The following is a 72,089-nucleotide window of genomic DNA, read 5'->3' as shown; positions in this document are numbered from 1 at the left end:
AGATGAGTTCAAGTTGCAGTATTATCCAATGCTAGAACAATGATGCCACAAGGAATGTTGCATGTGGCGGTATGTAAGTGGAAGATTACATGGAAATTGTATTAGCTTTTAGCTAAGTTATGTGATAACTTAATGATAATTTATTGTAATGATTTTATAACAATGGTTAAGGGATGGAATCCCTTATAAACCATTGAGTGAGGGGTGAAATCCCTCATGAGCGTTTAATAATAAGATTAAATGTTTGCTGGTTTTCACCCTACGGGGTTTCCAGGGTAGATTGGTGTTCAAATGGTGTGATTTCCTTTTGTGTCGGTTTGATAATGATGAGTCCTTGATGTTGATGGTTCTTTATTTGATGTGACAACCATAATGTCCTAGTACATGATTATTTAATATGGTTAAGGATATCAAGAAATAGATGCAAAGATTCATGAGACAGTTTATGGTATTACAGTGGTGGTTAAAGGTTATGCAATGGTTGATGTACTAATGAATATTATATCTAATGGTTAATGATGATTTGTGGAGTTGTGAATTGGTTAATTACTTGTGGTAATTGTATAAAAAATTCTAACTCCCTACTTTTACATGCGAGGTTACCGGGGTATGTGACACCTTGCTCATCATTTTTTAAGATAGTAATATTGATTTTAATGGAGCATTGTTATTTTTTAATATTATTTTAAATGAAATATTAAATCAAATAATAATACAGGGTTATTAGGTTGTAGAATAAGTCTTTCAAGTTAATTAAATATATATGAAAAATAATTTTAATATATGAATCTAGACCAACACTTATTGCTAAATAAAAATAATCTGGTTACACCTAAAAACGCAATCAATTAAAGGTATTGAACATGTCGCATATGTTGGGATGAGATGGATGTACTTGCATGCAGTTTTTTTTAAGGTAAGATGTTTATTTCAGAGATAGGGTGTAATAAACAAGAAAGCAGGAGGCTAATGGAGGCACCCTACAATATACAAGGCAAGTGGAGATCAGCCTCTCATTCCCAAAGTGGCTAGCTATGTTTAGGGTTAAGTTATTTTTTTTAAAATATAAACAATCGATGCCATTAATCTATATATTATTTAATTTATATATATATTATTTATTTTTGGTGTGAGTTGTTCAATAAGATTTCAACAAAAGTGAACAAAGCCATTCAATATTAGACTAATGACAAATCTAGTTAACATTGCTCATTGAAAATAAATATAGGTATCAAAACAAATTGTGCACCTTTCTTAGGAGATAGAAACCTACATAAGCCCTTTCAAATAGTTCCAGTAATCCTTGTACCAATCCTTCAACAATTCCAACAACTCAATCACTAAGAAAGGGTTCCTCCAATGCATTTTGAAGGAAACCTGAAAAAACACTAGGTAGAGAAAAGGAAGGCTATGAAATATTTTTCACCTTTTCTAGAAGATAGAAGCTGAGAGAAGCCCCTTCAAATCTTTAAATTAATCTTTCTAGCAATCGTTCCAGTAAACCTTTAACAATTTCAACAACTCAAGCGCTAAGAAAGAAATGCATACATCCACCTAGCCTTTGATTATAATAGATGGAATGGTAATGAATAATAAGCACAATAAATATTTAATGACAATTTGAAATGTTAAAGATGGAGTTGCGGTGTTATTCTATTATTGCTCAACGTTACAATCGGGCATGGAGTGGGAGAGTTATTCTATTATTCCTCCACGTTACAATCAGAGATGGAGTGGCGGGGTTATTATTAAGAGCATGAATGGTGAAATTGATGGACACCTATTTTTTGGAGTTATTATTTCCATTGCGCATTACTAGAACGATTGCTGGAATGGTGAAATTGATGGACACCTATTTTTTGGAGTTATAGAGACACCTGTTTTTTGGAGTTATTATTAATAGCACTAAAGGGTGAAATTGATGTACAATTTAATGAAACCACAAACAAGTGTTATTTTGAATTGGATAGGTCACCAATGGTTTGAAATGATCTTATTGCGATATAATTAAATAAATAAAAAACATATACTATACTTTCATATCTAAATTTTAAAATGGTAGAAAAATATTTATCACTATCACTATGACTATCATTATCACTATCCCTCTTATCACTCAAAAATTTTAAATAATTAATAATATACACACTATCCCTCTTATCCCTGAATTTTTTAAAATAATTAAAAACATACACACTATCAACTTTAACTTCTGTTTTCATTTTATCTTACCCTAAATTAAAAAAATAAAAGTGTTATCAATAGTGTGCAATTTGTTGGAAGAGGTGTTTATTCATGCAGCAGGCAACAACAAAAATATCATACCATTGGAAAAACAAAACTAAAATCACCAAATTTTTCATTTCTTGAAAATTAGTTAAGGTTGTAAAGCAAATCAACTCGAGTATAAAAACAATTTTCATACAAGTGAATAAAGTTTATTGAATTACATAGAGTGTTTAATATGCCAGCCACCAAATCAGTTTGTGTTTGGTAGAGTCATTTGATAAAAAACAATTTTTTGAAAATAAATATTAAAATTATTTTAATTAAAGTTTATTTAAACCTGATTTTAATAAAGCACAAAAATTTTATATATATATATATAGATAAAAGTAGGTATAATAAAATAAAATAAAGTGATATATATTAAGTGGAAGTAAAAGAAGTAAAGAAAAAAATGAATTACTTAATAAAAGAATATAAAATAATTTTGAAGCATAAAATGGAGAATTCAAAAATGACATAATAGAGAATCTTCTATGAGGCTTTTCCAGTTCCACATTGTAGACTAAGTACATTAAAGGGAAATATCTAAGGACAATCAATTAATTAGAAAACTAATTATTAATTCAAGAATCAAATAGAGAAGGAAAGGAATATATTTATCATTATTTATTAATATATTAGTTAATCCATAAACTAAAAAATTAATTTAAAAAAAATTAATTTGTCCTTCCTTTAAACTAATCTTTCTAACTCAAAAACTTCATAACCATTAAATTATTATATATTGACATCTCATTATATATGAATATCTACATATGCATATTCAACACATTTATTCATTATTTTATTCCAATATCTACATATTCACAATATTTTATCTCAGTATCTAATTATATTTTATATTACATTTGAAGTAATTTTATAATTACATAATTTATATGCTCCAAATCATTCTATTATAAAGTAAATTATGAGAAAATAGTGAGATTTACCTATGTGTGGATAAAGAAAGAATGCTTTCAAGATAGGTACAAAAATATACAATAAGATAGCTTATAATAGTTGGTACAATGAAAAATATAAGTCAAAAAAAATAAATTAGTAAATGTCAATTGAAATGAGGAGATTCATAAAATGAGTGAATGCCAAAAAACTTATGTGGAATAATCCTTCTTAAGAAAAATACAAATTAATTGGCATTGTAAATTTTCATTGTAAAAGAATGTGAATATAGTTACATTCACAAAGTTTATTGCCAAGGAAAAAAAATTAAAGATTAAATGATAACATGTTTTCTAGCTTAATAAGAAAGAGATTAAGACAAATTTCTCATTTCTAACTAAATGTATAATAGGTTATTTTACAAGGAAATTTTAAGAAGTGCTAAACATGTTGTCGAGAGAAAACACATTTTATCTTCCTATGTTAGTTTTTAATTTATTTAGAATTGGGCATGCGTTACCAATGATTTGAAATGTGGTTTGAAATGGATGATCATCTTATTCGGAAATACACATTTCCACTACTATGCAAAGTGTATGTGTAAGGTGTGTGTTACATTTTGCTGTCTTCCCATTATGGTTAATCGTGATAGGTGTCAATTAACAAATGGCATGGTCAATTTTTAATGGAGTTTTGTAAAAAATTAATTTAAAGAAGGTTTAATCATGCCATTTAGATATGCACAAAAGTTAGTGATTTGAATTCAATCCATTGATATTTTGGTAACTACAAGAATATACTCGTATCTTTAAATTCAAACCATCTCATCAATTTTTTTGATTAATAAAATCATTAAAGTGCCCAACTCCAATAAGAAAGAGACCTATCCGCGTAAATATATGATTTATATTTAAAAACAAATTACAGAAAATTTCAATGAAAATGAATGAGAATATGTGATGCCGAGGAATTACAGAAAATTTACATGAAAATGAATGAGAATATGTGATGCCGAGGAATTACAGAAAATTTACATGAAAATGAATGAGAATATGTGATGCCGAGGAATTACAGAAAATTTACATGAAAGTGAATGAGAATACGAGACGCATTTTTGAAATAGAATTACAGAAAAATTCAACGAAAGTGAAGGAGAATATGCAACGTCTATCTTATAAGGAATTAAAGGAAATTTCCGTGAAAGTGAATGAGAATATGTGACGTCCGTCTGATGAATTACAGAAACCAGACCGTTACGTTAGGTCTTTGATAAATAATCAGTTTTGTTACGCTATATGTGTGGTCTATATTGGATTTGAGTTTAAGGTGTCGTTTATATTGGATTTGAGTTTAAGATAAATAATCAGTTTTGTTACACTGTATGTGTGGTTTATATTGGATTTGAGTTTAAGGGATAGTTTATATTTGATTTGAGTTTAGGAATTTCAAATTTTTAAAATTCAATGAAGTTAGAGGAATTTCAAATCTTTAAAATTAAAAAATATTTGGATGGCCAGGATTTTATAACGTCGAATATTCTTGGTCTAAATTCACATAAGATGGCTTCAATTAATAATTTAGTTGATGAAAGGTCTCATTTTTAAGTTAAGGGAGTTTACATGCCACGTCCTTGGTCATTACTGAACACAGAGTGATATTTTTAAAAAATTAATTAATTCATCTATTGATCTTCTGTCCGCTCGCATGGCTATCACGTACCGTTTCAATTTCGGGTCCTCCATGCAGATAACCAGAAAGATAATGTGGGAAACATTTTTTCCATTCGATGTGTTCAATGTATTTAAGCATAGACAATGAGGGAACGCTAACGCTCTTGTTTGCCACTTGGACTGCTGCATATTGGTTTCATTTCATGTACCATGGAGTCATGGTCATTTCTCCCTTCCGCGGCAACAAACTAATCTGGTCTTTGCGGTTAGTGATTACATCAAGTATATTATTGAAAATTTGTAATATTGAATATAATCTCATCTGGTATAGGGTTTCGGCCCCATGGTTAATTTCCCATATAGTCTCCGCAAATTTTCTGTTTTAGAGAGATTGAGTCGAATCTTGTTCAAATGCCAATAAGCAAACTAGACACTGATAATGTCCGCTGAAGCAATCATTTAATTGGATTCTCGAGCGCTCTGTATTGGTTTGTCAGTCTTGGCTTGGCCCAACAGGCATTTCAAGTTCTCTGGCGAAGGTACATTTTCCCTTGAATATCGTGGATAGCGTAAGTGCATAGCGGTTTTCGCCATTTTCCCTTGAATATCGTGGATAGCGTAAGTGCATAGCGGTTTTCGAAGGCATGCAAGGGTTTCTATTTTTTTATGTTTTTGGGTGACAGATCTCTTTGTAGTCAGTTCAATAATATTGGTGATGTAATTTGGGCAAACCACGTCAAAGATACCTATGTTATTTAAATGACCTTGGTGAAATCCTCATTGTTTATAAAATTATTTGTTTCAATGCACAATAGTTCATTGATATTTTTTTTACAAAAGAAAGAGGGTTGGCTAAAGAGCTGATCAATGGATGCCCTAAATTGATAGCATTAGTTTGCAACTATAAACACAATGTTTAAATAAATTGATGGCATTAGTATGCAACTATAAAGTCAACGTTTAAATAATGGAAAGCCGTAAGGTACTTGCAAATGTTAAAACATTTAGATTTTGTTCACAGAGCTGCTTGTTCAGTGTAGATTTGTACTAATGAAAGTTTTGTTTACTTTCATCAGAATTTTTATATTCATTTTATTACTAAACAGATTGGGTGCTCAAAGAAGAGGGCTCATGCATTTTATTGATTGAATAATATCAAAGATGACGGCGTTCAGGATCAAGGTATCCTTCCAACTCAATATTTCAAAGAACTGGGTTCATGCATTTTATTGATTGAATAATATCAAAGATGAGCGCGTTCAAGATCAAGGTATCCTTGCAGCTCAATATTTCAGGTTTAGGTTTAAATGCTTAACTAATTATGTTCACTTTTTATGATTAAACAGTTTAGATGTCAGTTTAGATGTGTTAGGTAACCTTTACTTAGAGATAGAATCAGATTTTATTGATTGAATAATATCAAAGATGAGCGCGTTAAAGATCAAGGTATCCTTCCAGCTCAATATTTCAGGTTTAGGTTTAAATGCTTAACTAATTATGTTCACTTTTTATAATTAAACAGTTTAGATGTCAGTTTAGATGTGTTAGGTAACCTTTACTTAGAGATAGAATCAAAGTTGATCTTATGTCAGTTTAGATGTGTTAGGTAAACTTTACTTAGAGATAGAATCAACAGTGTGTTAGGTAAACTTTACTTAGAGATAGAATCAAAGTTGAAATAGAATCAAAATTGATCATGTTAAATAATTTTGGTTTTGGGCATGTGGGATAGGATACATATGGTTTTCTATTTATGATATTGCATGTAACAGAGCCTTTAAAAAGGCTACAAATAATTTCTATAATACATACCAAGGAGGTGAGTGGCTAAAACCAAGAAGACTAGGTTGCCAAGGTTTTTCCTTTAGGATTTTCTCCAGATAATATTGTTTTTACAACGTTTACATGTTTGTATATTGTTGTATATTGTTGCTAGTTTATGTCTCTCGGTAAGTTTTCTTCTCTGGTTAAGTTTATTCATTTGGTATCAAAGCCAAATGTTGGCCTTACTGTGACAGTTCTATTGCCTAGGATTTGTATTGCCCTTGTGGATGAGGAGATTTGACCACTGTAAAAATCCGGATTGTTGGATTGTAGATGCATGATGCTACTTGATGTTAGAACGGAGTGTGGAGGACTTTGGTGTAATTGAGGAAGATGTTGTTAGGTTAGAGCATTGGGAAGCCTGCAAAGCTTGGAAACCAAACATTGATTTGGACTGGTGTGGTGTGAGCCAATTGTTGTTTGAGTCCTCCCATAATCTTTTAGTCACTGGCCCCAGGTGCAATAGACAAACGATCAGGCACTGGCCCTAGGTGCATTAGACAAATGATCAAACGAAAGGTGAGGCGACTCCTATCTAGAAATGGAAATGCCATGCAGCCCTAGGTGCATTAGACAAATGATCAAACGAAAGGTGAGGCGACTCCTATCTAGAAATGGAAATGCCATGCAGGTCAGATCAGTGGTATCAAAGATTGAGCAAGATTAGGGTGGTTTTTGTTGAAATATTAATTTTACTATCTGTTAGGTGTCATCATATATAATTCCATCATTTACTAGGTGTTATAGTCTATTCATATTTAGTTCATTTTAGTTGAGTTTCATTCCAGTCATTTAGTGTTGACACTTCCTATGTAATCTATTTAACTGTATTGAATGATGAAAAGAGTAGTTGTTCTATTTTGAGTTTTCACTTCTTCAATTTTTGTCATTTAGTTCACTTTAGTTGAATTTCACTCCAGTCATTTAACACTTCTTATATAATCTATTTAATTATGTGGAAGGATGAGTAAAGTAGTTGTTCTATTTTGAGTTTTCTCTTTTTCACTCTTCTTATATAATCTATTTAATTATGTTGAAGGATGAGTAAAGTAGTTGTTCTATTTTGAGTTTTCTCTTTTTCACTTTTGTGATTGTATCAAAACCTCGTGTCACAAAAAAAACTCAAAAAAAAAAAAGAAAGAAAAGGAGAGGAGCGTTTAAATTTTTTCTGTGAACACAATGGAGAACGAAAGGAGCTAGAATTATGAAAATCCAAAACGTGGAAAGGCTGTTCCAAGCTAGACGGCTATTTTTTTTTAATTTAAGTGACCATCACACCTAGTCTCTGTGCTTAAGTGTGCTGATTAACGAAGATTTACCAAACTGAGAAATTTGGTGACACGTTTTCTATCGAGAAATGTGTTGACAACAGGTCTTCAAATCTTCGTTTCAACGTTAAATTTGCAGCCGAAATTTTTAAAAAGGGAACTGAATTTTAGCACGGTGACGATTTTAAAACGAGGTATGAAAAGTCAAGCTGCACTAAACGACAAACATCTTTTCTTTAAGCGTTAAGTTGTTTTCAAAGACTCCACGTTTTTTATTCGGATTCAAAGGATTAATCGAATTATGTTAAGGTTTGGTCATTTTTTTCCAAAGGCTTAAACGTATTACATGAAGGATTATTCGTGAAGGCTTGGTCATTTTTTTCGAAGGCATAAACGTATTATGTGAAGGATTAATCGAAGATTTAAAAAAAAATAGGAGTTTTTTGAAAGTTTATTTTTTTTCGAAATTGAAAGATCATTTTAACAATTTTAAAAAGGTCTCTTTTAACGGAGGAAGTTTTCTCCAAAAGGGGAATTTGGAAAAAAGTTGTTTTATGGAAAAAAAAAATTAGTAAAAAAAAAATAACGGATTTTAGATCAAATTTGTAAGGGTAATTAAAAAATGAGATTTTAAAAAAGAGAATGTTTATATTAAAAAAAATTGCTTTCTCGAGTTTTGTTACAAACTCCGATTTTGTTTGGAAAAAATTATGAGTTTTCGTCTTTAAGAATGAATACATTTTTGCAAGCCTGTGATTGTTGGGATACCTTATAGAGTGGTTATGTAGAGTCAAACCAAGAACAATTAGCAACTATGAGCAATAATCATAGGAATGTCATTGCAAAACTTAGAAATAAAGAGAATAGAGCCCAATGTTGGATATAGAACTTAGTTGATGACTCTATATTCAACAACATAACCCATGCATCGACAACAAAAGAAGATTGGGATATTTTGAAAGTTGCATATCAAGTTAAAGATACAATGAAACTATAAAACTCCATATATTGAGAGCTTAGTTCAAAACCCTGAAGATGGCTAACACAAAGAATGTGGACCAGTTCATGACTAGAGTTATGGGAATAGTCAATTAGATCATACTCATTGGTGAAACCATTACATATCAGAAGATTTTTGAAAAATTCTTTTGAAGCCTACCCAAGAAATATGACATGGTTGTAACAACCATTTTGGAATAAAAAGATCTTACAACTTTCTTAGTAAACTAGTTGAATGGATCACTTCTGGCACATGAAGCAAGACTTAACTTGGTAGAAGATTCCATGGAACAAGCTTTCAAAGCACAAATTTTTCTTGGTAGAGGCAGAGGATATATATGCAACAAAAAGTGAGGCAAAGGTCGAGGAAGAGGCAAAACAGGAACAACATCATGTAGCAGAGCACTTGAGACCTTCACAAAACTAAACATACTGAAGCATAACATGGATTAAATCGAATGACCAATGCTATTATTAAAAGAAATTTGGGCATTATGAACATGAATGTAGAAAGAAACAATCAGATGAACAAAGAAGTAGTGTCCATCTCCCCAACAATGAAGGAGAATCTTCTGAAACAATGTTTTTTTCGTGCCATCTTTATGAAGACAATCATAGTGAGTACATTTAGTTGTTGGACAATTGTTGCAACAATCATATGATAGGTAAAAAAAATCTGATTTATTACATTGATGCTTCCATAACATCCGAAATTACTCTTGGTGATCTAGGTGGCTCTAGAAATAGTTCAAATCAAAGAACTCATATCTCACCCAAACCAGAACAAGATCGTAGTTCTCATCGTCATGATTCCAACGTTGTGAATGGCACTCAAATCCGAGTTCGTATTCTCAAGAGATAGTCAGTTAAAGTTCTGGTCAAACTAGGCCAAGTGATAATCACTAATGAGGCAACAATTTGGCAAAGGGACAGCGCACGGAAAACAACAGTCAAAAAGGGAGAATTTTTTTCCTCTTTAATATTTCCAGTAAATTCTAAAAATCAGTCGAAAATTTTGCACTAATTTTTTATATTGAAAACAAAAAAAAAAACCCAACAAGCTACCACCTTGCCAATGGTATATATATATATATATATATATATATATATATATATATATATATATAGAGCGGTGAGTGGTCAAACCCCACCATTGCGTCACATACCATGGTCATTACCATATAAACTAGGTAGGAAAAATTTTAAGAATGAAAATTTATCTTCAGTTTAGAAATCTTGGCAAATATTATTAGTCATTAATACACAAAGTATAAAATGTTTAGTGATATCTTTGTGAAAATACTCAAATTCCTAATGATATATAGTCTTTACAAAATTTTGGCGATTTTTAGGCGAAGATAATTTTATACTAATTTGGATGAATTATTTTAGAAAAAAGATGGAAAATTAGCCCACTTGTGAATATTAGCCCCTAAAATTTTCCCTAAAACTAGGGCCGACGGGGGTTGATCATGCTCTATCAACTATGTGGCCCACCTCTAGGTGGCCCCATAACACAATTTATGCCATAAACTACACACCACTCCACCCAATCAGATATAACAAACTACCACAGTTACAAAACGAACCAAAAACATTAATACACCAAAATAAAAATTACTGGATAGTTAAATGGGGAGTCCCACGAGGGTTGGAACATGGGATTGCCCCTCCCAACTTAGTTGTGGCACCTATGTGCCAACAGGGTTTGACCTTAGAGAATCCTCCCTCATAAATTATATTAAACCAAAAAATTCATTTGTCGAAGGAAGTGAAGGAGAGGTCAAGCGGAAGAGCGAAAATGGATGCCGGAGGCAAAACCGCTCCCCAACTAGGCACATTTTTCGACGAGATAATGCTCTAGTGGAATATTCCTTGGAATATTCTACAAAATATTCTCATGCAAAATCTTGGAGGAATGAGAAAGATTCCCTAGAGGGTGATTTTTCACAGAGACAAAATCATGCCAATTTTATATTCAAATGAACCAGAATTTCACATGGAACGTGATAGCGTTGTCTATTTCCTCATATGAGCAGTAGAAATCCAAGCAACCAATGACAAGGAATATTTACAGAATCTATAAGATTCCCTTGGAGGATGATATTTTACAGAGGTAGAATGATGCCGACCTTTTAGTCATTTTTCACAGAATTTCACAAGGAGCGTAGTTGTGTGCTGAGAATTTTTATCTAAGCAGTGAATTTTTTGGCCATCTATAGGAAAGAATCTTTGGGGAATCTTCGAGATTCCCGAGAGTCTAGAATTTGACGGTGTCAAACAGGGGCCAAGGTTATAGTCGTTTGACACAATTTTGCCCCATGAATTCAACAGTGCAGTCTATTTCACCAATAGATCTTTGCATTTTCAGTCCATCCCTGAAAGTGGAGGTATATGATGTAGTTATGCCATGTCTTTCTTCTAATTTGGTGAGCGTAGGTTTTTTTTGTTGAGATCCTTGTTACCATTATGTTGAAAGATACTTGTAATCCATGTTATGTGAGAAGGGCCCATATGAGTGAGACTTTCTATAGGAGAAATTCTTGTGGAGAGACATGCCACTCAAGTTGAGGGAATTTATCCTTGTAATGACAACTAATATACCATGTACATCATCATCATTTTGCAGCATTTAATGAAGTGGCCTCCCCACTCTTGACACTGGGCTCAACAACGTAACACACACTAGGTGAACTCCATTATCAATGTGTGTGTGTGTCCTGTTAGGGTCCTATAATAATAGGATTCATAATTTTGAATTGGCTATGATTAGTCTTGTAATATTGTACATACTTTTTCTTTCTGCAAAATGTTCTCCCATATTAAAAATAAAAAATGTAAAAAGGGTAAGTTCTAAAAGAAAAATCAAAGGACTAAAAGAAAAACATAAATAAATAAATATTATATATATATATATATATATATATATATATATGAACCCCACCAAAAAGAGATAAAAAAATAGATTATTAAAGTGATACAAATTCAAATTCCACTACTTTTTACTTTACTAGGTGATGAGCCCCAGAAATGGGTAATTTTATGGGCTCATTTTACCTCTTAATTTGACTTAATCCACCATTATCATTAGTTTATTGCATTTTTTTTATCATATTTATGCTAATAGAGTGAATTGGGTTAGTCATTATGCCAAAAAGTCTAATGTGTGCTGTATGCAGATTGTTTGTCAATTTTGAGACAAAATAAAAGGTTTAATGAACACTTGGCAGCCAAATTCGTGGAAGAACAAGGGAGAGGATTTGTAGGAGGGTGTCCCCTTCATTTATGAGCCCTTACCTCGAATTATCCATTAAAAACTCAGAGCACAAAACCAAGGGGTACCCAAGCAAGTCAAGTAGGATTGTTGTTATCTCTAGTTCCAACAAGCCGGGTTCCTTGATTTTAGGAGGACTGTTGGATGTACCCATTTGTATAAATAAGAAGGCTTAGGGCCTCAGTTTTGTTAGTCAGATTGTAGTTAGATGTTAGCCATTTGATAGTCTATTTTTGCACTTTAGTGCAACCTTGTAATCAACTCATTTTCAAGCTTCTTTTGCAGACAACTTTGTGATGTAACTATTATATTTTGATCAATGAAGATGAATCCAGCTTTGAACCAACACTAATCTTACCTAGGGGACTGTAGCTCTTAGGGCTGGGCCCAACCCAAGTTCCCAATACCTCCTTTGTGTACTTCAATGTGTTTTTATTGCATTCATAGAATAATTTCTGTTATTTAGGTTAAATCTTGCTTTGTTACTTAGGTTGTTTTTTATGATTAAGATAGTTTTTCTTGCTTCAGGTTGATTTGATAGTTTGATAACAAAAAAGATCCACAAGAAGGCTACCAAGTAGTCCTTGATCTCCTTTCTCCCTCCTTGGGACCATGAATTGAGACCAAGGCACTCTTGCTGCCACAAAAACACTATTTTTTCCTTCCAATGCAATTGGTAGTGTTAGATTTTGAGTTGGAAAAGTTGATATCAGTTGCGTTTTCATGCTTAGATCTATTCTTGCTCAGTTTCCATAGTTTTCTTTCATAACTTCCTATCTACAAAGTTCTGTTCATCACTTTTCTGGTTTCTAGGTCAGAATTAGGTCAAAATATATAAAACTTTGTTTTCTTAGTCTTTCTTAGGTCAGTTTTTGAAAGAAGTGTGCAGAACACCTGTAAGACACTCCATTCTATCCTTCCTCTATCATACAACCTACTCTAGTCTCTCTCTCAAGATTTCCTATACTCATTCGCCATACTTTCCCAACTTTCCCTAATTTCTACATTTTTGCGCAACATTGCTTCCTTCACCTTTGAACAAATCCAACCATCTTCTTCACTCCTGAGCTTCACTTACCAGGTCCTAGACCCCCTAACATCCCTATCCATCCTTCATTTCCACTTTCCCACTGTTTTTCCACCTTCAACCCTCTAAAAACCACTTTCGGCCTGTTCCTGTAGAACTTCCTGTAGAATTTCCTATAGATCCCCTCCAACCTCCTATAGAAGTTCATGCGAGTGATTTTTCGAAGTCTGATCATGGTGGAAATCTCTAGAAGGGTGCTAGGGACTCCTTAGGTATTCTACACACCTTCCCAATCTCCTGCAAACGTCCACTCCATTTCCTTTTGCTAATAAAGCTCTACAGAGTCACAAATAGCTAAAACACACGCATAATAATTCTGCATAAAATTGTTCAAAAATACAAAAAGATGATTTTTCCATATTTTCCTTCAGAAATAGCTTTAAGACATGCATTTTTAAGTTTTCAAGAGTCAGTGACATTCATTTCAGTAGTTTACATCTCTTTTCTTGCACAAGTAGGATTAGTCGGTAAAACTAGGGTTTGCTAGGGTTTGCGTTTCCTTTCAGCTTTCATCTTCTTTCTGCAAGTAGACTAGCCTCTTTTGAGTTAGCTTCCTTCCATCACAGTTAAAGGCTTCTTCTGAGAACTCATAGAAGTTGGCTTGATTTCCTAGTGAACTTGTGCCAGCTGATCAAGTGACAGCCTGCAGTAAGAGCTAGTACTTGTATAGCACCATCACTTCCAAGTTTGTTACAAACTACCGAGTTGATAAAAGTAAAGTAGGGAGTCCTAGGAGTTGCAACATCATTGCTGTAATACTGGAGCTCACCATATTTTTGGCGCCGTTGCCAGAGATCGAACCCGGGTCACCCACATGACAGGCGAGAATCATTGGTGCAATACTGGAGCTCACCATCTTTCTAGTGCCATTGCTGGGGAAACGTCAGAGTATTTGTGATTACTGTTTTTCTTCTATTTTCTAGTACTACAACCTTCTGCGAATTAGTTTATTTCAGCAAGAGTAGAGTAGTTGTTTCATTTAAATTCCACAATTTTATTTCAGCAAGCGTAGATTAAACCTTTCCTGGTTTCATTTCAATTCCGCAATTTCATTTTAGCAAGCGTAGATTAGACATTTCCTTCTTTCATTTCAATTCCGTAAGTTCATTTCAACAAGTGTAGATTAGACATTTCCTGCTTTCATTTCAATTCCACAATTGCATTTCAGCAAGCATAGATTAGCTATTTCTTGCTTTCATTTCAATTCTGCAATTTCATTTCAACAAAATAGATTAGTCCTTTCCTGCTTTCAATTCAATTCTGCAATTTCATTTCAACAAAATAGATTAGTCCCTTCTTGCTTTCATTTCAATTATGAAATTTCATTTCAACAAGTTCATTTCAGTTAGTTGCAATTCGTTTGTTCAATCAATTTCAGTTTTGTAGGTACAAGCATAAAAGAAACAAAAATCAACCAAAAAGATTTCCTTTCATGCCTCGTAGGAGTAGAAATAATTCAGAAAAATTTTTGCACGACACCTCCACTGCTTCACACAGCCAACCTTCTCTCTTCTTCGATGGCTATGAATAAGAAGAACCCTTGGGTGGACAACAAGACATATTTGAAGAACCTATAGGGGAGAAGAAGAATAAAACATTCCTCTAGAGTAAATGGCTGAAAACATAAATGTTGGGAGCAGTACCTTTTCTTCCAACTCATCCATTGAAGGTGAAATTGGAAACATGTGGGAAGATTTCAAGAGCAAGATGAGGAAGATACTTGCCATGCATATCAAAAGATATCAAGAGGAAGTAGAGAGGGCTTTGGCCATCTTTTGTCCCAGGTGCACTAGAATGCATCCTAAGAATGAATGTCCATTGCACTCCATAGAAGTGTGTTTTGTCCATGAAGAAGACCATCTTACGAGTCAGTGCCCTTCCTTGCCCAGAATTAAATCTGCATATCAGAGGGCCAAAGGAGCCACTGAACCAATCTACTTCATGAACCGAAGGAGGCCACATGGACCCAGACCTTACCAGTAGTGAATGCAAGGGACATCCCAAACTTATTACAACCCCTATCAAGCCACTTCCATGCCTTCTTGGGGTCCCCCTGCTCATCCTTCCTGGTCCACACCTCCTCCTTGGTCCTTCACATCTCCATATTATGCCCAACCAACTGCTCATCCATTTCACCCCTACGCTCAGCCACAGCCTCATGGAATGCACCTCATCAGGGGTGGAGGCCTCAGTACAACACTCCTCCCGCTTCTTTTCCTCCACCACCTACTCAACCGCAACCAACGCCCTCTGCTCCACCAAGGCAACCCCAAATGCCTACTCAACCGAACCCGAACCTGAATAAAAGAAAGGTTCAACAAGTATATAGTGGGGAACCACCATTTCCAAACCCACACATTGGAGTAGCTCAACCCAATTACAATGTTGAGGCACAACATTTCCAAACAACTCCTCTTCAGCTCCATGATATTCACCATAGCTCAGGAAGAGTATTGCAAAATAGAGATTATATTGATATCATCAAAGGACCACATCCAACAGAAGAAGATGCAAAAGAGAAGATCAAATAACCATAGGCTACACTTAATAAAGAGAAGACAATAGAATTAGAGATCGAGAGAGCTCCCTCATGGTTACCATCAAATGCTCCACGTATTCAAGAGAAGAATCAACAAAAAAAGGAAGATATAAAGGTCATGGTAGAAGAAGACATGAAGAACGATCTAGATCAGCAAAAAGGCCAAGGACATCACAACTATATTGAGATATGGTTCCAGATGGTCACTAAGGTGTAGCATCCCTCTCTTCCTCAACTATGCTTGATCCCTTCAAAGTCAAATCATTTGGTCTCTGAAATCCGGATACCTGTCAAAGCATGCATTTCAAGCCTCCACATCATTTTGTCTATCATCTCGATGTGTACATGGCTCCATTGGAAGTATTCTTATACTTGAAAATGATTTTGTTTTTCAAGTAGGGTAGGGTAGAAAAAAGGGGAAAAAAGAGAAAAATGAAAAATAAGAGAAAAATAAAAATCTAAGGTGAAAACCTCCTCAGAGGTGCCTCAGATTGGCTCATTGATTGAAAACCTCCATGAGGTGGTCAATGGGTTAGAAAGAAGAGAAAATAAAAAGGGAATAATATCCCTAGAATAAAACTTCCCTTGAAGGCGCCCAGCGCAGGATATTAGGGTGAAAACATCCTTGAGACGCCCTAGTTGTTTTCAAAAACAAAAAGAAAAAAAGAATTTCCAGTTGCATTGCAGGTTTGCAGAACTTCAGAAAGCAGCAACAGGTGTCAAGAAAGCTCTGAAACCAATAACAACACCTATCCTACCTTCCTTCACCCTTCTCCATCATTCTTGACATCCTTTCCACCTCACTGTGCTTCTTTTCTGAAAACTGTGTTTTCTACAAGAGGATCCTGTAGAAATTACAAAGAGCTAGAAATGGATATCAAAAGTAGTTGAGGAATAGGGAAGCTTCATAAAGGGTTTATAAATCCCCCTGCAATCTTCAAACCTCTCTCCCATCAATTCCAAGTCTGCATTACAACCCAAGTTCATTTTTTCCTACTGTCCAAAAAACGCAGAATGATCTGATATAAAAATACATAGAGCAGAAACTTGTTTTTTCCCTAACTTGAAACCTGTGTATCCATTTAAAAAACTGTTTCATGGGGAGTTGTATAGGGATTATGGCAACATGCCCAAGAAATTTCAGCCAATTCCACTGCACGGTTTCCAAGAAATTGACCTCCATCACCTTCAGCCATTTTTAGTATTTTCTCGAAATTCGTGCATAAATTGACCACAATGTTTTTATGGGAGGTGCATAATGATGATAGAAACATGGTCAAAAATTTTTAGGTCATTTCAGTCTATCGTTTGGGAGCTATGGACAAAACAAGTCGTTGTCCTGTAAAAATCTAGCATCAGCAGCATGAGGGTGCAAATCTGAAGGTTGAAACAGACTCCTGCAGCTTAGATCTAGCTAGAGGATACCTGCACAAGAAAAATAGCAACACATGAGATAGAAAAAAGCATATAGCAGAAGGGATATAGGCATGCAGCAATTGAATATGAGCATGCAGCAACAAAAGAACCAAGCAGCACACACATTTCGACTTACAGGTAAGTGTCTAAACCAGTTCCTCTATTTGCATTTGTATGATTCAAAACTTCATAAATGAATGAAATGGTTGGATTAATCTAGAAATGTTTCCAGTTAACTGGAAACCCTTAGCTAGTTCGATTGCACTCATCCAGAGATCACATAACACACGTGTATAGTCAACTCACGGGAAATTGAAAAAACAGGTAGTGGCAGATGTTTTAAACTCCAGCGCAAATGATGTCAAGTTATTAACAGGAAGAAAACATAAAGTTTCATAATAGCACTGCAGCGGGGACCAATGATCTACATGGGGCCAACGTAAACTTGGCTAGCTCACCCTCCATCACCAAAAGTCTCCATAAACAGCCGTAAGAACTCATCTCTGAAATACTCTCACCACCTTTGTTTCCATTTTACCATCATCCCCATAGTTGCAGCAAGCTCTATACCACCTCCATAGCAATGAACTAGTCATTCTCTGCCATTTTTCAAAACCCTCCTGCTTCTCGGCATTCTACAGGAAGCTGTAATAGTTCTACAGGAGCAGGAACACCGTCTACAGGAAGATTTCTACAGGAAGGGCAGAGAGCAACTTTGCAGAAAAAAAAAAAAAAATCCCAGATTTTTGTCAAATTTCAAGCTTGAAACAAGGTAGGCTTGGGAAACCTCTCTACAGATGACTTATTTGAATAAGGTGGTGGACTAAAAACACAGCGGTGGATTGAAAGAAAGAGAGTGAAGCTTAAAAGTGTGCCTGCATATTTTCCCTGAGTACTACATAGTTCTCTGTTTTCTTCTCTGCAATTGAAGTTTGTCTCCTTCTTTCTCATATTCTACTATAAAGAAAATACATGCAACCATAGAAACCAGCCTGTGTGAAAAAAAAAAAAACGAATTTGCATATCTGCCTACTCTCTGAAAAGAACCTGTGTTATTTATCCTTTATTCTGTCAAAAAAAAAATCTTTTCAAAAGCAGAGAGTCAAATTCAGGATAAAAGCAGTTTAAAACGAAAGGAAATATTGCAACTTGATGTTGTAAGGAGAAGCACATGGGAAATTCCTTATTTGGTTTCAGAATAAAATGAAAATTCAGCTATCCCTCTGTTTTCAGTTCTGCCTGCTTTCTCACCTGAGCATTTTGTTTAAAAAAACACTCAACACCACATGGAGGACAAGCTACAGGAATTAAGAGGAGAGTTGACCATGGTAAGGCACGTAGAGAGCAGTAAAAGAACCCAGCTACAGGAAGAAAAGGAATTGCTGAAAAAGCAGTTATAGCAGCAAGAAATTCATAACAGAGATAGGTTGTCCATCTTGGGAGGGCAGCAACAGCAAGAAGGTCCCCTAATAGACAATGAAGTAACAGAGAAACAATAGCAAGAGGGAGAGCCACAAGCTGATGTTGAAATTCTAATGAAACTACTACAAGAAAAAGAGTCTCAGGTAGCAAATGAGTGTAGATTTTAAAACAGCAGTTACAGGAAAAAGAAGCCAAAATGGCCTACATGGCCAGCTGGGCAATAGAAGCCTTGCAATGTAGAAGCAAACCAGCGGTGAGGAGGAGGAGAAAACCGAATAACTTAAGAATAATAGTAATGAGGAAGCACCAGACAGTAAAACAGAAGGAAAAAAAGAGAAGAGAGAAAGGACAAAGGCTGAGAAAAACAAGGCCAAGAAAGCCCAAAAGAAGACTGCCACAGCCAAGGCAGGGACCCAGTAAGTAAAAGAAAAGACACCACCAAAGATAGCAGAGACAAGAAAAAAGAGTGGACATAGGAAAGGTTACAGGAAATGAAGAAAAAAACAACAGAATGAAACATCCCCTGAAACATTGGCAAGGGAAGCAGCAACAGTGCTTGTTGCATTAAGCACATCAGCAAAACAAAAAGAAAAGACAAAAAGGCAGACCTCGATGTATTTCAAGGCCAGGAAAAGCACAAGAATTCAAACAAGTAGAATAGGAGGAGCAGTGGAAGGACATGGACAAGAAGGCAGAATTTTATGGCGCACATGAGTATACCACATCAGAAGCTTGGGATGATAGGGAGGCCACAAAGGCCATCAAAGATGAAGAGATAGATTAGTTGCTCAGAGGATGAGCAACACCTTTAGTAGGGGGGTGATGATGAGCCCCAGCAATGGGTAATTATATGGGTTCATTTTACCTCTTAATTCAACTTAATCCACCATTCTCATTAGTTTATTACATGTTTTTTATCATATTTATGGTAATAGAGTGAATTGGGTTAGTCATTATGCCAAAAAGTCTAATGTGTGCTTTATGCAGATTTTTAGTCAGTTTCGAGACAAGATCAAAGGTTTAATGAAAACTTGGAAGCCAAATTCGTGGAAGAACAAGGGAGAGGATTTGTAGGAGGGTGTCCCCTTCATTTATGAGCCCTTACCTCAAGTTCTCCATCAAAATCTTGGAGCACAAAGACAAGGGGCAGCCAAGCAAGTCAAGTAGGACTGTTGTTATCTCCAGTTCCAGGAAGCCGAGTTCCTTAATTTTAGGAGGACTTTTGGAGGTCCCCATTTGTATAAATAAGAAGGCTTACGGCCTCAATTTTTTTAGTCAGATTTTAGTTAGATGCTAACGATTTGATAGTTTATTTCCGCACTTTAGTGTAGCCTTGTAATCAGCTCATTTTCGAGCTCCTTTTGCAGACAGTTTTGTGATATAACTATTATTTTCTGATCAATGAAGATGAATCCAGCTTTGAACCAACACTGATCTTTCCTAGGGGGTTGTAGCTCTTGGGGTTGGGCCCAACCCAAGTGCCCAATACCTCCTTTGTGTACTTCTATGTGTTTTTATTGCATTTATAGAATAATTTCTGTTATTTAGGTTAAATCTTGCTTTGTTACTTAGGTCGTTTTTGATGATTAAGATAGTTGTTCTTGCTTTAGGTTGATTTGATAGTTTGATAACAGAATATATCCAGAAAAAGGCTACCAAGCAGTCCTTGATCTCCTTTCTCCCTCCTTGGGACCATTAATTGAGACCAAGACACTGTTGCTGCCACAAAAACATTGTTTTTGCCTTCCAATGCAATTGCTAGTGTTAGATTTTGAGTTGGAAAAGTTGATATCAGTTGTGTTTTCATCCCTAGATCTGTTCTTGCTCAGTTTCCATAGCTTTCTTGCATAACTTCCTGTCTACAAATTTCTGTTCATCACTTTTTTGGTTTCTAGGTCAAAATTAGGTCAAAATAGATAAAACTCTGTTTTCTTAGTCCTTGCTTGGGCTAGTTTTGGAAGAAAGTTTGCAGAACACTTGTGAGACACTCCAGCCTATCCATACTCCATCATATAACCTACTCTAGTCTCTCTCTCAAGATTTCCTTCACTCATTTGCCATACTTTCCCAACTTGCCCTAATTTCTACATTTTTGTGCAACATTGCCTCCTTCACCTTTGAACAAGTCCAACCATCTTCTTCACTCCTCAGCTTCATTTACCAAGTCCTAGACCCCTTAATATCCCTATCCATCCTTCATTTCCACTTTCCCACCATTTTCCCACCTTCAAGCCTCTAAAAACCACTTTCAGTCTGTTCCTGGAGAACTTCCTGTAGAATTTCCTGTAGATCCCCTGCAGCGTCTTGTAGAAGTTCATGCGAGCGATTTTTCGAAGTCCGATCATGGTGGAAATCTCCAGAAGGATGCTAGGGACTCCTTAGGTCCTCTCCACACCTTCCCAACCTCCTGCAAATGCCCACTCCATTTCCTTTGCCAATAAACCTCTGCACAGTCACAAATAGCTAAAACACGCATAATAATTTTGCATAAAATTGCTAAAAAATAAAAAATGATGATTTTTCCATATTTTCCTTTAGAAGTAGCTTAAACACATGCATTTTACATTTTCAAGAGTCAATGGCATCTAGTTCAGTAGTTTACTTCTCTTTTCTTGCACAAGTAGGGTCAGTTGGTAAAACTAGAGTTTGCTAGGGTTTGTGTTTCCTTTCAGCTTTCATCTTCTTTCTGCAAGTAGACTAGCTTCTTGTGAGTTAGCTTCCTTCCATCAAAGTTAAAACCTTCTTTTGAGAACTCATAGAAGTTGGCTTGAGCTCCTTGCGAACTTGTGCCAGCTGATCAAGTGACAGCCTGCAGTAAGAGCTATTACTTGTGCATACAACACCGTCGCTTCCAAGTTTGTTATGAGCTACCAGGTTGATAAAAGTAAAGTAGGGAGTCCCAGGAGTTGCAGCATCATTTCTACAATATTGGAGCTCACCACTAGGCAAAATAAGGTTGTGTGCAGCTTGTCAAAAATTCCATAATCCATGATGGTCAAATAGTTTAATCTTGATTCATTCATGCTTTAAATTTCATGCTGATAGATAGAGAAATAAAGAACTAGCCAAACCGTTTAATTTTGGCAGACTAGTAGTTAGGTAGAGAATAATAAGGAGCTCATCAGTTTAATCTGAGCCCTTGGAAGTTATAAGGATAGAATTAGATATTTTTCTTATCAAAAAAAAAGAAATCAAGGGTCAGCAAGATCAAATGCGCCCAATAAATGAAGAGAAAATGCCAGGGTAAATAAAGGGTAGGTAGAAGAGGTTTTGAAATGCACAATGTTGATAGCTGAAATGCACCTTCATCATGGTTAAACCCTATGTTTCATATGCAGGAGGAAGTATCAAAGGAAAGAGGTCATTCACAAAAATTGTGTATTACTTTGGGTATTTACCCTAAAAAGTTCTATATGATTTTAGGCCTAAATACTAAATATCATTCTCTAATATCCTCTCATTTCACTAAACCCCTTACATCTCTAACTTTCCCTCCATTACCCCTTCATCAATTTTCATTCACTAATTTCCCCTTCTTGATTTGAAATGACCTTCCCTTTCATTTCTTCTTATTTTAACACAGTCCCATTGTAAAAACCCTTTCCCTTCATTTTAACCCTTTTTCCCCTTGATTTCACACTTTTCCCTAGACATTACCCTTTAAAAATCATTTTTCCCTTACTAATTTCTCTTTTTCCCTTAAAAACCCACTCTTATCCTAAGTTATTTCCTAACCTATAATCCCACTTTATGTATTTAAACCCCCCACATTATAATTCCCTAACTCTCACTAAACCTTTGAATATATTTAACCCTCTGCATTATTTATCCCTGGGCCCCACCAACCACACCCTGACTCAACCCTTGCAACTCTGCCGTGCGATAGCCCTCCCATCAAACACTCCGAAATCCGATAGCCCATATCCATATCACGCGCTCCCATCGTCCGACTTTTAAAATCACAAAATCACATGAGATTCGTGATTTTTCCCGAGTGCCCTTTTACTACATGGAAGACCCATGTTATATCGCGTGATCTCAAAAAATACTGCCCTCCACTCAAAAGTGGTGAGATATGCCATAAAACCGCCTACCTATGTAAAAGGAAACTACCCATTGTTCATTTATTAATCCTGTGCCCAAATTTTATCCACTATTGGTTAAAAACCAAAAAGGCCCCCTCTTCACTCTTTTCATTGTTATTTTGTTGTAAAATACCCATATCAACCAATTCTAACACTCGGGAACTCTGCTCAACCATTTTTTACCCATTTACAACCTGAAGACCCTATAGACTCTAAATTGAAGCAGCACAGAGACAATTCAGGCCTCAAAAACCTCCGCTACTATCATAAAACACTGTTTGCACACCAAATCTCTGTTTTTCTAGGTATTCTTGAAAGAAAAAGAACGGCCCTCTACTTAAGCTTTGCAGAGTAATTATGAAAGGTTAATAAATTTAATTGATTAAAACCCATGCCAAACTGAAGAAACCCACTGTGCATCCGAGGAAACCATTTTCTACGAACTATATTCACCCTTCCCACTATTCCAAAAGTCCTGAGCTTACTCCTTAAGCCTGATAAACAATAATTCAATAGAATAAACCAAATTATGGCTTCCCAAAGAATTCTAAATGAGAAACCCATGCAAACCCCTCACCTGGATGTTGACCATCTTCCATTGGTTAACAGATATTTCCAAACCAAAGACACACTTTCCACTAGACATCTATTGAAACTCCACTTCTGGAGTAAAGACAAATTTCTGAACCAAAATGTTGAAATTCATCATGGGAATCAAATTTTCCCAAATACTTGTTCCCACAAGTATGCCAGTTCCCTGAAATCATCCATCTTTGTCAAATCTTCTATATCCCAAATCAAAGAGCCGTAGTCTCTCATAACCAGCAAATTTTGTTTACAATCACTGCAGAGTCAATAAACCAAATGTTGCAGATCCAGCCAAACCCAAATGAAACCCCATTTTCCATTAAAAACCTACTTGAATTCTACTTGAAGCTGGACCTTCCCCAGAAGACTCAAATCTTTCAGACTTTCATCCTAGAAGAGTCTCATACTCCTACAGACAGTCCTCCATACTCTACCACTGTAACATCCCGAGTGAAAATTCCATGTCAAAATATATAAATGCCACGGATGATGGGACACATATTTCAAGCTAAATGGTGGGAAAGACATCCTAGGGGGTGTTCATTTGGTTGTTTATGGCTAAGGAAATTGGCAAAGGAAATGGCTAAGGCATTAAAGAGGAAAAAAGGTATTTTGGCCCATTTATTTATGAAAATAATGGAAATTAGGAGAAAAGGAAGGTGAAAGGTCACAAGCTACATGTGAGGATGAAATTGAAGGAAAATAATGGAAAATGAAGAAAATAGAGGCTTCATTAATAAAAAGGCTTTTGAGGCTTAGTGGGCAAGACTTGGTCAGTTTAGTTTGGGAGCTCTCTCATTATTCTCTCTCTCTCTCATAGTCTTGGACACTTAGAGTTTTCTTGGAGCACTTTGGCATTGGAGAAAGAAAGGCAAAGAAGGCAAGAGGAAGCAAAGATCAAATAGGGAAGGGCAGGATCAAGCAGCTGCAACCAACTTCATTTCAGGTATCAAATTGCATGTGTATTTTCCTTGCTAGATTTGGCATGCATGGGATTTCATGTGGTTCTTTTCAACCATGGCATGGGTTCTGCTAGGTGTGACAGTATTTTCAGCCTAGCCTTGCCATTTCCTGCTAGCTTTGAGAGATGCGTTCTCTCATGTGATTTTTGGGGGATGGCCGGATTGGATTCAAAGCTAAGTGAGGTGGATCTCTGAATTGAAAAACACATGGTGGTAGTGGTCCCTGAACCAGACTAAGGACACATGGAAACACTTGCCTAGTAACCCTTGAACCAGACTGTGGGTTGCAATAAAGCCAAATTGTGTGCCTTGGTGGGCCTAGGAATCATGGCCTCTGAATGACGAGATATACGATAAAGCCAAGATGTGGATTTTCTCTCCATTAGGCCTAGTGATTATGGGATGGAATGCACGGTAAAGCCTAGAGAGTATGTCTCGGTGTAGGGCCTAGTGATCCCTGGATCAAACTACAGATGCACGATAAAGCCTAAGAGACTAGGAGGCACTCAAATTCCTCATGGTGTACGCCGAGAACTCCGGTGGAATCCACACCGATTGGTGTTTTTTGATGTATTCTATGAGTCCCACATTCGTGCTTGGAATATGGCACGAGGGTGATTAGATGAAGAGAAACTTGGCTCAGCCAATCCATGGTCGGGTGGAACGTGATAGTCCGATCACCTGTTGGTTCATTGTATTTATTAATGAGAAATTTATTCCCTTGATTTTCATGTGAAAATGTACTGATATATATATATATATATATATATATATATATATATATATATATATATATATATATATATATATATATATATATATATATATATGGATTTTGGTGGCTGATATGTCCATTGTATTTATGTTCCTATTATGTCGGTTATGTGTACATTTTATGGCAGCAGCTATGTTTTGCTCTCAGCATGTTTTTACTTGTGTTTGAATGGATTTTGTATTTATGACCGAATAAGTGATAAGGCAACAAAAGACATGAGGAAGCAATGGTTCATATCGTTCCTAAGATAAGTATGAGATCCCTACACTTAATTCTGTTGTTTACACCTGTAGGTTACATATTGATGATATGTTTGACGAAATGCCTGCCACGGCTAGTAGTGGTCTGGTTATGATTTTGTATCCTTGTTACCTTGTATCCTTACCAATTCTAAATGATCATTCCATTCTGGGCAGTGTTTAGGCTCTAGGCCGAAAAAGATGGCTCAAATCCCGAAATGTTAGCATCAGTGCTCAGACTAAATCACCCAGGCAATGTCTGGGAAGTGTTGTAAAGCACCCTGACGGTGTCTAGGAAGTGTTATAAAGCACCTGGGCAGTGTTTGGGGAGTGTTAGTGTTGAAACTAACTCACCTGCGCAGTGTCTAGGAAGTGTTATAAAGCACCTGGGCAGTGTCTGGGGAGCATTAGTGTTAAAACTAACTCGCCTAGGCAGTGTCTATGGAGCGTTACCTTGCCCTTAAGTCTCTCAAACAACTGTAGGACCCAAGGATAGGAAGTCTGAGTGGCTGACTTGTCTTCCGAAGTTTATGTGGATGATTTTGGATTACTGTTTGTGATGTTCCGTAGATTCCATTTCCTTAATGTCACCAAGGAGGTTGAATCTTATCATAGTGGCATCTCATCACATGTTTACTCCGACTGGCAGGTTGCCCGGGTAGATGTGGGAGGGGGGTGTTACAGAACGGTATCAGAGCATGTTCAACTCTCAGACTGAATGGGTTGAATGTGTGTTGGTCATGCATGGATGTCAGTTGCATGTGTGTCTCTTACACTTATATACGTGTTGCATTGGCTTGATGATTGACTATGCTTGTATTATGGTTGTTATGAAGAAATTGATGTCGACTTCGTGAAATGTATTGGTCATGCATATGCGACTGGTTGCATATGGATTATATGTCACTTACATGTTGATTTTATGTCACCTACTTACATCCTTGTATGTTAGGTTACATTTTTATATTTTGATTACATGCATCAACCTTGTAGGTTTATCATAGGAACTGATCGATTACGTTAGACTACATGTGGTTATGCATATTGGTAGTTGGTTGGCATTACTTATGCATATTGTTGGCTGCATGTGGCAATGTGTACAATGGAGTAATGGTTATTGTCATGCATGAATGCATGGTTTCTGTAGTTGATATGGTCACACATTGATGATTAGACTCTAGCTAGAAGGATGTGTATATGGTTTTGTACTTATGTGTTATATGTCTATATGCAGTCATTATGAATGTATGGTATTCGTTATAGTTATGCAAGAATAGTAGGCCAAATATGCCTTGTGAAGCCATTGTATGAAATTTAGGTCATCATGGTGCTAGTGGTATGTCATGATGCTAATGTGTTGAATGAGGTAAAGCACGAGATGCAGATCATCTTAATGAGGTTGCAGCATTAGAATTTGGGATAAGAGTAGATCGTCATACAGGTAGTATATGTTTGGCATGTAGGTATGTAAGTTAAGGATTGTTACATGCATTAGGGTTATATACATTAGGTTTATGAAAATGTATTTCATTTTATGGTTACATTCATGATAGATGTTGGTTGATTAATGTAGTTATGTGCACATGTGTCAGATAGTCAAGAATGATAATAACCTATAGTTGTATGCATTGCTACTGTTGTTTTATATTAGATAACGTCATAATTATGCTATATGTTGCTGATGAGTATGTTATAGGTTAACTTGTTGATTGTTATATAATACTTAGCTTGATGATTCAGTTTTATGTTGTTGATTAGCATGATATATAGCTTATTATTCTTATATGCTATTAGCTTAATGATTAGAGTTATTTCATTGAGATCTTGATGTTGTAATTTGGATTGGTCATATGTGTGATGGTTGTGTTCATTGCATTGAGGATATTGATGTTATATGTAATGTGTTAACCTGGTTTGATGGCTGATATGTCCATTGTATTTATGTTCCTATTATGTCGGTTATGTGTACATTTTATGGCAGCAGCTATGTTTGGCTCTTAGCATGCTTTTACTTGTGTTTGAATGGATATTGTATTTATGACCGAATAAGTGATAAGGCTAAAAAAGACATGAGGAAGCAATGGTTCATATCGATTCTCAGATAAGTATGAGATCCCAACACTTAATTCTGTTGTTTACACCTGTAGGTTACATGTTGATGATATGTTTGACGAAATGCCTGCCACGGCTAGTAGGGGTCTGGTTATGATTTTGTTCATATTATTGCTTTTGTATCCTTGTTACCTTGTATCCTTACCAATTCTAAATGATCATTCCATTTTAGGCGGTGTTCAGGCTCTAGGCCGAAAAAGATGGCTCAAATCCCGAAATGTTAGCATCAGTGCTGAGACTAACTCACCCAGGTAATGTCCGGGAAGTGTTGTAAAGCACCTCGACAGTGTCTAGGAAGAGTTATAAAGCACCTGGGCAGTGTTTGGGTAGCGTTAGTGTTGAAACTAACTCACCTGGGCAGTGTCTAGGAAGTGATGTAAAGTACCTAGGCAGTGTCTGGGGAGCATTAGTGCTAAAACTAACTCGCCTGGGCAGTGTCTATGGAGCATTACCCCGCCCTTAAGTCTCTCAAACAACTGTAGGACCCAAGGATAGGCACTTTGAGTGGCTGACTTGTCTTCTGAAGGTTATGTGGATGATGTTGGATTACTGTTTGTGATGTTCTGTAGATTCCATTTCCTTAATGTCACCAAGGAGGTTGAATCTTATCATAGTGGCCTCTCGTCACATGTTTACTCTAACTAGCAAGTTGCCCGGGTAGATGTGGGAGGAGGGTGTTACAGAATGGTATCAGAACATGGTTCAACTCTCAGACCGAGTGGGTTGAATGTGTGTTGGTCATGCATGGATGTCAGTTGCATGTGTGTCTCTTACACTTATATACGTGTTGCATTGGCTTGATGATTGACTATGGTTGTATTATGATTGTTATGAAGAAATTGATGTTGACTTCGTGAAATGTATTGGTCATGCATATGTGACTGGTTGCATATGGATTATATGTCACTTACATGTTGATTTTATGTCACCTACTTACATCCTTGTCTGTTAGGTTACATTTTTAATATTTTGATTACATGCATCAGCCTTGTAGGTTTATCACAGGAGCTAATTGATTACGTTAGACTACATGTGGTTATGCATACTGGTAATTGGTTGACATTACTTATGCATACTATTGGTTGCATGTGGCAATGTGTACAATGGAGTAATGGTTATTGTCATGCATGAATTCATGGTTTCTGTAGTTGATATGGTCACACATTGATGATTAGACTCTAGCTAGAAGGATGTGTATATGGTTTTGTACTTATGTGTTATATGTCTATATGCAATCATTATGCATGTATGGTATTCATTATAGTTATGCAAGAATAGTAGGCCAAATATGCCTTGTGAAGCCATTATATGAAATTTAGGTCATCATGGTGCTAGTGGTATGTCATGATGCTAATGTGTTGAATGAGGTAAAGCACGAGATGCAGATCATCTTAATGAGGTTGCAGCATTAGAGTTTGGGATAAGAGTAGATCGTCATACAGGTAGTGTATGTTTGGCATGTAGGTATGTAAGTTAAGGATTGTTACATGCATTAGGGTTATATACATTAGGTTTATGAAAATGTATTTGATGTTATGGTTACATTCATGATAGATGTTGGTTGATTAATGTAGTTATGTGCACATGTGTCAGATAGTCAAGAATGATAATAACCTATAGTTGTATGCATTGCTACTGTTGTTTTATATTAGATAACCTCATAATTATGCTATATGTTGCCGAAGAGTATGTTATAGGCTAACTTGTTGATTGTTATATGATACTTAGTTTGATGATTCAGTTTTATGTTGTTGATTAGCATGATATATAGCTTATTATTGTTATATGCTATTAGCTTAATGATTAGAGTTATTTCATTGAGATCTTGATGTTGTAATTTGGATTGGTCATATGTGTGATGGTTGTGTTCATTGCATTGAGGATCTTGATGTTATATGTAATGCGTTAACCTGGTTTGACCTATGTAGATGGTTATGGTTGCAATATTCAGGTATGATCCGACATATTTTGATATGGTGTTGTACTAATCTAGAATGATCATACATATGTCATTGTTATGCATGAACGACAAATGCTTATGAGCTTATGATGTGAACATATTAGTTAGTTATTGTTATGGATATCATGATTTATGTTAAACTGATATGTTGTGAAGTTATATTATGCTAAAATGGATTGATTGTGTAGACAAGATAGTCTCCCCTACTATACATTAAGATATGATTTTTCTTATGTCATATATTTGGTGCTTGACTAATGATTATGTCATCTAGTTGATTTATTTAACATGGTATGAATGTTTGATGAAATGTATAATATGAGTATGTGTTCAAATGATCTTGTTTTAAGATGATTGTACTAAAATATATGCGTTGAGACTGTTGATATGTACTTGAGTATAGTAGGTGATATTTGTAGTATTCTGGTTGATGACTATAAGTTGACAATGGATTATGACATGATTGTTAGTCTTGGTAATGGTTGATTTCAAATTGATAGATATGATTGCCTTGATATTTGGAACATGTGGTTGACATGTGTGGGCAGTTGTAGGGAACATGCTCAGTATTAGCGTGACAAGGTAATAATTGATGTGTTTATATAACTAACAATTGTGTGATGTGACAGTACATGGTAAGACTCACTTGTAGCAAGGTAAAAAAGTAAAAGAAATGAATTGGGCAAGAATTCCTTTGGCTAGGTTTGGAAACCATAATTCCAAACGAATTATTGCTTTGCATACAGGAAGTCTTTTTAACCTTTATTTTTTCTAACATTATGTGGATATGTGTTATATTCATGAACATGTACTTGACAAGTATATTAGCGAGTCTTTATCTACAGGTGAAGTTGTTAAAGGATTAGAGTCCCTTGAGAGATGGCATGGGTGTGTTAAGTTGCAAGAAGCATTCTTGGCACAAAAAGATGAGGTAACTGGTGTATTGTTATGCTTATTTATACATTGACATTTAAGTGTTTCTGAAAACATGATAAAGGGAGTTGCATGGCAAGAGAGATTGCCATGAATTTTGAAGAAGGCTCAGGTTGAGCTTTCCCTTGGATGCACTGGGAAACATGCGGATTGAGTCATGGTGTTTGTTGTTAGTCTTGTTCTTATGATATTTTGCGATTGTTACCCTTGATTTGCAAGTTCGATTGTGTCTGGTGCATAGTTATGCCACTTTTTTTACAGAGTCATGTTGTTATTGGTTTTCATGGTTTTCTTCTTGTTGTTGTTTTTGTTCTTTCCTTTTAATATTTTGAGTATGGGGAATTGGTTGGGAAAGAGGAAAGTTGATGGAGCTTAGGGAGAGTTTTGCAGTACCCAAAAGGAAATGTAAGATTTAGATGAAGCTTGGTGCATGAGTAAGCACAACGAAAGGTAAGGCTACAATAGTCGGTTGGACTGGTTGGGTCCATTGTGGTAAATGGATGGTAGAAGTATAGTCAGGAGAAAGGTGACAGGAAAAGGTAAAGTAAATGGATTTTAGGCGTCATATGCCTTGGCTATGTTGGGAATTAGTGTTCTCAGTATCGTGCATATTGTGCATGAATATTGAAGTTCTCTTAACCTAGACCTTATGTTATCTGGTAATTATTTTATGATAATGATTATGTTGAAGTTTATATATGTATACATGTATGTATGTATGTCGTTGTCTGACAGGATCATGATTGTTTTATGCCAACGTTTATATGTGTATGTATGCATCCATGTATCTATGTTACTGTTTGGCAGGTTGTCAAGGATCATTCTTGTGGAGGAATGTTTCCCTGTATAGGTGAATGCCATGATGAGTTCCTGGCGATGAGGAACCAAGTGGGAAGAGTATTCATGACAAATATATGAGTTCAATATCATGTGAATATGAATTTATATTGTATGCTTGTATTATGCCTATGCTTATGTTATGGATAGTTTATACCGATGGATAGATCAGCAAAGTGAAAGCAATGTGGTCTATGGCATGCTAGGATAAGCATGGATTAGATACCGAAAGAAAGGTTTCTTGGTAAGGACAATGTGGTTTTGGATGTGTGGTACTATTGTTGAGCATACGTTGTATGCGTTGTGCATGTTGCATCTGTGATGTGTGCACTTGTGGTGTTGTGTATACATATCATGTGTACCTATTATTTATGCAATGTTATGTACATGATGGTACAAATAGGGTTGTGCAAATATTGCATGTGGGGTGTTGTATACATATTTTACTGTCTTCATGATGTATATGTTGTGTGTGTGCATATGGTGCTCTATGTATGTTGAATATGCAGTGCTGTGTACGGATAATGCTATGTACATGTTGGATGTGCAGTGCTATGTACACTTGGTGTTCCGTGCATGTTGTACATATAGTGCTATGTACATATGGTGTTGTGTGAATGATTGTACAAGTGTTTCTATGAGCATGTGGTGTCATGTACATGTTGTACATAGGGTGCTATGAGCATGCAGTGTTGTGTATTTGTCGTGCATGTGATGCTATGTATATATGGTGTCGCGTACACATCGTGCATGTGGTATTGTGTACATGTGGTATTGTCTACACGTTGTATAGTGGTATAGCCTACATGTGGCATTGTATACACATTGTGCAGGTGGTTCCATGTACATGTGATGATGTGCACACTTTGTGTAGGTGGTGCAGTGTACCGGTGGTATTGTGTACATGTTGTACATATGGTACTAGTGCACGTGTGGTATTGTGTATATGTCATACATGTTGTGTTGAGGGCATGTGGTATTATCTATGTACATCATGTAGTTGTGGCATTGCAACATGTGTACTTGTTGTGTTGTACTCTATGTAGGTACATGTATTGCGTGGTATTGCACATCAGGTATAGATGGATGCATTCTATTGTACATTGGTTGTAGGTGTATGCGTTGTATGTCATGTGTAAGTTCATCTATTGCATGGTGTTGTGTGTCAGGTGTGGTTGTATGTTGGGTCCCTATAATACTAGTGATTACCCCATTACTATTGTAGTTATACCCCTTATTTATATTGCTGTGCCCCTATTACCCCCATATTGTTATTTCTGTGCCCCATAGAATCCCTCTATTGTTATTTTTGTGGCTTTATATTATTATTGTTAGGTCGGCTGGATTATATTGTGACTCCTTAGACTCCTATATATAGAAAGGAGGTTTTGTCATTTGTATCATCAGAGAATTGTTCATTTATGTAATGTAAGGGAGGTTTCCCCCTCGAAGAGGCTGAATTCTAAGTCGTTGATCTATCTTTTCTTAAGCTGGTTTCATAACATTTGATATCAGAGCTTTGGATTCTAGGGTTTCGCTGCTCCAAACAGGTCATCGTGGAATTTTCTCTATAACTTGTTTTCTGTGACGTTTCAGAAGTCGCAAAAAAAACCCATTTGAGAAGAAATAGCGCTGAACCTTGGGTCCAAATTTCAGAGCTTTTCGCGCGATATTGGCGGAGATATGATCTGAGGAAGTTGGTCCTTTTGCAGACTCCTAAATTACATTCAAAACAGGTGACCTGGGGAAAATCGTCATAACTTTCTCTCTGGGGATTGGATTGAAATTTCATAAGAAGTTACAGAAAGAGGACGGACTGTAGTTTCCTGTGTGTGTGTTTCAGATTCAAAGGTTGAAATAGGGACTCGCGGCACGTCGTACAAGTTTGCTCTACTGAACCAGTCTAAAAGCAAGTCACTGTGGGAGATTTCACATAACTCTTCCTTGGAGAATCCAATTTGGCTCAGACTTGTGGCATTGGAAAGAGGACGCAGAAGGCTACTACAGGTAGCAATTTCAGAACTGGATGATCCAAAATTACAGAGATACATTAGATTCAATATCAGGCTTCTATAAAGTGAAAAAAGGTGTGTAGTTTTTCTTTTAATTTTTGTGTAAGCTTGGTTTAACGGAATTCAAAGGGCATAGTAAAGCATTATTATCGGTAACTGATGCCCCGAGGAAAGAAAATGCAAACACCTAGTAAGGAACCTGAAAGCTCTAGCATGACTCATGAAGAAGAGGAAGAAATGCTACATGATATATCAAAATTACAAGAACAAGTGCAACAAATGTCATGCTCACAAAAGTTAACAGATGCTATGATAAATGGCGTGGAAGCTAAGATAAATGGCGTGGAACCTAAGATAAAGGGCATGGAAGCTAAGATGGATGATTCAAAGACAGATTTGAAGAGAGACATGGCAGATTTGAAGATAGATTTGAAGACAGACATGGAAGAATTGAAGAAGTTGCTACAAGAAAGGGTCACTAATGGTGAAAAGGTAGTAAAGGAAACTCATGATGAGAACAAAAGAAATGTTAGTCATGATTCCATAGACGCTAATGTTGGATCGAAGAATCACCATATTCCAAAAACTGATATGAGGAAGTTTGATGGCAAGGATCCCGCCACATGGATATTACAGATGGAGCAATTCTTCGATCTCAATAATGTGCAAAACGCACAAAAGGTACGTATGGCAACTATATATTTGGAACCAAATCAGTTTGTATGGTATCAATGGCTTTTTTCTCATAAACAATTTATCACTTGGGCAATTTTTATGGAAGAATTGATAGCACATTATGAAGATACAAAAAGCAACAATTTTTTTAGCCAATTGATAAGTCTCAAACAAAAGGGTTCAATAATGGAGCACATTGAGGAGTTCCAAAAATTGAACATAAGGGTAAAAGATATTGCAGAGGAGCATAGGATTGATGTGTTCATAGGGTCTTTAAAGGATAATATCCAACATGACGTTTGCCTTTGGGAACCTGATTCATTAGAGAAGGCATTCAGGTTAGCAAGAAAAATGGAAAGCAAAATTATGGCAACCAGGAAGCATACCACTCACAACTATAAAGACGGAAGTGTTGCTGCCCCTAGTCTTCCACAACCTATAAGGTTGACATCACAACAATTGGAAGAAAAAAGAGCAAAAGGGCTTTGTTACAGTTGTGATAGCAAATACACTAAAGGTCATAAGTGTGCTGAGAAGAAATTATTCTACATAGTTTGTGAAGAGGAAGAAGAAAAGGAGCAAGAAAGGTCAAAATAAGAAGATATACTCCAAGAACAAAGCCTGGATGAAGAACAAATAAATCCGACCATATCTTGTAATGCATTGGTAGGAATTACCACTCCTCAAACCATCAAGATAGAAGGACAAATCAAGAAGAAAAAGGTAATAGTGTTGATTGATTCAGGAAGCACCCACAATTTTATTCATTGTAGGGTAGCAAAAGAATTGAATTGCTTCTTATATCCAGCACCAGAGTGCCAAGTGATGATTGCAAATGGAGGAACAATAAATTGCTCGGGAAAGTGCCATAATATCAAGCTATCCATGGGAGAATATGTATTGACTAGCCCAATGCTTTCCATTCCAATGGGAGGTGCGGATGTTGTTCTAGGAGTCCAATGGCTACAATCCTTGGGTACAATAGCTTTTAATTTTCAAGAACTTTTCATCAAATTTTCTACGGAAGGAAAGGAAGTTGAATTAAGGGGTATTGCAGGGAAACCAGGAAAGATAATCAGCTCTCATGGTATGACAAAGCTTCTAAAAAAGGAGCAAAGAGGTGTAATTGCACAATTATGCTCACTAGATGTTTCCACATTGGAATAATCTATTTCTCCAGATCTCCAAAAAGTCTTGGACAATCATTCCAAGGTATTTGAGACTCCCAAGGGTCTCCCACCTATGTGTGATCATGATCATGCCATTCATCTGATTCCAGGAAGTGTTCCTCCAAACATCAGGCCGTACAGATATCCCTATGTCCAAAAAAGTGAAATTGAACGGATGGTTGCAGAAATGCTAGAGGCTGGTATAATTCAACCGAGTCAAAGTTCTTTCTTAGCTCCAGTAGTATTGGTGCACAAGAAGGATGGATCATGGCGCATGTGTCCAGATTATAGGGAGCTCAACAAGCTCACTATTAAAGATAAGTTCCCCATTCCTGTTATTGATGAATTACTGGATGAATTGCATGGATCAATTTACTTCACCAAGTTGGATCTTCGTTCGGGATATCATCAAATCAGAATGAAGATTGAAGACATTCTGAAAACGGCATTTAGAACTCATGAGGGTCATTATGAATTTTTGGTCATGCCTTTTGGCCTTACCAATGCACCTTCAACATTTCAAGGTTTGATGAATTCAATTTTCAAACCATTCCTTAGAAAATTTGTGTTAGTATTTTTTGATGATATACTAATCTACAGCAAGTCTTGGAACGATCATGTTGAACATGTTGACAGGGTGCTACAACTATTGGAGGAGAAACAATTATATGCAAAAAGATCCAAATGTTTCTTTGGAGTCCAGGAGGTGGAATATTTGGGTCATATTGTATCTCATGAAGGAGTTAAGGTAGACCCTAGCAAAATTAAAGCCATTAAGGAATGGAAAATCCCCACATCCATAAAGCATCTGCGAGGATTTCTTGGGTTGACAGGGTATTATCGCAAGTTTGTTAAGAATTATGGGAAAATAGCAGCACCTCTAACAACATTATTAAAGAAAGATTCATTTTCATGGACTCCGGAAGCAACAAAGGTCTTTGAACATCTTAAAGAGGCAATGTGCCAAGCACCGGTCTTAGCTACACCGAACTTCACAAAAACCTTTATTGTGGAATGTGATGCTTCAGGAAATGGAATTGGTGCTGTTCTAATGCAAGATGAAAGACCCATTGCTTTTGAAAGTCGTCCAATCAAGGGAAAGTTTTTAAGCAAAGCTATTTATGAGAAGGAAATGTTGGCAATACTCCATGCACTTAAGAAATGGCGACCCTACCTAATGGGAAGACACTTCAAGGTAAAAACGGATCATGATAGCCTTAAATACTTTTTAGAACAAAGATTATCCTCTGAAGAGCAACAAAAGTGGGTCACAAAGATGTTGGGTTATGACTTTGAAATCATCTACAAAAAAGGGAAGCAAAATGTGGTGGCAGATGCACTCTTAAGAAAGGATGGGGATGTGGAAGCATTGTTGAGTGCCATTTCTATTATCCAACCAGATTGGATAAACGAAGCAAGGGAGGAATGGAATAATGACGAAGAAGTGTGGGCACTTATTCGAAAGCTACAACAAGATTCCAGTACTTCTGATACATTTGGCTGGAAAAATGATTTGTTATGGTACAAAGATCGCTTATACCTCTGTAAGAATTCCCAGCTAAAACAAAAGATTCTTATGGAATTGCACACTTCTCCCTTAGGAGGGCACTTAGGATTTTAAAAACTTACCACAGGGTTAAGAAGGAATTTTTTTGGGATGGCCTTAAATCATATATTCAAAAGTTTGTGGCAGAATGTTTGGTTTGCCAGCGAAATAAAGTTGAAACAATTAAGACACCGGGTCTATTACAACCTTTATCCATTCCAAGCCAACGTTGGGAGGAGGTTTCAATGGATTTTATCACTGTTTTACCCAAGTCTGAGGGAAAGAGTGTCATCATGGTGGTAGTTGACAGACTTACCAAGTATGCACACTTTTGTGCATTATCACATCCATTTTAAGCCAGTACAGTTTCTACTGCATTTATGGAAACAGTTCAAAAGCTACATGGAAACCCAAAGATTATTGTAAGTGATAGAGATCCCATTTTCACTGGAAAATTTTGGACAGAATTATTTTCTTGTCTTGGTACTCAGTTATCTCATAGCTCATCTTATCATCCTCAATCTGATGGGCAAACTGAGATAGTAAACAAATGTTTGGAAGGATATCTTCGTTGCTTTGTATCTGATAAACAGACACAATGGATCAAATGGTTGCCTTTGGCTGAATGGTGGTATAACACTTCCTTCCATACAGCAACAAAAATGACCCCATTTATGGCACTTTATGGGTATCAACCACCATCCATCACATCATATTTAAGAGAAAATTCTAAGGTTCAGGCAGTGGAACATCACATTGAACATCAACAACAAGTCCTCCAACTCTTAAAGGATAACCTCGTGTTGACACAAAATAGAATGAAACAACAGGCAGATCAACATCGCAGTGAAAGAAGTTTTGATGTAGGTGATTGGGTATTCCTACGGCTACAACCATATAAGCAAATGTCCCTAAAGCAAGATAAGAAGGATAATAAATTATCACCAAAGTACTATGGTCTGTATAAGGTGTTGCAAAAGATTGGTACTATGGCATACAAATTGGAGCTTCCTGCAGCTTCTCGATTGCACCCAATTTTCCATGTTTCATGTTTAAAGAAGGTTATAGGTGACAAGCTCCCAATTCAAACAATATTTCCAGAACTTGACGAGGAAGGAAAAATTATATTGGAACCGGAAGCAGTCACAAAAACAAGAACTCGATAGCTACGAAATCGATCAATTTCAGAGTATCTTATCAAGTGGAAGAACTTATCCGCTGAAGATTCCACATGGGAGGATGAGAATTTTATGCAGAAGTATCCAGAACTACTCAAGCGTTGAGGACAACACTTTTTTGAAGGAGAGGGGCATGTTGGGTCCCTATAATACTAGTGATTACCGCATTACTATTGTAGTTATACCCCTTATTTGTATTGTTGTGCCCCTATTACCCCCATATTGTTATTTCTGTGCCCCATAGAATCCCTCTATTGTTATTTTTGTGGCTTTATATTATTATTGTTAGGTCAGCTGGATTATATTGTGACTCCTTAGACTCCTATATATAGAAAGGAGGTTTTGTCATTTGTATCATCAGAGAATTGTTCATTTATGTAATGTAAAGGAGGTTGCCCCCTCGAAGAGGCTGAATTCTAAGTCGTTGATCTATCTTTTCTTGAGCTGGTTTCATAACATTGTATGTGTGTTATGCACACGTGTATGTGCACCTAATTGAGGAGAAGGCACTAGAAGTTTGCTGGGTGTGGAAACTGATATGGTGTCTATACAAAAGAGCAAAGGTAAAAGTAAGGATCGATGAAGGATAGGTATTAGTATTGTATTTCAGTTTTATTATGCATGTGATTTATGATTCTTGTATATGATGATTATATGTGAATTATGATTTTGGTTTATGATCTATGATATTGATTTATGATTTATGATTCTGGTTTATGATATATGATTATGGTTTATGATGGTTACATGTGATTTATGATTTTGATCTATGATGGTTGTGTTTTGAGCTAACCTGATGTCATATCTTTATACATGTTGATTTGGTCAAAGATGCTAGTTTGACTTCTTTTAACAAGGAGTGAACGTGATTCCAAGTGTACCTTATTGAAAAACTAGTAATGAGGTATGATTTGAAGTCATTTCAATTTACTTTGAATCTACTGGAAGCTATGTTCTTGGTACAGGAAGCATGAACATGCCTAGTTGGGTGATTGAAATCGACTGCAATAATTGGAAGAAACAACAAAAGAAATTGGAACATGCAGCAACATAGTAAAGTATTCAGGAGATGGGCCATTGTGGGACACTAGTACCCAATAGTGTCCACTGATTGCCATGAGCATGCTATGACCAATAATGATGGTTTTAATTCAGAGATATGACTTGGTTGTTGTATCTTCTGATGTGAGGATGCATGGCCAAGGGATGGACTGCCCAGGATGGGGGTGCCAGCGAAACTTGGAAGGTGAGTGACTACACGGAAGGGGTGACCGATTCCCAAGGGACTATGTAGCAGAGAAGGGAAGGTCACGGATGGGTTCTTTTTGGTCATCAGAATTTACATATGGAATTATATGCACATTAGGAGTGTGACCTGGCACAATGAGTCCATAACTATTCACTGAGAGGACAAGTGGCACGAGATTGCAGTGCTGAACATTGGATGTAGATTTGACTATGCAGTGGATTTTATACCTCTTCGAAAGGAGGTGAATCCTAGTATTACTTTGAGGGTGGAGGTGTGATCCTCTAGATTCCCTTGTTGATTGATACGGGCATCGTATCCTTTATTTACTGGTTAAGAAAATGTGCATGTGTGTATATGTATATGTGGTTATTGTAAATACCGTAATGAGCAATGTTATAAAGCTCCAGTATGTGCTATGTTGTCGTGTTGTCATGATGTTTTGATTTTGAGCAGAAATTTCATTATAAATACTGCAACGAGCTGTATTATAAAGCTCCATGGGAAGTATGTTTTGTTTTCAGCAGTCATGTTGGTTATAGGTGTCATTGAACAACGATGACGGTCTTCCCCCAAGGGGGAGGGTTCTATAACATCCCTAGTGAAAATTCCATGTACAAATATATAAATGCTATGGATGATGGGACACATATTCCAAGCTAAATGGTGGGAATGACATCCTAGGGGGTGCTCATTTGGTTGTTTATGGCTAAGGAAATTGGCAAAGGCAATGGCTAAGGCATTAAAGAGGAAAAAGGGTATTTTGGCACATTTATTTATGAAAATAATTGAAATTAGGAGAAAATGAAGGTGAAAGGTCACACATTGTATGTGAGGAGAAAATTGAAGGAAAATAATGGAAAATGAAGAAAATAGAGGCCCCATTAATAAAAAAAGCTTATGCGGATCAATGGACAAGACTTGGTCAGTTTAGCTTTAGAGCTCTCTCATTATTCTCTATCTCTCATACTCTTGGACACTTAGAGTTTTCTTGGAGCACTTTGGCATTGGAGAAAGAAAGTCAAAGAAGGAAATAGGAAGCAAAGATCAAGCAGGGAAAGGCATGATCAAGAAGCTACAACCGCCTTCATTGTAGCTATCAACTTGCATGTGTATTTTCCTTGCTAGATTTGGCATGCATGGGATTGCATGTGGTTCTTTTCTACCATGGCATGGGTTTTTCCAGGTGTGACAGTATTTCCAACCTAGCCTTGCCATTTCCTGATAGCTTTGATGAGATGGGTTCTCTCATGTGTTTTGTTGGGGATGGTCGGATTGGATTCGAAGCTGAGTGAGGTGGATCTCTGAATTGACAAAGACATGGTGGTAGTGGTACCTGAACTAGACTGAGGAGGCACAAAGCCAATGACCTAGTAACCCCTGAACCAGACTATCGGTTAAGGTAAATCTAGATTTTGTGCCTCGGTGGGCCTAGGAATCCTTACCTGTGAATGGCGGGATATATGATAAAGATAAGAGGTGGATTTTCCCTCCATTGGGCCTAGTTATTCTAGGATGCAATGCACGATAAAGATTGGAGAGTATGTCTCGGTGTAGGACATACTGATCCCTAGATCAGACTGCAGATGCATGGTAAAGCCTGAGAGACTAGGAGGCACTCAAATTCCTCACGGTGTAGGCGGAGAAATTCGTTGGCATCCACATTGATTGGTGTTTTTTGATGTGTTCTATGAGTCCCACATTCGTTCTTGGAATATGGCACGGGGGTGATTGGATAGGCATGGGGGTGATTGGATGAAGAGAAACTTGGCTCAGCCAATCTATGGTCGAGTGGAACATGGTAGTCCCATCACCGGTTGGTTCATTGTATTTATTAATGAGAAATTCATTCCCTTGATTTTCATGTGAAAATGTATTGATATATATATGGATTTTGATGGTTGATATGTCCATTTTATTTTTGTTCCTATTATGTCGATTGTATGACATTTTATGGCAACAACTATGTTTGGATCTCAACATGTTTTTACTTGTGTTTGAATGGATATTTTATTTAGGACCTAATAAGTGATAAGGCAGAAAAAGACATGAGGAAGAAATGGTTCATAGCGATTCTCAAATAAGTATGAGATCCCTACCCTTAATTCTATTGTTTACACCTGTAGGTTACACATTGATGATATGTTTAATGAAATGCCTGTCATGGCTAATAGGGGTCTGGTTATGATTTTGTTCATATTATTGCTTTTGTATCCTTCTTACCTTGTATCCTTCCCAATTATAAATGATAATTCCATTCTGGGCAGTGTCAGGTTTCTGGGCTGAAAAAAGTGGCTCAAATCCCAGAATGCTAGCTTTAGTGCTCAGACTACCTTGCCTGGGCAGTTTTTGGGAAGCATTATAAAGCACCTGGGAAGTGTCCAGGGAGCATTAGTCTTGAAACTAGATCACCTAGGCAATGTCTAGGGAGCATTACCCTGCGCTTAAGTCTCTCAAACAGTTTAGGACCCAAGGATAGGCAGTCTGAGTTGCTGACATGTCTTCTGAAGGTTATGTGGATGATGTTGGATGACTGTTTGTGATGTTTCGTAGATTCCATTTCCTTAAATTCACCAAGGAGGTTGAATCTTATCATAGTGGCCTCTCATCACATGTTTACCTCTGCTGTCCAATTGCTTGGGTAGATGTAGGAGGAGGGTGTTACAACCACCATTTTCTTTGAGAGGGCTAGACAAATTATAACCACGATCTCTTTTATTCTAGGATACACCACTGATGATCTAGGAGGATCCATCGATCCAATTTCACATGTGTTCAAAGTGTCATCATCAGTGTTCATAAGTATCGTTCAGTGTCATTTAGTGTCATCGTCACTTCAATGCAGCTTCAACAAATCGAAAACGTTGGTTATGATCAAGTTGTTTAGGTAATGTTATGGTTGCATGGCGTTCAGTTGATGTGATGTTGTACCTGACTGTCGACTTATGTCATCGACAGTTCTGCCAGGGTTTGGTTGAAGACATGTGTTTTATCGTTCGACTTTGCAGGAATTATGGTTGATATAGTTTATTGTGTAAAAGGGTTCGAGTTAAAGTACCTGGTCAATGACATAGTCTTTTCATCATTACCTGAGTCAGTTTCAAAGATGTGATGGTCATCATCGTGTAACGTTGACAAATGGTGCACGGAGACCACAAGGATGTACTGGGGTTGATCGTCTGGTAAAGGCTTCAGTTTCGCTGATGTCATTGTGTAGAGTCGGCATGGGTCTTTGAAAGTTAAATGAAACCTAAAACCTAAGCCTAGACGTAAAACCTAACTCCTAAGCTATCTTATTCATCTTTGTTACCCTAGGAATTCTATGCAGATAACCTATTTCTAAACCATGTTCAAATCCTATTCTACACATCCAAATCCTAATACATATCCATGTATTAAATTACATCAAAACCTATGTCAAACCTATACCTAAACTCTAAACCTAATGGCATTCAAAATCCATTACCAAACCCTAGTGTTAAACTCTTATTATACCCCTTGGCATATTTCTAAACAACACAAAACATTGTTAAATATAAAACAAATCATAAAATAGTCTAACCACCAAAGCTAACCGCGCGGAGACCACATACATGTGAGCTGGAGGGAAACTGTCAGAGTTAATAGCTATTGACCGCATCAGAGTCATAATCGCAGTCAGTTGTAAGCCATGTGAACACTATGGAGGTTAGTGCTAGCTGCAACCTAACTGTGTGGGAAATCAACTGTGGCAGCTGTCACATGTAACAGTTGCGCCACTTCTAAACGTAACCACTGCCGGGATAACTGCAGTTATCACCTGTTCACATGCGATGTCCATTTTTTTCCGCATGGTTAACAAACAGCTAACGGTTGGCGGGTCAAAACATTGTATTTTTGGGTTTTGTTATGTATTTTTGGCATAAAACTAATTTGATGACCTAAGGTGTCACTAAGGTGGCCAAATCAAACCTAATCAAACCCACAAATCAGCTTATACATGCTAAATCAGTCAGAGATGGTTATTATGCACTTGCAGGCCTATAAAGGTAGATTTGTTCATTGAAGATGAGGAGGAGAGTTTCCAGCTTTTGTATGCAGGTTCTGGATGTTAGAGGTAGATTTTGTTTTCTAAGTTTCAGGAGCATCGAGAGTCGGATTTCAAAACATAATCAATATCGTTGTCTCGTATAACTATGTTTCCACTATTTACATTTTAGTTTTGAATCTTTATCATGGTTTATCAGTTGTCGTAAAGTGTTCTGCTCCAGTAGTCTTTCTCATTTTCTATGCTTTCAGTTTTCATTTAATTCACTAATGGCTAATCAAATCTACATTAGTGTTTAATATATGATCATATCAAATAATATATGAGTTTCGGGAGCATTGGGAGTGGGATTTGGAAACTGTAAGCAGTGTTGGAAAGCTAGTTCAGAGAGCTATCTGATGACAGAGGTCAGAAATTCCTGTGTGCAAGTTCAGTCTGACTAAATCATTGTGTAATCCACTTCTTCTTCTCATTCCTAATAAAACGGTCGCCCATCTTGAAAGCGGACCCGGAGACGTAGTCCATCAAGGATGAACTCCGTAATCAATATCGTTGTCTTGTATAACTATGTTTTCACTATTTACATTTCTATTTTGAATCTTTATCATGGTTTATCAACTGTCGTAAAGTGTTCTTCTCCAGCAGTCTTTCTCATTTTCTGTGCTTTTGGTTTTCATTCAATTCACTAATGGCTAATCAAATCTACATCAATATTTAATATATGATCATATCAAATCATATAATTTGGTATCAAAGAAGTTTTTTGTTTGTAGAGTTGCCATTGAATCTTAACCAGGTCTAAGTCGCAATGAGGAGAAGGAATCCTTGAGCAGATCGATCCAGAGATTGGAAAACGACGAGTTGTTTAGAAAGCAATCATGTTAGGATCTGATGCAAGTGAAAACACTGAGACTAGGATGAGTGAGGAATAGCTTCAGCAATGCAGCATGTGTTGGGAGAATTGTACGAAGACAAGAAGGCGAGAGATGCAGCATCCTCTTTGAAGGCATCGAAGAAGGACAAAGGTAAAGGAAAGAATGACAAACCTTCTTCACCTCCATCATCTCCATCATCCTCTTCTTCTTCTTCTTCTTCTAGTACAACATCTGAAACAGATAAGAAACCTAAGAATTCATCTCTTTTGAGACTTGATGTTAAATTTGAGTTACTTGTTTATGATGGTGAAATGAATCCTAAAAAGTTAGATAACTGGATAAAGCAGTTAGAAGTGTATTGTCGCCTTCAGAACATTTCTAAAGATAAAACTAAAATTTAGTTAGCTACCCTTAAAGTGGGGGGAACAACTTTAATATGGTGGGAATGCAAAACTCAGTTAGATGTTAAGCGTATAGGAAAAGTTATCTCTTCATGGTCTAAGTTTTTGAAAGATCTTAGGAAATAGTTCTATCCTTTAGGATACATGCATCAAGTTGTTATTGATTGGCAGCATCTGAGGCAAGGTAAAGGGCAGAGTGTTCAAGAGTTTACTTAGGAGTTCAGGAAGAAAGCATTGGCGCTTGGTATTTCATTGGATACACGTGAAACTTTGTTAAAATACATCGGCAGTTTACATTCATATTTGCAGCATACTTTATTAATGTTTAATCGTGATGATTTTGACGAGCTGTGTGTTCAAGCCATACATATTGAATCAAATGGCAAACTATTCAAGCTGTCATCTCAGTCATTGTTTAGTCAAGTTAGCGTGCCCTAAATTGCTACATAAATTATCAATCCGGGAGTCCTAAACTGATGAACTGTAGTGCACTGTATGTGCTAGACAACCCTTTTCTCACTTCACTGTTTTTCAGTTTTTATCTTGTTATGGGGTTTTGTTCTTGTTGGTCTCCTAAAGTGTTTAATGCAAATGGAAATTCTAGTCTAAAATTTTAGGAATACTTTTAAAGACCAAGTGTGGATGAAGAATTGAAGACAAGGTTTATGCTTCTTATGGTAATTTCCAAACATAGAACTTCAAAGATCTCAAAACATGTTGTCTACAAAATCAGAACTTTGAATAAGAGTGTAAACATGCAGCTACATAAATCAAGCTAAAGATGAAGTATTGAAAATGAGGTTACTATCTCTGTTGTCCACCCTAATTACAGAATTGAAATCTAATAAACTACTGCACTCAAAACCAAAAAGTAAAGAAGCTGGAAACTAGTCATTGATCCACCCATAATCACAATATTTCGTCAATTAACTTAAAAAACGGGGTTAAGCTAAAGACTCTAGAAATATCATCATATGCCATGAAATAATGACATTTAAATTATTTAATTTGCACTCTAATGAAAGCAAAGTCAATTAGTTCATCTATAATCACAGTATTTCGTCAATTAACTTCTAAAACAGGGTTAAGCTAAAGACTCCAGAAATATTATCATATAGCATGAAATAACTGACATCTAAACTATCTACTTGCAGATTGATGAAAGAAAAATAAATTACCTCACCTATAATCACAATAGCTCACCAATTAACTTCTAAAACGAGGTTAAGCTAAAGGCTCCGGAGATATCATCATATAGTATGAAGAACTGATATCTAAACTATCTTAAGAAGTAAGTAAATCTCACTAAATAAAAGAATAACAACTGAAATTAAAAACTAAATTTCAGCAAAGGAAGCAAGTCTCAGGTCACCACTTTGATGAAAAAACTACATTAAAAATCTCGAGCATAACCTATCCTGAAATGCACTGATCAGTGTTAGTAGAAAATATAACAATGCTGCAAAAACATGTATAGGATTAAAACGAATAAAACCGTAAGCAAAACATGAAAAATGTATAGTTCAAATAAGAGAAAATATACATGAGAAACTATACAAAACCAAAAGAAGAACCTCAGCCCCACAGGGGCCCTTTGCACAACTTTGGATTAACACGCTGTCACTTCAAACCACGCTTAAACAACCATGTGAAAAACAAAGTTTTTGTATTATGAAATAGAGGATATGTCTCTCGGTTACACAAAAGAAAAGTAACACTAAAATAAAAATATCGAGACTAACTATCTGCATTGCAAATGCTTATATTTATAGAGGAAATAGATAACTATATTTTGGAGAAAATTCTTCAGCAATCGACATGTGAACAGGTCAGAAACTAGAGATTTAGCCTCTCCATTGCCATGAGCAGTAAATCTACGCAACGTGGATGTTGGATTGCGTTATGGAGATGGTCTGCAGGTGGAAAAAATGGATCCATGAGTTCAGGAATGGATTCAGGATTCTTTTACGTGTAAGAATAGAGTCCTAGTTGACATAGGACTCTCTGTTGACCACCCTTTGACCGGTACCTTTCTTCACTAATTCAGCTAAGTAGAAAGGACCTCATCCATGTATGGATCATTCCTGAGCTACCCATGTGTCTCGTTTCTCCTACCGACACCTGTAACCTACAGAATAATGAAAACAGTTCTGGAATTACAAGTTAGTTGTGAAAAGTGGCTACATTCCATAGCTGATAAACAAAACCTAGATCAAATAGCACACACAATGATATAACTTGAAAATCACTCAAATGCACTCCTAAAATCAACATGTAACAACTTTTGATAGCTTATGAGGCACTGATATGGGAAAATAGAAGAGAAAAGGTTTAGGAAAATGTGTAGAAGAGAGGTAGTTTTGGGGCTCAACATACCCCCACTGTGAAGATGTTGCATGTCCTCATGCAACCAAAACTGTAACTATACTTCCTTCAATTCATCTGTTCTGAGACTTTTGCTAAGACATCTAGCCTTGTCTTCTTCTTCCTTACTGTTATTGTTATCCTGGGCTTCATAATAAGGCACCTATACTTGATATTGATGAGGGCTGTACTCAACCTCTTATTCTTCTTCTTCATTTTTCTATTTTTCTTGTGCCATAATCCTAAATGTAGCATGCTATTGTCATGGATAACTTTGTCCAATTTGTTTTTCTCTTTTAATGTCTCATTTTCCCTTTGAATATGTCTATTCAAGACTTCCAACTCATAAATTTCTTTTTTTAATGACTGGATCAAAGTTTCCTGAGCTGTACCTGGCTGATTAGATGAAGTTCCATGTTCTGTTGCAATCTTTTCCAATGATTCAATGAAATCATACATCTGTTGCTGAGTTTGATCAATTTCCGGTGTGGTCTTCCTTGGACTGATTTCAAAATCTAATTGAGGAGAAGGAGAATACTGTGGACTTTGATCAGGAGGAGTGTTTTCCGGTGACTGATCTAGAGTTTCACCTCCCAAGTCTATGAAGTGAACTCCTTTGATTTGCATTTTCTTCATTTTGCCATTTAACCTAGAGCTTCTACTTAAACCTTGTGAGCTTGTGTCTCCATTTTCTATACTCTATTTCTTCTTTCCTTTTCCTTTTGCCTTAGTTGATTGTTCCTTAAGATGAATTATTCTCTCAAAAAGCACTTGCTCTTCTTCTGAAGAAGGCTCAGGATTCTGGTAAATATCTTCAATATTCCTCTTCCCTTTCTGTTTTACTTGTTTTCTAATCTCAGTAAATGTTTCAGAAAGCATTTCTTCTTTACTGGTTTCCATGGTTACACAAGTAGGAGTATCTTGGATTGTTAAATTTGTTCTTTTTCTCCTACTTTTCCTTGTTGAACTTCCCTCAGGCACTTCAGGAGGGTCTTGGAAGAAATTCCTAACTAGGAATTTTTCCCATGTATCTTTCCTCTCTTTCGATTGATTCTCAACCAGGATCTTAATAAGGCCATGATGATAGAGACGAGACTCCACATCATTTATATTCTTTTGAACAGTAGTAGAAATTTTTCTCAAACTACTCAACAAGAAATAAGGAAGATTGATAGTTTCATTCTCCAAGAATTTCATTAATAATCTTATATGGTACATGTACATGGAGCCATACCTGCCCTCACATGTAATGAATTTCTGAATGATCAACAACAGACTGGTCCACTTTTGCTTTAAGGCTGAAATAGGAATTCCTCATTTAAAAATGGATATGTCCATACCTGGGTTATGAAGAATGACCCTCCAGACCTTTTCATTGAAGTCTTTATTCTTAAACCATTGTTCTCCTTCTTGTGGAAGCTCTATTGCTGCTGCAATGGATGACTCTGTTACTGGAAATTTGATGTCCCGAATTTCAACTTCCACACCATTGAAAGATCTTGCAAATGTTTTTGTGGCTTCCTTATTATGACCCTTGAACTTCTTAATAAACTGCAACCATCTTGCCTTCCCCAACATGCTCTCTAGCTGTGGGTATCCCTCCATAAATTTAGCTCCATCAGGCTCTGTTCTCACTATAAGACCCATTCCTCCTTCTTACTTTGAAGGTACCTCTGTAGATGATGGTTATACGAGAGCAGACGATTATGTTAGCAGAAAATGGAAGAGGGCTGCAGAGAAAACCAGTGATTACAAAATGGGAAGAATGCGGAGCATAAAATGGGAGTGGGTTCATGGAGCATAGGTTTGTGTAAACAAACCATGAACCAAAACTTGTAAAACCTGGTGTGAAAGTGTGGAGGCAGGGTATCACTCATGAAACTTGCAAAACAGAATAGAGTTTGAGTTCATAAAAGGCTACAGAGTGGATGTCAATGGGTTCATAAAAGGTTGCGGAGTGGAGATTCAGTTGAAGAGAGTCATATTCAATCAACTCATGTCTGCATGATTAGCCGTTTTAACAAGTGTAATGCAGATGTACGACTAAGTACGAGTTAAAATCAAGAGTGGATTATGAGATCATTAGGATTGATGCTGAGGATATGGTGGGGTTAAGGCAACTATCAAGTCAAATCATTACACATTATGGAGCTTGTGATTTACAAACTATACAAATTATGTGTTTGAAATGCTATTTGAAAATGGTTTTGCTCATACCTTGGAATCTTTCATTTTGCTAACTTTTAATTGGCTGCCTATATAGGTGCTTTTAGGTGTTGATATCTTCAAAAGGACTTCCTCTTCCATACCTGCATCTTGATTTTATTATTATTTTCCTAATCACTTGACTGTCACTGTAGAGTAACAAAGGATTAGCCACGGAATCAAAAAACAACTGCGGAATCAGAATTCAGCTGTAGAAACTGACATAGTGAATAACATGTAACTTGGTGAAATGAATGGAAATGAAAAATGACTGTATGAATGGAAAGATAAATATGAAGATAAACTGAAAGAAATTTATTGATGGAATGTGGTGATGAGATGGAGAAAAATGAAATGAAATGGAATGAAATAACTATGAGTGAAATGATAGATTTTTTGGAAAATATAGGGCGTTAGAAGCTTCTAATTTTCTCCCTGTATTTTTTGTATAAGACTGCCAATCAATGATTGGTTTTCAGGCTTATACATTATTTATTTATTTATTATTTCTTTAGATGATGATGAAAAGAACAAAGACTAGGCTGGTGGAGAAGAATGATTCTTCTTCACCAGCCTCATTGCAAAATTATCTTGAAATATTTTGATAAACTCCTCTTTTGAGAGTGGCTTATGATAGATCTTCAATCTTTGACCATTCACAATGAAAGGATTTTGATGCTCATCAATTGTTTTGATTCTTACTGCTCCATTGCTAAAATATTTTTCAATCTCATATGGCCCAAGCCAATGAGTCTGAAATTTACCTTGAAAATATTTGAACTTGGAATCAAATAGCAATGCCTAATCTCCTTCTTGAAACTTTCTGTCCTTGATGTATTTGTCATGCCACTTAGCTCTTTGATGTTGAACTAGATCAGTTCTTTGAATTGCTTCTTGTCTGAACTCCTCTAGTTCATTCAACTGCTCTAGTCTATGCTTTTGGGCTTCTGATAGATCCATTCCCAATTGAACTGCCATCTTGAAGGTCTTAACTTGGAACTCAATGGGGAGCAGAACTTCCTTCCCATAAACAAGTTCGTAGGGAGTGTGTCCTGTTGTGTTCCTCCATGTAGTTATGTAGGCCCATAAGGCTTCAGGAAGCCTTTCTGCCCAGTCTTTTCTGTGTAGATGCACAGTCTTGGTAATGATGCCTTCAATTACTTTTTTTGTGGACTCCACTTGACCATTTGCTTGCGAATGATAAGGAGTGGATTTTCTATGCTTGACCTTGTATTCTTCCATTAGCTTCTCCATCATTCTAGATGTGAATTGACTTCCGTAATCTGTCACAATTTCTCTTGGAACACCAAAGCGAGTAAAAATATCCTCATAAAGAAAATTAACTACTGAATTTTTAGTAGCAGAAAATAATGCTTTGGCTTCTACCCATTTAGTGGCATAATCAGTACATACCAATATATACTTTTTCTGTTTGGATGGAGGATTAATAGGTCCAATAAAGTCTAAAGCCCATTTTTCAAAGGGTTCGGTGAGTACCTGAGGTTGTAATGGCATTTCATTTGAGGGGGTAGGTTTCCCTACCCTTTGGCAGCTGTCACACCTTTTGACATATTTTTTTTGCATCTTTGAAGAGGGACGACCAATAATATCCTAAAGAAAGGATTTTATAGGCTGTCCTCTTGTCAGCAAAGTGTCCACCACACAGTTCATCATGACATGCTTTGAGAATAGCAGGCATTTCATCTTCCCTGACACATCTTATGATCACAAAGTATGGCCCTATTTTAAACAATTCGTTAGAAATCCATGAATATCTTGAACTCTCCTGAATAATCTTTCTTCTTTCACTAGGAAATAAATGTGAAGGTAGTTTCCCTGTAACCAAATAGTTAGCCATATCTGCAAACCAAGGAGTTTCAGTAGCTACTGCAAATAAGTATTTATCAGGAAACTTATCCTCTACAGGAGAATCTTCTTTGATATTCTGAATCCTAGACAAGAAATCAACAACTGTGTTCTATTTCCTTGGTCGATCTAACACAGTAATATTGAATTCCTATAAAAGTAGGAGCCATCTTGTAACTCTGCCATTAGTAATAGGTTTGTTCATTATATATCTAATTGCAGAATGATCAGTATGAATGAAAGTTTGATAGCCTGTTATATAATGTCTGAACTTATTAATTCCATGGACAACAACTAAGAACTCTTTTTCAGTCACAATATAATTCAACTTAGTGGGAGTCAAATTTTTACTGGTATAGTAAATGGCATAAGGAACCAAGTATTTTTGTCCCAGTACAGCTCCTAGAGTTGTATCTGAAGCATCTGTGGAAATATGGAAAGGGAGTTTCCAATTTGGTCCTCTCAAGATAGGTGCTTCAGATATTCTTATTTTCAAAGCTTCAAATGCTGATTGGCAATCAAGACTCCATTTGAATTCATAGTCTTTTGTAAGCAGTTTGAAGAGTGGAGATGCTATTTTGGTAAAGTTTTCTATAAATCTTCTATAATATCCAGTAAATCCTAGAAAAATTCTAACATATTTTTGACAATTTGGAATAGGTAACTTGGAGATGACTTCAACTTTTGATTTGTCTACTTTAATTCCATCCCCTGAAATATGATGTCCCAAAACAATACCTTTAGTAAACATCATAAAGAATTTTTCATGGTTTAATGAAAGGTTTGTTTCCTTACATCTTATAAGGACTTTTTCCAAATTTTCCAACGCTTCTTCAAATGTATTACCATAGACCATAAAATCATCCATATATACCTCTACACAATCATGGATTAGATCAGAAAAAATTCCCAGTACTGCTCGTTGGAATATTACTGGTGCATTCCAAAATACAAAAGGAAGCACTCGGTAGGCAAAAGTTCCCCATGGACAAGTAAATGTGGTTTTATCCTGATCTTCAGGTGCTACCTGAATTTGATTATAACCAATGAAAAGTACTTTTTTCATGCTAATGTATCTAATACTTGATCAATAAAGGGCATAGGAAAATGATCCTTCAAGGTTGCTTTATTCAATTCCCTGTAATCAATGCGCACCCTTCATTTGCCATTCTTTTTGGGTGCTATCAAAAAGGGAGAAACACATCAGCTATCTGAGATTGGGTAAATGAAGTTCACATTGAGTAATTTTTGGAGCTCTTCTTTCCCAATCTCCCTAAGATTTTGATTCATCCTTCTCTGAGGTTGTCTGGTTGGTCTATTGTTTTCCTCAATATAGATATGATTGATGCAAGTCTTAGAGTCAATACCTTTCATATCAATATACTCCCATGCAAATGCAGCAATATGTTTTTGAAAGATTTTGATTAGCTCTTCCTATTGTAACTTTTCCAAATTTTTGTTGATATTCAATGTTTTACCAGGAAAAATTTCAACTGTAGAACTGCCAAACTCTTCCATAGAGTAGAGAGACATTTGCCCTGATGACAAGTATTCAATATCAAAATCTAACTAAAATTGTGTGTGATCATATTCTGAATATGTTTCAAAATTTTCTAATGTATTCAAGATTTAACTATCTTCACTAACTTCAGCAAGAGTAAAGACATGTTGTATAGTATCTTCATCATCAACCCATTCATTGTCTCCTACTTCTGTAATTGCTTTTGCTGGAGGATACAAAGTGAATTTCCTTGTTGAAATACCATCAGAAATGTACATGTCACAAGATCTACAACTAATAAAAGCATTAGCTGTGGCTAGCCAAGGTCTTCCTAAGATGAGTGGGTGCCCTCCTATATTATTCTTGGGAGTTAAAATCATTAAATCTACTGGATATTCCCAAGAATCTAAGGAGACTGAAATATCTTCTAGAACACCATCTGGTTTGATTACTGATCTATCTGCAAGTTACAGTAAGGTAGGTGTGAAAAGAATATTAGGAAGTTTAAACCGTTCCATAGTCTGTCTACTCATAATGTTTATAGCAGCCCCTAAGTCAATCAATGTATTTGGAATTTCTACTCCATTTATGTGTGTCTTGACAATTGGACTACCTGGATCCACATATTTCTGCATGGTAATCTTTCCCATCATGATATCTGCTATCTTTCCTACCAGGTGGATTCTTTTTGTGTCTCTTGGTTTCCTACCTGGTCTTTTGATACTCAACTCCTTTATCGTTTTTGCTAGAATAGGAATTTCTCTAATGGCTTGTAGCAAGGGAATCTTGATACATACATTCTTTAATTCATCTAGGAAATCATAGTCAGTCAACAAGATTTGTTTTTCCACCCCCTTGTCAATTTGTAATCTTTTAGGAAAAGGAGGTGTGGATGTAGATACAGGTTGCTCAACTATAGGAGTTGTGGGGGTTGACTCTTTTTGTTTTTCTTTTTGAATGGTTGGGTATTGAAGGGATGCTTCTTCAAAACTTTTATTGACTTTCAGAGAATCCTCCTCAGAAGCATCTTTCTCTTGAACATCTATAGAAGGTTTTTCCTTTTCTAAAATCCTACCAGATCTAAGTTGAACATCATTAAGATCTAGAGGAACAATCATGTAGGTAGGAAATTGTTGTCCTTCTACCATGTAAGCATTTCGAAGGTTTTTGTTGGGATTTGGTAATGGTTGGGCTGGCAGTTGATTTGGCTTTTGTTGAAATGGAAGCAAGAGTTAAGGATTTTGATTTTGTTGAGGAGGTTCTTGTTGTGGAAATGGTAATGAACGTTTTTGGTTTGGATTTGGAAGTTGTGGATTTTGTTGTTTGTTTTGTGGGAGAGAATAGCCTTGATAAGATGGAGGATATTGATAATATTGAGCAAATCTCCCATAAGTATTTTGTACCCCTTTTGCCCATGATTGAGATTGATACTGATTTTGAGGTTGAGGCCAAGGTTGTTGCCAAGAATTCCAATTTGGTGGGGGCTGAAAATTCATTGGATTGTTAAATCCTTGATTTTGTTGCCCTTGCCAAGGTCTTCTTGAAACGAAACAAAGAGATTCTATTGAATTTGGGTCCTCTTGAAAGACAGCTTTGAGTCTTGGGATTGAAGGACAATCCTTGGTCTTATGACTTTCTGAGCAAATCGTACATGTTTCTACAACTTTTGCATCCAAGGGACATTCCCTTAGAGCATGCTTCTTTCTACATTTTGGGCAAAAGATGGCTAAGGCATCAGCTTCTGTTTTTCGCTTGTTTTGAATTTTGAGGGTGTCTAGCTGTTCACTATGGCTCCCTAGAATGTCAGTTTTGAACTCATCCAGAATATTTCCAATCTCTACTCTACTTACTGTCTCGGTTGCAGATTTGTTTGCTCTAATAAGAGAAGGATCTCTAGGCCCTTTTCTAGTTTTAGATTTTCCCCTTGAGAGATGGACGCATAGTTCCGCTATGAAACTTAGTGGAAGTTGAGAGATGTCTCCCTTCCCCATCATGTTTAAAATATCTATCCATTCATCTCTAATGGCTTTCAATAAAAGGGATTTCAAGATTTCCTCATCTAAATTGTTCAGTTTGCTCTCTTTAAGTTGTATTGAAATCTTTCAAGTAGATCCTCTAGGTTCTCATATTCTTTTTTGCATCATTTTGAATACCTCATCCTTATGATTAGTGGGCATACAATAATCCAGATATCTATCCAAAAATGTTTGCCTCATACCATTCCATGTCCTAATAGATTGAGTGACTAATCCCATGAACCATTTCAAAGTAGCCCCTTTCAATGTTGAAGGAAAAAATTTGAGTTTTTGAGATTCTTCTAGATAGTCATAGGTTCAGCATAAGACTTCAAACTCAAATAGAAATGTTTCAAGATCCTCACTTCGCAATCCATAAAAGTTTGGGAGGACAGATGGTGAAATGTTTTTCATTATTGTATGGGCTTCCTCATCAACTATAGGGAATCCAAATGAGTTATCTCCTTCCCTATTTCCCCCATTATTACCTCTACCTCCTCCATTGTTACCTCTACCACCTCCATTATTTCCTCTACCTCTACTTCTACCCCCTCCTCCAAATAGTGAAAATTCTCCATCTTGTACTTCTTCTGCCATGATAGTTTCCTCAGAATCTTCTGGTTCTTCTATTAATGGCTGATGAGAAAGAGTCTCTACCTCTTCTTCTTCTCTAGGTTATTCTACTTCTTTCACTGCAATAGGCTCCCCTATGGAGGTGAAGAAGGATTCTTTTCCTAGGTCAGATTTAGTAGGTAGTGTGGGAGAATCTTCTAATTTAGTTGCTGCCCTGATCCAGGTGGATGTTGGTGGCCACCCACCTATCCCATTTGGACCCCCACAACTGTCTCTTTCAGCTTTTATGTTTCCTTAATTATAGCACAGTTTACTATTTTTAGCCGTTTTTCGGGTCCTAAACTTCCGGAGCCATTTTGAGGCCCTAAACGACGTTTTTTTGGAAATCTACCGCCAGCAATTTTTCTAAAAAAGATCATCTTTTCCGTCGTAGTCCTTGGAGATATCTTTCCAACGAGCTATCATGCGCATCAAACGGAGATAGTACGACCAATCCGCGACCTCGGGAAGGTGATGTACCAACTTACCCAAAAACAGGGCCCACAATTTGGCGTTTCATCTTCTAGGGTTAGGTTTTGGAATGTGAAGGGTTTTCCATTGTTTCTCAACAATAAATAGGCCCTCGAGCCTCATTGTAACACAGTTCAAAACAGTTCAGAGGCATGTAGCCGACACATCTCTTCTCAGAGATAAGCTACCATCGCCCTAGCTGGGTTATTTCTATTTGTAAGCATATTTCAGTATTCTCCATTAATGAAATGAAGTATTATTTCCGCTGCATCTCTGTTTTTATGGTTATCGCATCTTTGTATTTATGGTTATCTCTGTAATCTATTACGTTCCTGCTTAAATCCGGATCAGTGGTATCAGAGCGGTCTGCTTTTTCTCTGTTTTTCTTTGCATGTCCCCAACGAGGTCGGGATATAAGGAGTTAGGGCTTGAGTTGGTCGAACCTTTGCAAGACCAGCCTCGCAAATCTCGACGACCTCCCATGGTGGATGAGAAGAAAGACGAGGGGGCAGGAGATCCTATCAGAATCTTGCTCGAAGAAGCCCTCGAGCGGCAAAGGAACGCGATGATGGATAGCTTTGCGCAGATCCTTCAGCGACTACCCAGAGGTGACACATCGGCTTCCAACAGCTACTCTGGAAATGCCACACCGTTTAAGGTACAAGTTAATTTTGAGATCTCCATCTTCGAGGGTCAAATAGACGCAGATGCCGTAGATAAACGGTTAAATCTGTTAGATGGTTATTTTTCTGTTCATGAATTTTCAAGTCGGGAAAAGATTGTTTTCGCTCTTCTCAAAGCAGCCCCCCACGTTAAGGACTGGTGGGAAACGTACAACGAACAGAAGGATGAAAGTACAGGCTCACTGTTTTCAGCCGCACCCACTTGGAATGACTTCCGGGATGCCATCAAGGAGCAGTACTACCCTGTCAAAAGCTATGAGGACAAATACATCAAATGGACCACACTGCAGCAGGGACGAGACCAAGATGTGCCAGAGTTCACAAACATTTTTCATACCCTTCGCACACAATTGGGTATCAAAGATTCTGAGCTGCATCTGGTACTCAAATACCACGGCTGCCTACACAGATACATCCAGGAAGAGATGGAGTTCTTGAACATCTCCTCACTCGGCACAGCCTACCAATACGCTGTCAAAATCGAGCAAAAGTTCAAACAGAAGAAGCGAGACTTTGGATCTGCAAATCCGAAGCCCAAAGGAGAAAGCCAAGGCGGGGTGACCCAAGACAACCCGTCGAAGCCACAAGAAAAGAACAACACCATGAAGCCGAAGAAGGACATAGGAAAGTGGTGTGAGTTCCACAAGAGTCCCACTCATAACACAAGTGAGTGTCGGACCAAGCAGTCGCTGGTGGCCGAGTTGAAGGCTTTCGAATCAGATGCATGTTCCGACTCCGAGTCAAAACCCAACAAGAGGAATGACAAAGGGAAGTAGATCATTGATGTGGATCCCAGCGCCACTGTTGCTACTACGAAGATCCAGAAAAATGAGCCCGAAGATCCAGAGGAGGGGGAACATCTTTTCCACTCACAGATGTGGGTGAAGGGTTCGCCGCTGCAATTCATTGTTAACAGTGGCAGCCAAAAGAACCTCATTTCAGCAGAGGTCGTGAAGCGGTTGGGCCTACCAACTACACCACACCCACAGCCATACAGTATCGGTTGGCTTCACGAAGGACGAGATCTCAAAATTTGCCAGCAGTGCCGCCTTCCCTACATCATCAAGCCTTTCACAGACGAGGTATTGTGTGATGTTACACCTCTGGATGTTTGTGATGTACTATTAGGCCAGCCATACTTGTGGAGGCGACATGCTGTGTATGAGTCAAGGCCTCGCACTGTCATCATTTCTTTGGATAATTCATTATACAGGATACCGGAGGTAGCCCCACCTACTTCCACCTCTTTGATCACTGCTAAGAAAGGTAGCAAGCTCATCTCACATACTAGGAAATTTATTTTCTGTCTGGTTCGCTCCCAAAGTAAGGGGAAGATCGTTGCTAGATCCATGACCCCCGTGAAGGGTTCCTCCACGCAGCAGCAGCAACAGAGTAATACAATCATGACAGAACACAGGAACAACTTCTCCTTACCCAGAGGGGTACCACACAAGTTTCAGGTGGGTGACGAAGTTTGGTTACATTTGCAGAGGGAGCGCCTTACCAGAACCCATCAGAAACTCAGACCACTTCGACATGGTCCTTACACCAGTAACAAGGCTACGGGAAACAATGCTTTGAAGCACAACATTCCTCCATTCCTTCGCTTGCACCGAGTGTTGAATATGGACCGTCGCCGACCATGCTCCCCACCATTTCTGGACACATCAGAGATTGCAGAACAGCTCACCAGAGACCCAGCTCTGCAGAAGCTTCCTCATCTCAGGGAGGAACTCAACGCAATGGAGACCATTGCTTCCTAAGGGGGGAGGAATGATCTAGGTGGATGTTGGTGGCCACCCACCTATCCCATTTGGACCCCCACAACTGTCTCTTTCAGCTTTTCTGTTTCCTTAATTATAGCACAATTTACTATTTTTAGCAGTTTTTCGGGTCCTAAACTTCCGGAGCCATTTTGAGGCCCTAAACGACGTTTTTTTGGAAATCTACTGCCAGCGATTTTTTTTAATAAAAATCGTCTTTTCCGTCGTAGTCCTCGAAGAGATCTTTCCAACGGGCTATCATGCGCGTCAAACGGAGATAGTACGACCAATCCGCGACCCCGGGAAGTTGATGTACCAACTTACCCAAAAACGGGGCCCACAATTTGGCGTTTCATCTTCTAGGGTTAGGTTTTGGAATGTGAAGGGTTTTCCATTGTTTCTCAACAATAAATAGGCCCTTGAGCCTCATTGTAACACAGTTCGAAACAGTTCAGAGGCATGTAGCTGACACATCTCTTCTCAGAGATAAGCTATCATCGCCGTAGCTGGGTTATTTCTATTTGTAAGCATATTTCAGTATTCTCCATTAATGAAATGAAGTATTATTTCCGCTGCATCTTTGTTTTTATGGTTATCGCATCTTTGTATTTATGGTTATCTCTGTAATCTATTGCGTTCCTGCTTAAATCCGGATCATGCCCCTTGAATTCCAGGAATCCTAAGGCTAGGAGTATGAGTCTGGGATGGAGGTGTATCTTGTCTATTCCTTGAAGTAGTTGGAGTTGTAAAAATTGAACTTTTGCCCATAGCTATAAACCTTCCCTTAGAATCTCTTTCTCTATGCATGTCATTTTTTTAATTTTTTGATGATTTTTTTTAATTGGGCTCCTTTTTCTGATCTTCCAGATCACACTAGGTGCAAGAAGAGAGCATACCCAAGAAATTATTGAACTAATAACTCTCTTTTTTGATCCTCCAGATCACTCTAGGTGTAAGAGGAGAGCATACTTCAAGAAATTATCAAATTTTCCTTCTTCTTTTTTTAATGTAAGAGATACGCTACCTAGTTACACTTCCCTGACAACGACGCCAAAATTTTTAGTCAATTTAGTGTGCCCTAAATTGCTACATAAATTATCAATCTGGGAGTCGTAAACTGACGAAGTGTAGTGCACTGTATGTGCTAGACAACCATTTTCTTACTTCACTGTTTTTAGTTTTTATCTTGTTTTGGGGTTTTGTTCTTGTTGGTCTCCTAAAGTGTTTAATGCAAATGGAAATCATATTCTAAAGTTTTAAGAATACTTTTAAAGACCAAGTGTGGATGAAGAATTGAAGACAAGGCTTATGCTTCTTATGGTAATTTCCAAACTTAGAACTTCAAAGATCTCAAAACATGCTATCTACAAAATCAGAACTTTGAACAACAGTGTAAACATGCAGCTACATAAATCAAGCTAAAGATGAAGTACTGAAAATGAGGTTACTATCTCTACTGTCCATCCTAATTACAGAATTGAAATCTAATAATCTACTGCACTCAAAACCAAAAAGTAGAAGCTGGAAACTAGTCACTGATTTCACCCATAATCACAATATTTCGTCAATTAACTTCTAAAATGGGGTTAAGCTAAAGAATCCAGAAATATCGTCATATGGCATGAAAGAATGACATTTAAATTATCTAATATGCACTCTCATGAAAGCAAAGTCAATTAGTTTATCTATAATCACAATATTTCGTCAATTAACTTCTAAAATGGGGTTAAGCTAAAGATTCCTGAAATATCATCATATAGCATGAAAGAACTGACATCTAAACTATCTACTTGCAGACTAATGAAAGAAAAATCAATTACTTCACCTATAATCACAATAGCTCGCCAATTAACTTCTAAAAAGAGGTTAATCTAAAGGCTCTGGAGATATCTTCATATAGCATGAAGAACTGATATCTAAACTATCTTAAGCAGTAAGAAAATCTCACTAAATAAAAGCATAACAACTGGAATTAAAAACTAAAGTTCAGCAGAGGAAGCAAGTCTCAGATCACCACTTTGATGCAAAAACTACATTAAAAAGATCAAGCATAACCTATCTTGAAATGTACTGATCAGTGTTAGTAGAAAATATAACAATGCTGCAAAAACATGTACAGGATTAAAACGATTAAAACCATAAGCAAAACATGAAAAATGTACACTTAAAATAAGAGAAAATATACATGAGAAACTATACAAAACCAAAAGAAGAACCTCAGCCACGCAAGAGCCCTCTGCACAGCTTTGGATTAACATGCTATCACTTCAAACCACACTTAAACAACCATGTGAAAAACAAAGTTTTTGTATTATGAAACAGAGGATATGTCTCGGTTACACAATAGAAAAGTAACGCTAAAATAACAGTATCAAGACTAACTATCTGCATTACAAATGCTTATATTTATAGAGGAAATAGATAATTGTATTTTGGAGAAAATTCTTCAGCAATGGACACATGAACAGGTTAGAAATCGGAGATTCAGCCTCTCGGTTGCCATGAGCAGTAAATCTACACAAGATGGCTATTGGATTGCATTATGGAGATGGCCTGTAGGTGGCAAAAATGGATCCATGAGTTCAGGAACGGCTTCAGCCTTCTTTTATGTGCAGGAATAGAGTCCTAGTTGACGCAAGACTCTCTGATGACCACCCTTTTACTGGTACCTTTCTTCACGAATTTGGCTAAGCAGATAGGACCTCATCCATGTATGGGTCATTCCTGAGCTGCCCATGTGTCTCGTTTCTCCTACCGACACTTGTAACCTACAGAACAATGGAAACGGCTGCAGAATTGCGAGTTAGCTGCGGAAAGTGGCTACGTTCCATAGATGATAAACAAAACCTAGATCAAATAACCCACACAATGATATAATTTGAAAATCACCCAAATTCACTCCTGAAATCAACATGTAACAAATTTTGATTGCTTATGAGGCATTGATATGGGAAAATAGAAAGGAAAAGGTTTAGGAAAATGTGTAGAAGAGAGGTAGTTCTAGGGCTCAACAGCCATCCAAAGAGATGGAAAACAGAGAATCTAGAGACAGTAAGGGGAACAGTTAGAAGAGAAAGAAATCTGCAGTCTTTTAGGAGGAAATACCTACCTATTCTCATTGCCAGAGAATTGGTCATGATGAATCAAAGTGCTGGAAACTTCATCCAGAACTTAAGCCCAAAAAGTTCCTTAAGATGAAAGATGAAAAGAAGGCAAATGCAGCAATCCAACAAGACCTTGATTCAGATTCAGGTGATGAATGGAAAATAACCACCATGGGTACGACAAGTAAAAATTTTGATATTGGTTCAAGTTTGAAATCTAATGTATCTTCTTCAAACATAAATCCTCCACATGAGGAAAAACGAGTTGAACTCTTCCACATAAGGATAAGTGCTAAGCATACAAAGATTGAAACAATGTTTGACAGTGGATCGCAAGAAAATTTAATATTTGAACATATAGTTAATCAATTGGGATTGGAAACATGTAATCATCCAAGACCATGCCTATTAGGTTGGATTAATAATCAACTCAGATACATGTCACAAAGCAATGTCGGTTAAAATTTGCAATAACATCTAAGTACATCGATGAAGTGGAATTAGATGTGGTCCCAATAGACATTTGTGGAGTTGCGTTAGGGAGTCCTTATCTTTATGATAGAGATGCAGTCTTTTACAGAAGAGAACATAAATATCACCTAAATAAAGAAGGGGTTAAATTTATTGTTAGGGCACATAAAGTCACATCAAACTTGGATTTAATTGTTTCAAATCAAGTTAAGCAGTTTATAAGTTCAAGTAAATATGTACTCATGGTTATTAAGGAACAACATAAGGTTGATTGTTCGAGATGCAAGATTCAGTTTATAGATCAATTGGTTAAGGTGGTTAATTCTTTTCCAAGAAGTCTGATTCATGAATAGGATAAGCAACACGAAATACGTTTAATGTCCTATGAACATATTCTTAAAGACATAATGAATCTGAGTTCATTTATTCAACTAAATTATAGAAGCTATCATCATCAACAATGTATTGCAGGGAATGGTACATGTGAGTAAGCAGAGACTTGTTTCAGATGGTATGTTTAATTTCAGTTTCAAGGGTGCAGAACAGTATTGGGGAAAGTCGGTGTCTCATTTATTTAGTATTGCATCATCGTTTCATGCTTTTAAAAGCAATGAAACCTCTCTTAAAGTGGAGAGGAGGTCTATAATTTTTCATGACAAAGCATTTTCAAAAGAAGATCTAAAGTTTCCTTACCATGGTTTGAAAACTAATGCAATAAGTGAAAGTATAAGTCAACGGAAATATCAGTTAATAGACATAGTGATTCAAGTAAATCAACAATTACTTGGATGCTTTCAGAATCAAACTAAGTTGCAGCAATCTTTACATCACAACTGGATGAGTTATGGGCAGCAAATTCACTTAGTAATCAGTCAACAGGAAAGTAAATCAAGTCAAGTAATTGATGTGAAGTCAGAAGCAAAGGAGTCTTTGAATATTTCAGTTATTCTAGAAAGTAGATTGTTAATACCAATCAGATGTATTGAACAAAGTTCTACAAACACTTTTTTCAAAGATGTTTTTGAATCACTAACTCATGATTCTTCGTGGAAAGAATCCAATTTCCATTTTGACAACAGGTTGTGTGTCCATCGTTGCAAGTTGGCCATACTATGGATGGAAGAAACAGGTCACTGAATCAAAATGTATCAAGGTTAGCATCATCAGGGTGATCACATGCAAATGATTGATCGAAGGCATTGGTACATTATCAAGTCAATATGGAAAGAGAGGGAATTTTACCCTCATCGACTATTTAATTAGTCAAACTTTTGTGGTCCAAAAGCTTTCAAGTGGAGAGGAATGATCCAGGAGGATCCATCGATCCAATTGCACATGTGTTCGAAGTGTCGTCATCAGTGTTCATAAGTATCGTTCAATGTCGTTCAGTGTCATCGTCGCTTCAGTTCAGCTTCGACAGATCGACAATGTTGATTATGATCAGGTTGTTTAGGTAATGTTATGGTTTCATGGCGTTTAGTTGATGTGGTGTTGTACCTGGCTGTTGACTTATGTCATCGACAGTTCCGCTAGGGTTTGGTCGATGACATGTGTTTTGTCATTTGACTTTGCAGGATTTATGGTTTATAGAGTTGATTGTGTAAAAGGGTTCGAGTTAAAGTACCTGGTCGAGGAAATAGTCTTGTCATCGTTACCAATGTCAGTTTCAAATATGTGATGGTCAGCAACATGCAACATTGATGAATGGTGCATGGAGACCACAACGATGTACCGGGGTCGATCATCAGGTAAAGGCTTCAGTTTCGTCGATGTTGCTGTGCAGAGTCAGCATGGGTCTTTGAAAGTTAAATGAAACCTAAAACCTAAACCTAGACCTAATCCCTAACTCCTAATCTATCTTATTCATCTTTGTTTCCCTAAGAATTCTATGTAGATAACCTATTTCTAAACCATGTTCAAATCCTATTCTACACATCCAAATCCTAATGCATATCCATGTATTAATATACATAAAAACCTATGCTAAACCTATACCTAAAATCTAAACCTAATGACATTCAAAATCCATTACCAAACCCTAGTTTTAAACTCTTATTATATCCCTCGGCCTATGTTTAAACAATACAAAACATTGTTAAATATAAAACAAATCATAAAACAGTCAACCGCCAAAGGTAACCGCGCGGGGACCGTGTACAATTGAGCTGGAGGGAAACTGTTGAAGTTAATAGTTGTTGACCACTTCGGATTCATAACCACAGTCAGTTGTAAGCCATGTGAACAATATGGAGGTTAGCACTAGCTGCAGCCTAACGGTGTGGGAAGTCAACCATGGGAGCTGTCACATGTGACAGTTGCGCCACCGCTAACCGTAACCACCACTGGGTTAGCCGCAGTTATCACCTATTCACATGTGATGTCCATTTTTTTCCGCGCGGTTAGCAAAAAACTAACAGTCGGCGGGCCAAAACATTGTATTTTTGGGTTTTGTTATGTATTTTTGGCATAAAACTAATTCGATGACCTAAGGTGTCACTAAGGTGGCCAAATCAAACCTAATCAAACCAACAAGTCAGCTTATACATGATAAATAAATCAGAGATGGTTATTATGCACTTCCAAGCCTATAAAGGCAGATTTGTTCATTGAAGACGAGGGGGAGAGTTTTCAGCTTTTGTATGCAGTTTCGGAGTTTAGAGGCAGATTTTGTTTTCTGAGTTTCGGGAGCATAGGGAGTTGGATTTGGAAACCGTAAGCGGCTTTGGAAAGCTGTTTCATAGAGCTATCTGATGATGAAGGTCATAAATTCCTGTGTGCAATTTCATTCTGACTAAATCACTATGTAATCCACTTCTTCTTCTCATTCCTAATAAAATGGTCGCCCATCTTGAAAGCGGACCCGGAGATGTAGTCCACCAGGGATGAACTCCATAATCAATATCGTTGTCTGGTATAACTGTGTTTTCATTGTTTACATTTCAGTTTTGAATCTTTATCATGGTTTATCAATCGTCGTAAAGTGTTCTGCTCCAATAGTATTTCTCGTTTTCCGTGCTTTCAATTTTCATTCAATTCACTAATGGCAAGCCTCTAGCTGTAATTTTCAATTTTTCCGAGTTCTTGGCAGATATAATCCATGATCAGTTGATCAGATTTCCAAGTGAAAGAGTACTCAAATACTCTTTTGTATTATTCCACATGTTCCTCTATTTCCAATGAGACAAGTTTCCAGTCAACATCCAAAAGCTGGACACTAAGGGCCATCCATGATTAGTCATCTTTTGGACACCTTTAATCAAAATGTATTCCACTATTTTCAGTTACAAATATTTCATTGATTCCTTCGTTCATCCAGTTGTAAATATGATAAGATGTAGCAGTCAACCCAAGATCAGTGATGAGATAAAAAGAGTTTTATAGCTATCTAAAACCAATAGAATAGGAGACTGGTATCTTTACCAAGACCACACTGAAATTAGAATATATGGATGCCAGATCACTCCCTATAAGTTGCCCAAATATCTTCTCATGAGGATATTTTCATTAGAATATATAACGCAAATTATAAATTCAGATGATGTACATTTTCTATCAGCTAGGAAGAAAACACAATTCAAGATAAAAAAATAGCTGGGTCCTCCAATCTATAATAATAGGGAGGCTAGTAAAGAAGCAGATAAGTGTTTACAGGAAATGAAGTTCAGTAGCAGTTTTAAATGACAGTATGACCCAAACAAAGGCTCAAATTCAAATTGAGCCCTTTTATCCATGAGTGCATGGCAGACATTGAAAAATATGCCAACTAGTTAGAGTGGTTGGAAAATACCTTGAAAGATATGGAGAAACAGATGGATACTAGTTCCATTATGCATACTCTAGCCATGCAGGACAAAAATACAAAAAGGTCCAAGGAAGAGGGTTCTTGCTCAAGCATAGATACAACACATGACAGATTTGAAATCATGTACAGGAAGAAGCCCAAGCTAAATCCTGTAAATGAGAAAGAAGAGCAAGAAGAGATAGTTGGAACAATTAAAACACTTCAAATCATGGATACAGATGTAGTGGTCAAAGAAAATATAGCTCCATTAGTTTCAGAGGAAACTCATCAACCTTCTAGCTCTAATACTCAAAGTATTCTGAAACACCTTAGCATTGAGGTCTCATCATGAAGCAAACTAGTGGATAAGGAAAAATACATAGAAGAGGAGTATAAAGAGATCAAATTAAGAAATGAGGCATTAAAAGCTTAAACATATTCCTAGTATTTCAAATAGACTCCTAGTAGTGAGAATAGCATAATGCCAACTTTTGACATTAAAACTGGTAAAATGCAAATGACCTTTTTGCAGCCTACAGTCTAGCAGCCTAAGTCATCAACAGACTACAAGAAGTCATAATTTGAAGTTTTGGCCAGGGATATTCACCCTATTGATCAAATTGAATTTCATAAGTAGGCATGATAAATGATCTACTCGACGATGACCAACAAGGCCATGAGTGTTCAAAAACTTCAAAATTCTCTAGACAACATCACAACACAGTTTAAGCTAGAGAAAGCATCCTGATAAGCAAAAGATAACAAAATCAAGTCACTAGAAGACTTTGTTACTGAGATTGGATATAATCCAAATGACATCAAGGCTGCAGAAAATCTCATAAAGAAGAAAAATGAAGACATTTATGCTTTGAAGAAGCAACTAAAATTTCCTCCTTATGAACATCCATAGACCAAGGAGGTTCTAGAGATCCAAATCCATAAAGATGAGATGATGGACCTCATTCTCCATCTAAATTCTCAATTGAAAGAAATGGAGAATGAAATGGATAAATTGGTACAAGAGAAACAAGTCACCATTGAAGAAGCTACTGCTATTCCTACAGTCACTACAATAGTTCCTTCTACTTTGGTAGCTTCATTGGCCCCATTAGCTCCACTACCTACAACAATTTCAACTGCATCAGTGACTACATCAGCAATAGGTTCAACAGCAACAGCTCATCCTAGTGATGAAGCAAGTAAACTGGTTAAATCCATGGAGGATATGTTCATCCAAACCACTGAAATAAATAGAATTAAGAAGCAAATAAGAAGTCTAGAGGATGAGAAGAAACTAGCTCAAATTATGCATAAGAATGAAGTCCAGAAGGCAAACAGGTTGAATGAATAGAAAGGGAAGCTGGAGAAAGAATTAACACTGAAAGAGCCACTAGCCTAAGCAAAACATCTTTTATTGGCCAATATCATTGACTCAGTCAATGATATTTGGCCATCTATATAGGTGATATTTGAACCAAATGACTTGGTCAAAGGGGTTGGGGAGGCAATTCAAAGGGTTAGAGTCGAACTTGGAAATATGCTAGAAGAAGCCTCAAGAATAATCCAATTCCTTAACTCAAAGAATAAGTATGAATTGGAGGAGCTTGGAATAGCTGATAGAACTGGGACCATACTAGAAGTGAAGAAGGTAATCACCAAGAGGAACCTGATGACACAACTTGAGGATAAATGCCATACGATGTAGTAAGCAATAGACAAGTTCATGTTCAAACTTGATATTTTGAGGCAGAAAGGTCTACCTAATCCACTGGTGATTAATGACAAGTTGATGCCACATGAAGACTATGATAAGAGAATCAGAGAAGTGGCAAAGCAACAAGCCAACAGTTCTTCCATGAAAGGGATGACCACAGGAAAAGTCCTTTACCAGACGTTTGAGAACCTCTTTTACCTTGAGCATGAGGTAAAACACCTTTTTGTAAACAAGCCTACATTTGCAAAATACACAAAAATATATGAAGTCTACAGAAGAATGGTAAATATTAAATTACCGGATACAGAGACTTGGGAAAAATTGAATGATTTACTGTAAAAATGCAAGGTAAACAATGAATACAAAGAAGTGAAACTAAAACAGTAGATCAGCTAAGTCAAAGAGTATCAGATGAAAGAGTATCAGTCAAAAGGAAGAGTAAAAGGACAACCAGTGTAGAGAAATAGCCAAAGAGAAAAAGCATAAAAATATCAAAACAGTAAATGACAAATTAGTAAAAGAAGGGACAACTAGCCTTTTAGTCTCCTAGGTGTCTCTATCTTCTTGCATGAAGATATTTTATTTTCCTTCAATAATTCCTAAAACAATTTAGCATATTTTGTAGCTATTTTTGTATAAATACTTCATAATTCGAAGTATAGGGTGTGGATTGTTGAACATTTCTATATTTACATTGATCTAAAAACATGAGGGTTTATTGTAAACATTTTCAAGTCAGCAGACTAGACTGAGTAATAAAGGCATTGTGTTATAGGATTCATGTGTTGGGCCACTTCAGTGAAGTATCATTCATTTGTCAAATCGTCATTTTCTTAAGTATTTCACAAACATACATTTTTTTTCCAATTCGCATGAAATAACTGGAATTTTATTACAAAATTTGTTTAAGTACACCCTATCTTGAACAATTAGTCATTTTAATGTTTTCTTCTGATTTCCAGAGTAGGGAATTCTTCATTACGCCCTAGTTTCGATTGACCTCTTTCATTTCCCTCATTTTTTGGTTTGAGGAATCCTTAACCACTCCTGTCGATTGAAAAACCACTTCACCATATAGTGTAAAAGCTCTGAATTACTTCAACTACCTTGCCCTATGAACACTATCTTTAGAAGTTGATTCAATCTTGTTTTCTTGACATTTGGACTTCATGGCCCAATGGTAAAAAGACATCTATCTATCCATCTAAATCAGTGATTCCACCACCAAACCAGATAAAAAACCCACCCAATCAAGCTTAAATAACTAGCCTAAAATCAATTAACTCAGCAATGTTAAATCATTAAGAGAGAGCCCTCTCTAAGCATTAGGAAGGCTAGATCCTAATCTCAAAAGTAGGTTTGTGGTTACCTCTATTATTTCTTTCATGACAACCCTAGGGAAATTTTAGAGTGATAACATGTCCTTTGATTTGATGGTCATCATTAATATCTCTCTTCCTTAAAGTATGCACATGTGGTTTTTCATGCTCTTTTGTACACAATTCTACAAAAGGTCTTGGTTAATTCTCGTAGTTGAAGAGATCCAGACTAAGTTTGGACTCAGAGAGGTCTTCTCATTGATGTGAAATGGGAGTGTGTGATTGAACATTCAACAGGAAGGGAAATGGAGAACAATAGATATCTCTATGAGGACCTCCTCAAAATGGCACGCATGATAGAAATAATGTATGAAAATTACGAGGAGAAAATGGCAAGCGAGGAACATGAGAAAGACAGAGAAAAGGATGATGGTCCATCTCCATATTCCAGTGAACATTCTTCTTCTTCTTCTTCATCTTCTCATCATTCAAATATATAAAATATTTCAAATTAGTTATGGAATTCAAACATATATAATTTATTAGCATTCTTTATCATAATGTATCATCAACTATTTTCTCATCATTCTTCGTCTTCATTATCTTCTCTATCAGATATAAAATATTTCAAATATGAGGTTAACTAATATTTTCATGCATTTAAAATTGTATTTATAATCAAAAAAATATTTTAATGTGGACAACATGGTCAATAAATAAAATATTACAATGTCTATGTTAAATAAAAATATATATATATATATATCAACCAAGTATATCTTATATATGGTTAAAATAAATTATGCATATATTATATAAAGCAACTCAATAAAACAAAATCTTATGACTGAAAAATTTCAACTAATTTGATATTCTACATTTTAGTTTTCTTTACCTATACGTTTATTGCAAACCTATATATAATCCTAAAAATATTTGTTGATTTGTTGGAATTACAAGTTTAAGTTGTGTAGTCTACACGTTTAAGTGGAATTGTAAGTTTAATCATGTATTCTATGTTATACAAGTAACATAAGAGGAATTTCAAGCTATTAAATCTATTCATGCTTTAAAAATTGCATTTTAAACAATGAAAAATTGCAGAAGGTATGTGTGTATAACTATGGATCAAGCATCAAGAGCAGCGAACACTCTTTAGGTGTAAACCCGTCTTCAAATTTTGCACTCAAGAAAAGCTCTGCATCAATATGTTTGATTTCTCTTGAGGCTTACTAGATAATATGGATCTACACTGAGTTAATATTAATCATGTACACAATGTAACTTTCTTTTGTTTTAAAAACATGTCCCTATGCATTCTCAAACTCATGTACAATTTTCTTTATGTTTCAATTTGTTGGAGGATAAAATAAACCCTATCAAGAGTCCTTTGTAGTTGTAATTGTTAATAAAAGGGAGGAGTCACAAAAATGAAGATGTTGAATAAATGTCAGAATCTAGTGTGCTTTAGCAAGAATCCCAAGAAATGCAGGGGAGTTCACATAAGACCTAGATGAATTGAGGGATTGGGTGCGAATGATGCCAAGGCATTTGGATGAAGGGAGGACCCATATCAGGTCCCTCAGGTCATTGGGATCGAAAACAAGGTGATGCGAGAAAAGGGGTTGACCCATAAATCGGTATAGGACCTACACCTTAGATCTTAGTAATCCACGGGAAGTAGTCAAGGACCTAGGCACATCAAATGTCATAGAAGATAGTTAGGACTTATCCATTAGCCTCATGCTAGGAATCATAAGGTTGACCCTAATTTAGTCAAATCATATGAAACGAGCCCTATGAGTTTCTTATTTAGGGGATTGAGGAGTTTTCAAGTCCATTACTACACAGAAAGGATGTGGGAGCCAAGTTAGATGTCCCATAACCCAAAGGCTCCCATGTTTGACAATCTGGTAATCAAATTTGGCATACCCCAAAATTGGTTTCATCGAGTGGTATGAGAGCAAGGAAGGTTTTTTTGCTAAAGGTGAACAACTTCCAACTGCGGTTGGGTAGAAGCTTTTTTGGAAATTCCATAACTGCAGTTGTGCGTCAAATTATCGAGAGAAGTGAGTATCATGAAAAATATAAAGGAGGAGAGGAAGTTTGAGAGGTTCCAGAGGAGTTGAACCTGTGATGCCAACAAACCGAACTAGAGGAGAGAGCCAATGAGGTGTCCGTGGAGGCTATGGTTGTAGCTCACTACTGAATGAAAGAAGGAGCTCAATGATACATGATGTGAAATAAGGCTAAGATGATGATGGGCGAGATGCATAAATGAAGCACATGATAAAGAGATAATGAAAATTTTCAAGTGCGATAGTCTAATGTAGGAGAATCAACTCAACCTAAACCATATTTTGTTCCAAGAGGCCTCTAGAATGCTCAACGTCACACTCAAGCACTAAAGCAAGAGGACATGACTTTCCTCATAATTTTGTAAGTTTAAATGAAAAATGTAAGCCTCTAGAAGGAATGAGCTTGTAGAGGATGAGATTCCTCGTCACTTTGAGGGTTTATTTTCTTTAGTTTTAAAATGGTAAGCTTACAATTATGTTAGGAAGTGGAAAATTCATTGTAAAGGTCACGTTGAGGAAGGGTATCGATCTCAATGTAGAATCAAGATACAAAAGGTGGTCAAGATATGAGAGGTTGTACCATGTAACTTTCTTTTGTCTTTAAATTGCGTCCCTATGCATTCTTGAACCTATATGTGGTTGTATATATTTTTGTCTCAATATGTTTAAGGATAGAATAAATCCTAGGGAGAGTCCTTTTCAGTCATAATTGTTAACAAAGGGGAGGAGGTCATGAAAGGAAAACATTGCAAAAATTCCATAGTCGAATATGCTCAAGCAAGAATGGAAAGAAATCGAGAGGAGTTCACATAAGACCTAGACGAAATGAGGTCTTGGGTGGAGGTGGCATCAATACATTTGAATGAAGGGAGGACCTTAATCGAGTCCCTCTAGCTATTGGGATTGAAAGAAAGGTGGTGTAAGAAAAGGGGTCGACCCCCAATCCACTATGAGAGCCAAACGTTAGAGCCAAATGAAGTTACAATGTCGAGGGTAAAGCAACGCAGGAACTAGTTGGGTCCTTAGGCACACTAGCTGCTGGAGAGGATAGGGAGGACGCAACACTCAACCTCATGGTGGGAAGAAAGAGGTTGGCCCTAGTTTTGTGAGGTTAGAGCAAGGGAGCCATGTGCTTTATTTTGATTAGGGGGATTGAGGAATTTTTTAGTCGATTGTTACACATAAAGGATGTGGGAGGCAGGTTCGAGGACCTATAACCCACAGGGTCCTAAGTTGAACTGTCTAGGAATCAAATTTGACAAACCCCAAAATTGGTTTTCATTCATTTTGAGCATGATGAGATGTATAATTTTAATATAGGTCTTAAAAGATGTACACAAATTTCACTCTTATTCTTAGACATAAATAAAATATTTCTATATCCAATATATATAACATGATTTTATATCAACTAGCCTAAACGCATCTTAACTCTGGATCTACCAAATGGTGAGAGAGATCAAATATCATTTCACTCCAAAAGTGGTTTACATCTCAAGATATTTGATCCCTCTCGACGTTTGGTAGATTCGGAGTTAAGATAGACTTAGATTTATTTTCATATTAATTATAATTATGATTATAATTATAATTATTAATTTTGTGTTTTCTATTTTATTTATTTAATTGGTTGGTTTTATGTGATTTGAGAAGTTAAAATGTTTTATTGATAATTGTAACAATTCTTTTTTTTATACATATAAACTAAGTTAAAATGTATAGGTGATATTACAACACTTCCTCATGCTTTTTTCTTTTATATTTAATTTTTTTTAAATAAAATAAAATAAAATATTTTAATTTTGAAATGAGTTATGGTTTTAGGGTATATGGTATTGTAACAAAGCCTATT

This window comes from Pinus tabuliformis, chromosome 8, assembly GCF_031772625.1.
Source record: "Pinus tabuliformis cultivar Carrire ecotype Pingquan chromosome 8, CPIR1, whole genome shotgun sequence".
Lineage (NCBI taxonomy): Eukaryota > Viridiplantae > Streptophyta > Pinopsida > Pinales > Pinaceae > Pinus > Pinus tabuliformis.
The sequence above is the reverse complement of the archived record's forward strand: the minus strand, read 5'-3'. Positions refer to the sequence as shown.